The following is a 72,089-nucleotide window of genomic DNA, read 5'->3' on the forward strand; positions in this document are numbered from 1 at the left end:
TTCAGTGAGTGGATCAGTATTTTAATCTCTTATGGTAATGATTAGTAACTCTTGTTCAGGGAAGTTTCAGTGAGTGCTTGAAAAATATGGGTCAGTGAAGTCTCTCATGTGAAACTCAATGTTGGCCTGGCATCTCTGGAACTCTAATGATGGCCAAATGGGTTTGGCCTCGGTTAAACAGAGTTTTAATCATTAAACGGAAATGGATAAAATTGGTGAACAAATACAGTGGCTTCAAAGCCCTCATTTGGTTTTTAAATAGCCCCTAACTTTGGTTGAAGGAGAGTCAAGTGAAATATTTCACCACTGGAGTTATCACTACAGAGAATCAGTTAAGTAAATGGTGCTAGTTTCTCTAAACATGTTCTACACTAAGAATTAGAGCTTTCATTCCCAGTTAGGTATCCTTTGCATGGAGAAGTAATATGAAATTATATATTTTATAAAAATGTCTTCCATTTATTTGTTTACTTATGGTTATTTAGATTATAAATTATAGAATGAGAAAATCTGTTTGTAAGCCTGTGGAACTTCTATTTAGATGTGATGGGGGATTGTTAATGTTATAGCAAACTATTAACGTGGGATGAAAGGTAGATCTCCCAGGTTGTGTTCATAATGTGTCTCTGCTTTTGTGTTCAAAATGCTGAACAGGAAGCTTTGAGTATAATTTTATCAGTGTAAGTGTATGCATGAAAGGTAGGAAAATAATATTAATCATTTGCAACTTCTCAAAATCTGAAATTACTAGTTTTAAAATAAGTATTATAATAGATCAATTTGGTTATGCATTGAAGCATTTTATGTAAGACAAAAATGTTAGAGTTACTAGAATTCTTGACGGTCTATAAATTCACTTAGCATAAAAGTTTGCAACTTGGTTGATAATATGAAGGGGAAAAGAAACTTTATCAAGAAATCTGACTTATAGCATATTGACCTAGAGTTAAGTTAGCATAATTTCAACCCCTCAAATGCCAAATATGGTCCTTAAAACGAAGAGAAATTTTCATTGACTAATTGTAAGTTGACAGCTTTTTTTTCTTTCATTACTTTAGAGATGTTCCACTGTCTTCTGGCTTGCATTATTTCTAATGAGAATTTGACCATCAACTATAAATTAAATTTGCTCTATAAATAATGTGTATTTTTTCCTCTAGTTGTGTTAAAGATTTTTTCTTTAACACTAGTTTCAGCATTGTGATGATGGCATATGTATCAGTGTTGTTTTATTCATGTTTCTTATGCTTAGAGTTCATTGAGCTTCTTGAATTTATGGATATATAATTTTTCATTAGATTTAGAAAAATTTCAACCATTATTTTTAAGATATTTTTTTCTGGCCCCCTCTTTTGAGGATTTGATTTATATGTATACTAGTTTGCTTGAATTAGTTCCATAGCTCACTGATGCTCTGTGCATTTTTCACCAGTATTTTTTTTTATCATTGCATTTCAGTTTGGATAGCCTTTATTACTATGACTTTAGATCTGCTTATCTTTTTTTAATTTATTTTTTTTTACCAAGTTTAATGTGCTTTTAGTCCTATCCAGTGTGAAATCCCAGACATTGTAGTTTTTCTCTCTAGAAGTTGAGTTAGAATCTTTTGAATATCTTAAAAATTTCAAATTTCCTTTGTGCTTTTGATGACATAGTAACCTTTTTAAAATGTTCTTGTCTGCTAATTTTAATATATGACAGTTCGGGGTTGGCTTTACCTAATTGATTTATGTCTTTATTTTGGGTTTGCATTTTCCTGCTTCTTTATATGCATAGTAATTTTTCATTACATTGTGATTTTATCTTGTTTAATGCTGGATATTTTTATATTCTTGAGCTTAGTTATGGAATATAGTTAAGTCACTTGGAAAGGGTTTGGCCCTTTCATGTCTTGTTTTTAAGCTTTGTTAGGTAGGACCAGAGCAACATTTAGTCTACCTTCTACTGAGGCAAAATCCTTTAAAATGATCTACCTGATGTCCTGTTAATTATGAAGCTTTCCACTCTAATGGGAACAGGAAGAACCATTCCAGCCTGTGTGAGCTTTGGGTATTATTTCATTTCATTCTTTCAGGTGGTTTTTGGATAATTTCCATATTTGGGTTGATTAGGGAAGACTGGAGGTGGAACCCTAGCATATCTTCAGAGCTCCCTGTCTTCATAGCTTTCTTCTCTCTGGTATTCTGTCCTGCACACTCTTAGAATCTTGGTCTTCGTGTACTCCCAGATCCATCTCCTCAACTCAGGGAGAGCACCAGGCTCTGCCTGGCTTCAGTTTTTTTGTGCTATAATCTTGAAATTCCCTCTAGGCAATAAGCTGGTTCAATTGTATGGTTACTTTGTTCATTTCCATCTCTCACTGTCTTCTGTGGCTCAGTGTCCAATGTTTTAAAACTATTATTTAAAATATTTTGTTCATTTTGAGTTGTTTCAAGTGTGTAAGTAAATCTGGTGCCTGTTTCTCTAATCTTGGCTGGGAGAGGATGTCTCCAGCATATGAGATCTTAATTATTCCCAAGCAACATTCTTAGGACTGCCTTTTTGTTGTTAACTTCATTGCGGTTTCTTTAGTAAAGATACCCAGACTTTTAGTCTTACTTGGGACCTGAAAAATAATATCTTTATATATAATTAGGATGATTTATGATGGGTTATCTGAAGGTATATAAAATATAGTAAATGTCTTAGAGTTCAGTTATAATGCTGAAATATATTAAACTTTGAGTTCTTTATAGCTTACAAACTGAAAAATGATAGTCTACTTACTTTTGTATGTGTGCATGTGTTTTAATTTAATATTGAAATACAGTCATTAAATGTGTTGATATATTTGTTTCCTGGAATACATGAAATTTTAAGTTCAAAAGCAATGGAGTATTTTAAACTTTGATGTCACTTAATTTTCTTTGGATTGCATTTTTGTAAGTGATAACATTTTTAGTGATGGCGGTGAGGTTATTGAAAGTTTTTGGAAAACATTGCCCCGTTTTCCCACTGTTTGCTATAAGAAACACGTTGCATTTAGAAGCATGTATTTAATTATTAATAGAATCCTGTGCCACATTTTATTATGCACAACTTTTTCCTTTGGCTTTCAAGCAGAAAAAAAAAAAAAAGGTCTTGCTGTTTTGTGATAACTATGTGATCAAAGTTTGAGGTGAATGAAAGCTGATGACATATTTTAAGCTAATTTCATTTAAAAATCCTTTTGTTTTAGCTTTATTTTTGTTGTATATCTAGGCACAGCATAGTGATTTGGGGTCATTTTCAGTCTTCCTTTTTTTCTCTTTCTTTGTGGGCTGCTTTAAAAGTTAAATGGTTTTGAAGCAAAGTCTATCACAAAGTGCTTTGCTCTCAGTTATTGTTTATTTGTCATGACTCTAAATCAGGTCCATAAATAAGAAAATGGTTTTGGCTCCCTGAGCAAGGCCAGAAGTGCTGATTGCATTGGGGCAACCTGAAACAGTGGGACTCTCCTTCGTTTTGCAGGCAGCAGGCACATTATAGAAATAATCTCAGAAGCACTGTGGGACATGTAGTTATCTCCCTTGTTACAGATGAGGGACATGATTTTCAGTAAGGTCACAGCAAGCTGCCCCTCGAGTCGTTCCGATAACACCCATAATATTATGCTGTCTCCTACTGTTTCCCCTTGGACATGGGAAGAGGCAACTACTGGCTGTTCTAGTGCCCCTTGTCCATTGGGATAGAGCTGTTTGTACCCTCATCCAGGGGAGCACTGCACTGTCAGTTACAGTCCTGGACTAGTCAATAGGGAATCCCACTCTTTTATTAGAAAGGGGCTTTAAAAACCATCAGATATGATTTTAGTAAATGTGGATGTGAATAGTTTTGGTTATTTAAGAAAAATATATGAAATGAGGTACTTTTAGGAATAATTAAAGAATATACATGAAATGACATACTTTTATGTGCAATTTTGTCTCCCATTTTAAATAGTATTGGTGTAAAAAGAGAACAGGAAAGAAGTTATTTAAGAATCTGGGTACTGGCCACTTCAATAGCATCTTCTTTTCTGGTTCTTACCAGATTTACTAATGTACAATTTTTGCTTCATCTCACCTAGCTATTGGAGAAACTTAGCATAAGCCAAATCTTCCAAGCCTTTTCAGTCACTGATTTACCTCCTAGGTGTAATGTGAATATTCTGTTTATGCCTTTCAGTTAGAAGGTGATATAATTTGCAAATTGATAGATGCATTTTATATTTATGATTTTATGGGCTCTTAATGCTTAATATATAGAATTCAAGAGGTAGGCATGTATGAAGAACTTCCATCAGTCATTCATTATATCATTATTTTATGTTCATGCAGCCACGTGCTTAGGGACAACAGTGTGAACAAGGCAGACCTGGGCTCTCATCTCCAAAGTCAAGGATTACAAGTTTTGAAACTGAGCAGATTCTGAACAGAGCCCCTTTTCATCCTGTCTGTAGGGGAGCTGGTCAGTTAAGTGAGCCAGCATGCTCTGTGTCTATGCAGCCTGTCCCTTGCGTGTTTAGGAAAGAGGGCAAACCTCTGAGTGAGAAAGCAGACCACCCCTCATCTTCAGGGCAGCTGGACACTACTGACCCCTCGCCACTCAGTGTCAGCCCTGGGAGGACAGTACTCAATTGCAACAGAAAGGCAAGATAACTGGGAACCTTTTGTCATATTAAGTAGATCTCTCTTTGTTTCAGGCTGTAACATTGACTAATATTCTGAAAGTCCTTGAGAAGTCTGTGCTAGCTTTTTTGTCTGATCTAGAAACAAAGAGGAAGATAGCATTTTTAAAATGAGAGATTGCAGTGTTAGGCTGGTTCAGATAAGTGTCCAGGGCAAACCTTGATTTTTCTGTTTTTTTCTTCTTTCATTTTTCTCCTCCTTTTCCGGTTTTTTCTTTCCTTCTGTCTTTCTATCCTCCCCCCAACCCCCATAAAGCAAGAGGGATAAGTAGTTCATGAGTAAGTGTGCTGTCTGTTCAATATTCCCCATTTATAAATGGAAGTGTGCACATATGAATGAAATTTCAGTGAGTATAAAGGTAGGGCATTGGTTTTATATCTTTTGAGGGTCTGAACATATATGTATTCTTACTTAGAGAAATGAGTGTGCACACACGCAAGCAGAGGAAGAGACAGAGAATTTTAAGTGGGCTCCATATTCATCATGGAGCCTGATGTAGGGCTTGATCCCATGACCCTGGGATCATGACTTGAGCTGAATCAAGATTGGATGCTCAACTGACTGAGTTGACCAGACCTGAGGGTGTGAGTATATTAATGCTCAGCCTACCTGTGTTTTTCTTCTTTGGTTCATATCTGTCAATTGACTTGGTGATTTATATACATGTAACTATTAAATATTGTGTATACAGGTGTACATAAGTCTGATAATCATATTAAAATGCATTCTTACATTTATAAATGGTCAGTGATTAAAATACTAATTCTAAGGCATCTATTTCTCTGAAACTGAGGTCAATTAGTAATCAGCGTTAAAAAACAAAAAAAAAATTATAAAATCAGTGTTCCTTGGTAATATTATAGAACAGATCTTTAATTAAAAAAATAGGAATAGTTAACTAAACTAATATGGTCTTATAGCAGAAAGGAGTATTTTGATTTAATTGAATATTTCCAGAGAACTGAAGCCTGTACTTTTAACTACTAAATTATTGAAAATTATATGTCAGCATATATTTTCTGGTTGTAAAGATAATTCCAGTTAGCATACCGTGTAATATTGTTTCAGGTATAGAATTTAGTGGTTCATCCCTTAAATACAATATCCAGTGCCCTCCTTAATCTCCATCATCTCTTTAACCCATCTCCCAGCCCGCCTCCTGGTAACCATCAGTTTGTTCTCTATAGTTAAGAGTCTGTTTCTTGGTTTGCCTCTCCTTTTTTAGCCCCTATGTTCATTTGATTTGTTTCTTAAATTCCACATATGAGTGAAAGCATATGGTTATTTGTTTTACTCTGACTTATAGGATTCATTCTTTCTTTCTTTCTTTCTTTCTTTCTTTCTTTCTTTCTTTCTTTCTTTCTATAATTTTTATTACAATTTATATCCAAGTTAGTTACCATATGGTGTAACAATGATTTCAGAAGTAGATTCCTTAAGCCCCATACCCATTTAGCCCATCCTCCCACCCCCACAACCCCTCCAGCAATCTTCTGTTTGTTTTCCAGATTTAAAAGTCTCTGATGTTTGGTCTCCCTCCCTTTTTTTTTATATTATTCTTGCTTCCCTTCCTTTATGTTTATCTGTTTTGTCTCTTCAAGCCTTCATAAGAGTGAAGTCATATGATATTTGTCTTTCTGTGACTAATTTGACTTAGCATAATACCCCCCCCCCCGCCCAGTTCCATCCACATAGTTGGAAATGGCAAGATTTTGTTCTTTTTCATTGCCGAGTAATACTCCATTGTATATATGAACCACATCTTCTTTATCCATTCGTCTGTCGATGGACATTTGGGCTCTTTCCATACTTTGGAATTTGTTGATCGTGCTGCTATAAACATTGGGATGCATGTGTTCCTTCGAAAAAGCATACCTGTATCCCTTGGATAAATGCTTAGTAGTGCAGTTGCTGGGTTGTAGGGTAATTCTACTTTTAATTTTTTTGGGAACCTCCATACTGTTTTCCAGAGTGGCTGCACCAGATTGCATTCCCACCATCAGTGTAAAAGAGATCTTCTTTCTTCGCATCCTACCAATGTCTGTTGTTGCCTGAGTTGTTAATGTTAGCCATTCTGACAGGTGTGAGGTGGTATCTCATTGCGGTTTTGATTTGTATTTCTTGGGTGATGAGTGACGTTGAGCATTTTTTCATGTGTCGGTTGGCCATCTAGATGTCTTCTTTGTAGAAGTGTCTATTCTTGTCTTTTGACCATTTCTTCACTGGATTATTTGTTTTTTGGGTGTTGAGTTTTATAAGTTCTCCATAGATTTTGGATACTAATCCTTTATCTGATATGTCATTTGCAAATCTCTTCTACCATTTTGTTAGTTGCCTTTTAGTTTTGCTGATTGTTCCCTTAGCTTTGCAGAAGCTTTTTATTTTGATGAGGTCCTGATAGTTCATTTTTGCTTTTGTTTCCTTTGCTTCCAGAGACATGTTGAGTAAGAAGTTGCTGTGGCTGAGATCAAAGACTTTTGCCTGTATTCTCCTCCAGGATTTTGATGGCTTCCTGTCTTATGTTTAGGTCTTGCATCCATTTTGAGTTTATTTTTGTGTATGGTGTAAGAAAGTGATCCAGGTTCATTTTTTCTGCACGTTGCTGTCTAGTTTTCCTAGCACTATTTGCTGAAGAGACTGTCTTTATTCCATTGGGTATTCTTTCCTGCTTTGTCAAAGATTAGTTGGCCATATGTTTATGGGTCCATTTCTGGGTTCTCTATTTTATTCCATGGAGTGTCTGTCTTTATGCCAAGATTTCTTTCTTTTTGTTGGTTGAGTAATATTCCTGTGTGTGTGTTTGTGTGTGTGTGTGTGTGTGTGTGTGTGTGTGTATACCACAACCTCTTTATCTATTCATTAGTTGATGGACATTTGGGCTTTTTCCATAAATTGGCTATTGTTAATAATGCCACTATAAGCATTGAAATGCATCTATCCCTTTCAATCAGTACTTTTGTATCCTTTGGGTAAATACCTAGCAGTGTGATTGTTGGATCATAGAGTTGTTCTATTTTTAACTTTTTGAGGAACCTCCACACTATTTTCCATAGTTGCTGCACCAGTTTGCATTCCTACCAACAGTGAAAGAGGGTTTCCCTTTCTCTGTAGCCTTACTGACACCTGTTGTTTCTTGTATTGTTCTTAGCCATTCTCACAGGTGTGGGGTGATATCTTATTGGAATTTTGATTTGCATTTCCCTGATGGTAAGTGATGATGAATGTCTTTTCATGTGTCAATTGGCCATCTGGATATTTTCTTTGGAGAAATGTCGGTACATATCATCTGCCCTTTTTTTTTTTTTTTAATGTTTATTTATTTTGAGAGAGAGAACATGAGCAGGGTTGGGCACAGACAGAGGAAGAGAGAATCTCAAGCAGCCTCCATGCTGAGTGGGAACTCAGATGTCATGACTGTGAGATCATGACCTGAGCCAAAATCAAAATTTGGATGCTTAACTGACTGAGCCACCCCAGTGCCCCCTGCCTATTATTTAATTAGATTATTCATTTTTGGGTATTGAGTTTTATAAGTTTCTTGTATGTTTTGGTTACTAACCCTTTATTGAATATGTCATTTGCAAATATCTTCTCCCCTTCTACATTCCCACTTTAGGGATATAAAAACTGAGGGTCAGAGTTGTCAAGAGACTTACCCAAAGTTCTTTAACATTTGAACACCAGAGTCTGGTCTCATCTGCTATATGAGAAGGAAGTGATACAAACCATAGCATCAAACAACTTCCACCATCTTTTTTTTATGATGTATATTTGTGGTCAAGAAAAGTTACTTTTCTATTATTAGAGTAATAGTGTTGAGTACAGGAAATTTGAAAACTGTAGAAGACATGACGGACAAAATAAAAAATGACATCCAACCAAAGATAAATTATTTAAAAAATACTTACATGTTTTATAACACTTTAATAGCACAAAAAGTGAACCACCTATTTCAAGGGAGAAACTCCTCTTGACACTGAATTTTCTCAGGTCTTACCAAGAAGTGGCTAGAGACATCAAGAATGGAACTTACTTTCTCTTTGCTAGCTAATGCATAATCACTAACAGTGTCATTAGCTGGAAAAATGAGTCTCAATACATTCTCCTATTTCACAAGTCAGTTGAATTACCTAAGCAAGAAGTTCTGTGTCTCTAGTCACTATCTGTCTGTGAGATTCTGGCTTCTGTGAAAAGTAATTGATGGGTGATGGTGCCATTTGGCATGGCCATTCTTACTGGCAGCCACCTACCTGTCTTGTTGGCAGGTAACCCTTTCTTGACCACATATTTATGAGAAAGGTACTTATTTGGAACTTATGTGTATTCTTTTTTTATTCAGTTTCAGGGTTTTTTTTTTTTTTAACTTGTCATTTAAGTTCACAGCTAACTACAAGTGGCACCTTAGAAATTTGGAGAAGTGATACTTAGGTCAACTACTGAGATCGTCAACATAAAGCACAATTGAAAACCTGAGGGGAGAATTATAAAAAAATGTAAAAACTGATGATAGTCTGGGGCTGCTAATGCTCGCATCTCTGGAGTCTGCATAGCTTTGTCTTTAATGTCCATGATGATGACTTTATACTTTATGAAAGATATGGAAAAAGTGCTTTAACATGTTCCTAGAACACTACATACTTAATGGGTAACTTAATGTTGTTTTGCTTAAGGGTATAAACTTTACTTTTCTATGATGATGCATTCCCTAGAAGTTCCCCAAAACTGAGGTTTTAGTGCATATCTTGTGAATCAGCCTTTACCATAAACTCTTAAAAATGATTTGAATTCTCTTTTCTCCCTTTTATGAAAGCTATGAAGAAAAAGAAAATGATTTGTCTTCTCTTCAAAAATACATATTTATAGATTTTCACTCTCTTACCTCGTAATTGGTTTATTTGACTTTGATGCTTGAAAATGTGGTTGATCTGTTAGAAGTTTTATTTGATTTTTTAAAAGGTCTTACTGACTGCTGTGACCATAGTTACATAGCCAGTTAAGAGTTAAGATAGCCACTGGCAGTTTAAAGTTGAGAGTTAAATGAATTGCTTATAGTTAAATAGGTTACTTATAATAGCATTTTTCAAGTTACTAGTGTCTAAGGATCCTTTGACCACCTGCGCCTGGAGAGGTGGTAAAGGCTCACAGGGGAGGAGATAAAATCATCTGATTCTGAAGTAGACTTCTTAAGGCTATTCAGGCAGAAGAAAAAGGCTTAGAGTTTGGAAAGGGTGTGGTCTGTTTGGAGAATACTGAGAGATGTTATGTGACCAAAATCCTGCAGGGATGGAATGTGGACCCAAAGAAAAAAAAAAGTTATTTTTTTCTTTCAGGGTTGGAATTTTGCAGCCAGTGACATTCTAATCCCAATAACTTTATGGTCCTGTGAGTTTAGGTAATTTACCCTAAATTACCCACAGGGCTCTACCTTGATTTCCATATCTGTACAATGAATGGTACTAATAGTGTCTGTCTCTAGGAGAGCTTCTGTAAGGACTAGCTCAGAAGACACAGAGGCCTGTATAGTGTGCTACCTGAAATTGAGTGCTCTATATGAGTTATTCCGCTTTTTTTCCCTTTTTCTTTCTTTCACTACTTTTCTTCTTTTCCTCACTCATGGTGATCATCCCTAGAACTTTGAGGAGGCCAGATCAGACTGGTAGGTGCCAAACAGAGCTCCAAGTCGTGGATGGGAAATGTATGGCTTAGGAATGCCCTTTTATAAGCAACATTTGGCTTATTCCTTCAAAGAGGAGTTCTCCTTGAAAGCAGCACACCCTAAACCTAGGTCCGATTTGTCCCAAGGCCTTCTAAAGCTAATTCTGTATTATGTAGCATTTATTTAAATGTTTCAGTGGGTTATCTCTTCTCCCCAAAGTTTAAACTGAGAAATCCTTCTGGCAAGGATGAAAGGAAAGGAAGAAGGGTTGCTAGCCAGCAAAAACAGAATAGAGGAGAAACTAGTGCACAGATCGCCCACATTAGCACACCACATCCACTCCAAGGAGGCAGGAGGTTTCTCAATCCCCAAAATCCAGCCAGGGTTTTTTTAGGTAAGGATTGGCCTTTGTGTTCAATGTTTATCTTGGACCTCTTCACAGTTTTCCCTACTCCTGGTGCTCTGTCCTCGTCTCCCCATTCTCCCTTCCCTCTTTTCACTCAGTGAGTTATCAGAGGACACAAGGTAAGAACCACATCTAAATATCCTTTGTAAGAACAACATGAAAATACAGGCCTTTCTAAGGAAGGGGGATTTTGCCCCAAAGTTGCTGGGCTGTGGACTCAACATGTAGTGGAGTGTTGAGACTGCCCAGGCTTCCCCTGCTTCTCTTTTGTGCTCCTAAGGGAAGGTTTTTTGCAGAAAGACAAATCACTTCACTTCTTAGGTTATCCTTAAGAATGCTCAGTTTGGGCTTAATTTTTTTTTCCTTCTCCAAATAGCACTGGCAGGGAAATGAATGTGGGTAGGTTTGGTAGAAGTGCAGTATAAGTGCTGTTTGGGTGTGTTTTCAGGTGACACTGAAACAGAGAAAGTAGCACATCAAATTAAATAAGTTTCATGTTGATAAAGCCAATAACATTCATTTGGAGATGGTGTAACTGGTGTCTCTCTGTCTGCACAGAGTTTCCTGGAGGTTTTCCAGTATCAAACCTTTTTAATTATACAGTGTTTCATTTTCCCTCTTGTTGCTGTTCCCCTCACCCAAGGAATGTGTCTGTGTCATAGTATTTAAATGTCATGAAGGCTCTATACTGCTGTTGAAATGGAATGTTAGGAACCTTTTAGGGGGAAGATATTTATTTTTATGAATTTCCTTCATCTGTAGTTTTGGGAACTATATCTCAAGGTGATTTGAAATACATATTTATTTAGTAGAGAGCGCGAGTGAGCCAGAGCGAGTGCGAGCGCAAGCGAGCACGCAGCAGGGTTAGGGGAGAGAGAGAGAAGGAGACACAGTATCTGAAGCAGGCTCCAAGGTCTGATCTGTCAGCACAGAGCCTGATGCGGGACTCAAACCCACTTATCATGTGATCATGACCTGGGCTGAAGTTGGATGCTTAACCCACTGAGCCACTGAGGCATCCCTTAAGGTGATTTCTTAATCAACTGCAGTAGTCAGTAAAGAAGCAACATGACTGCCTAGCTGGAGAACAATAGTAAGAGGAATGTCTATGTATTTCTTGGTTCTGGGAAGCTGAAAGCATGCTCATAGGAAACTTACTTAAAAAACAATAGACACAATGTCTAGTTTTGATGTCAAAGTTAGAGAAATTATCTTTGGCTAAGGTTATCTTCCATCTTGCCTTGTAACATTGAAATGCATGCTGTAGTTTGATGCCTGCATCTGCTTTTCCTGGCTTGCTGCTTTCATAGCTTTGGCCATCATAGACTTAAAAGGTTCTCTAAGTTGGCCAACCCTCATGATGAACTCTTTGAGCATGATAGGCTGGTTGCAAAGGCAGGAGCAGCCAAGATGATTGGAACTCTGTCTGATGTTGAAAGAGGATGAAGTGGAGCTATTCGGAACAGATGCAGACTTACATATTTCAATTGATCCCATCTTTGTAGGCTTCTTTTCAACTTTTAGAACTGCTTCTTACTTTGGCTTTGTATGTTTATCTTTCTCTTAGCTTTCTAGCCATAATATATTTGAGCCAACGGAACTTGGAATTTGTGCTTAATTTATGAGAATACAGTTTGGAAACTTAAAGGTTAGGGAAGTTATGTGTGAATTAGGATATTTAACTTAAACCAGAACTGTTTGTGTGTATCTCCCAGACCTGATCCCATTTACCTTGGAATTAGTAAGCCAACTGCTAATTTAACATTGACACAGCCTAAAGAAAAATAAATGGGTACCAAGTGGAGTTTTGGTCAGATTCTTCCAGATGATTTTATCCTTATATAAAATAGGATCTTTTTTTAATAGTTTATTGTCAAATTGGTTTCCATATAACACCCAGTGCTCATCTCCACAAGTGTCCTCCTCTATGCGCATCATCCCCTTTCCTCTTCCCCCCATACCCATCAGTAGGATCTTAATCACCGTTGTTAGTGAAATGTTTTATGGCATCATTTTTGTTTTGGTTTTGTAAAGGTAGTGCTGCTGATCTTCCATTTTTGTTGTTACAACAAGTATCCGCTTGGCTCTGGCCCATTTCCATACTCAGCAAAGGTTTCCACTTCACCAATTTTTTTTTTTTTTCTAATAGTTTATTGTCAAATTAGTTTCCACATAACACCCAGTGCTCATCCCCACAAGTGCCCTCCTCCATGCCCATCCCCCCTCCCCTCCACATCCATCAGTCCTCAGTTTTTGTCAGCATTCAAAAGTCTCTCATGGTTTGCCTCTCTCCCTTTCCCCCACCATTTCCCCCCTTCTTCTCCCCCTTGTTCCTCAGTTAAGTTCCTCCTAATCCTCCTATACGTGCAAACATATGATATTTGTCTTTCTCTGCCTGACTATAACACCTTCAAGGTCCATCCATGTTGCTACACATGGCCAGATTTCATTGTTTCTCATTGCCATGTAGTATTCCATGGTATAGATAAACCACATCTTCTTGATCCATTCGTCCATTGATGGACACTTAGGCTCTTTCCATGTTTTAGCTATTGTTGAGAGTGCTGCTATGAACATTGGGGTACATGTGCTCCTATGTATCAGCAATAGCACTGCTAGGAATTTACCCAAGGGACACCAATTTCTCATTACCTTTATTTTCATCTGTCATTGCTAGGTATCCAGTGCATCCCAGACATCAAAAAATTTGAATTCTAAGTCTCACTTCTCAGTTTTCTTATTTCTGTTACACCAACTACAAAATTCCGTTTGACTATTCTGAATGGAGTAATGAGAATTCAGAGACTTGCATAATTTTATTTGAAAGAACCTCTGTCATTCCACTGGGCCTAGGAAAGTACCCACCAACTGGAAGATGCTTGATTAAATACTTGTTGAATTGAATGGATATGGTCAAACAGTACATTATTTTTCTAGATGGTCATGATAGAGGCCAGTCTTATGGAGATTACCTGGTGGCTAAGGATATATTATTTCCATGGGAATTCCATTATTAATCTAATTTGAAAATATTGCTTTGAACAAATTTTATTAAAAATATTGTTATAATTCTTAACATAATGTATGCATAGACCTGAAGAGTATAGAAGTCTCTAAACATTTATTTCACACGGGGTGCCTGGGTGATTCAGTTGGTTAAGTGTCTGACTTCAGCCCAGTTCATGATCTCATGGTTAATGGGTTTGAGCCTCGTATAGGGGCTCTGTGCTGACAGCTCAGAGCCTGGAGACTGCTTCAGATTGTGTCTCCCTCTCTTTCTGCCGCTCCCCCGCTCACATTCTATCTCTCAAAAATAAAAAAACATTAAAAATTTAAACATCTCTCATATTACTATCTCTATATACGTGGATTTATAGCACATATTTGTATTTAAATACATAAGAGAAGAAATAGAAGAAACGCTAGAGGGTCAAAATATACACTGATATTGGGCAGTATGAGAAAAACAGCCCTCCAGAGGAAAAACACCATGCTGTGTGTAGCTGGTATGCACTCCCACTTCTTGGTCGGGTATGAAATATGGTGAACATTTTTCATTGTCATCAGGGTTTTTTGGTAGCATAATTTTCTGTTATGCGGTATTCCATTATTATAGCTATTTTGTTTATTTTGGTTATGTAGGGAATGAGAGAGAAGATTTGGTGCTTACTATTTACAGTTTGTCCATCAGTATTTATGGGAGGAAGCCAAAGAGATAGTTCATATTTGACTATGGATTCTGTATCATCTGAGGTTTTACCCCAAACAAAATGGTGACACAACACCTTGAATTTTGGAAGCTGCAAATTTTTCCCTGTTGGAGCATGTGTTCCCCATCCCCTGCCGCTAGCTTTCTTTCCTCCTTTCCTGCTTCCTCCACCTGTAAGTAGGCTGCCTTAGTGGTTGTGTAATGCTGCCTTGAGCTTGAATTGCTGTCTGCTGTGGCATTGGGTCATTTTGTAGTATTTTTATAAAGGTATAGCTCAACGTTGGCATGTTAGAGAATTCAGTGAACGTTCATTCCCTTAACTCCTTTTTTTTTTTGGAAGAAGATGTAGCTAGATTCTTCACAAAAGGGTGATAACTAGGTTCTGTATTTCATTCAGTGGAAAATAAAATTTGGTCCTATCATTTCTTAAGATACTCGCTTTTATAAGGCAGAATCCTGCAGCATATGAACTGTCTTGGGAACTCTTAGCTGTTAAATGATAGTCCTGGACAAGAGGGAATAAGTATTTTTGAGGTTCAGATGGTCTGAAAGACATTTTGCCAATGCTTTGAAAAGAATTTGATGGTTTGTAATCTTTCTGGTAGTTATCCAGAGCCTAATAGCATAGGTGAGGGCTGTAGATTTCCTACTCAACAGCCTTATTAGTGGGTAGTGTGTAACCACTAAGACAGATTGCACATGGAATCTTGCCATATGTGCAAATCTTTATCAATGAGCAGGGCCTAATGTGTTTATTTCATAAGCTCGGTGAGGTCTGAGCACCCTCATTTTAGTGGTGTTGCTGTCTTTGTAGGAAATGTTCACTTGACACAGAAGGGAAGTTGTGTAATTGTCCTTCAGTCTTCCCTCAGAGTGGAAATACTAAGCCTGGGCTGCCAATCCATAGGGCTTGGGCCAGTGCACCATCTCAGTTCATATACCTTGTTTACTCAAGGACAGGGGTACCCTACAGTATTTGCAGTCAGTTCACATTTAAAAAACATTGCTATTTGACCCATGAAAAAAATTTTTAGCATCTATTTTGCTAATTAACAAAACCTCTGGTATTTATGAAAGTTACAGAAAAATTCAGACTCCTTCTCACATGTGTCCTGAGTGGCAGCTTTCAGATACTAATATTCCTGGCTATGTTCTCAGCTGGAGTAACCAACCATTCTGGGATGTGGGTCAGAACCAACTAATAGGCATTTGTCACATGAGCTGTGCTGAAGTATTTTAAACATAATTACAGACAACACAATAGGAAGATGTTTTGTGATTATTCTTGCATGTGAGAACCAGATTGGGAGATGCATTTGGACACAAATATGTTGAAATATAAAGAGCATTTTTGTGGTTAATGGGAAAAATTGGAAACACATTTGATGTTAAGACTAGCCTGGAAACCTAGGACGCATGTTGCCAGAGAACAGGCCCTTTCAGTATTTTTTTTTGGATAGTGGCAACTTGGAAGTGAGATAAAAATAGACAGTACAGTCTAACAAACTTCTTTGCATAAAATAAATGCATACTAAAGTAATACATATTAACAAATACAAACAGTTATATTACTAGGAATTAAAATAGTAGGATTTTAATATAGTCATACATTTAAACATAATACTAAATTTTCATTGCAGGCCAATGAAAATTTTTTATGAAAAATTCTATATTTTCCAAAACAAATTCAGTGAGATAGGTTACTCTATTTTTGTGTCTTTGCACATCTCTTTAGTATCTGGTGTCCTAGAAGACAGCTGGATTCATGTGACTTCTGTGTGTAGTCTGTCACACCGTCACCTAACATGTAGCCCTTGGAAAACTCTAGTGTACACTTGTGAGGAAATGAGAATGAAAAAGGCAGAGTACAGCAGCATTATGAAAACCATTTTATTTTATTTTTTAAATTTTTTAATGTTTTATTTATTTCTAGGAGAGAGAGAGCGTGAGCAGTGGAGGGTCAGAGAGAGAGGGAGTCACAGACTGAAACACGCTCCAGGCTCTGAGCTGGCAGTCAGCACAGAGCCCGACGCGGGGCTCGAACCCACGAACTGCGAGATCATGACCTAAGCGAAAGTCGGACGCTCAACCGACTAAGCCACCCAGGCGCCCCTTATGAAAACCATTTTAATCTCGCAGATTGTCCTAAAGGATTATCAGAGAACACCAAGGGTCCTGGAGGGTGCTCTGAGAACCACTGCTCCAGAGTTTTGGAAAGTGCTTTAGCACCCATGATTTGATCTGGTCCTTAAGCTAGCCCTGAGAAGTAAGGGATCTCTATTTTATTGCTGAGGGAGACGCTGAAACAGTAGCAGGCTTGTGCTTGAGTGCTGTGAAAGCTCCTCATGACTAGTGCAGCCAATTTTTAAATGAGGGTCTTCTGATGTTTCTGCTTACATGATTGTTCTTTTCAGTATATCTTTGTTTACCCTAACTTGTGCCACCTCAAACTAAGAATTCAGGAAGGGAGAAACATTCGTCATAATTGATGCAGCTTCATGATATTAGATTAGTTGTTTGCAAAGACTTAACAGCTTTGGAGGTTGATATTTCAAACATTTTCATATCAAGTTCTCATTGTAAATTTTAATGCTTGATGAACATGTACGACAAGAATAAGTGAAACTATTTGCTATTTATTTATTTATTTATTTCTGGTGTGTGTCTTAAATAGGTTATTTGAGGGCCATTGTTTTTATTTTCTTGCCTTATGTGGATTATATTTCACATATTAGAAGATATGGCAGACTGTCACTGACCCCTTATTATTTACGCTCACTACAAACTTGTGTTCTCTGGGGAGGTCAGAGTAGTATGCCCCTCAAGTCTTTTAGGAATGAATCTATTGTATAGGACTGGTGTTTTGAAATTTCAAAGTTGCAGTTGACAGATTAATTATTGTTCAATATACCTTTCCTTTAATATTCAAAGAAAATGAATTAGAAAAATGAAAATTGCTAAAAAAGCAACAAAGACAGGTCCTAGTTTTTATTATTTTATTCTGTATACTTATGACTTCTCTTTTAAATTATTGTAATAGTTTCTGAATGCTTCCCCTCAATATCTGTCTCACCTGTTTTATCCTGTGTTGTCTCTTTGCTGTCTGGGAATACACGGTTCACATCCTGGCAGCAGACCACACTTGGAGTAGAACTGATGTCTATTATAGCCACTGTGCCTTCTCGTGTAATTCAAACCAGGACTTTTTTTAGCCATTTTACTTCCTGCCTCTCATCTTCAACCTCAGTTCAAACCAGGGAATTATTATTTATCTTTTCTGATTTCTCAAATAATACATAAATTGGTTAGTACATTGGAAACTGTGTTATAAAAGTAAGGTATGTATATTCAAAGTGTAATATTAAAAAGGACCACTACTATTGTAAAAATATAATCAAACATAAGTTCAAATAACATTGTTATGAACCTTATTTTCTCTCTTAACAAGGTGAGCAGCTCTGACTTATTTGCTTGGGAGGATAAAATAACAAGGTAGAGAGAAAGAGAAAGTTCATCCCAGATGGTTTGAGGTAAGGGAAGGAATGAGTTAGTTGCTTAGTTTTTCTTTATGGGGTGATTTAGCTGAAGACTGTTGGGTAGATAAGGGAACAGAGTTATAGCCAATGGGAAGGGATAGCGGCTGGGTGAGGGAAAACAGAAAAACAGGTCTGCCAGGGACAGAGGAGGAAGTTCTAGCAGAGTGGGAAAGCCGCTTTATAACAAATGAGCTCACCTGGACCTGTGTTTATCGCAGTAAGTGGTGGGGTTTCTCTGAGCACTTACTATTTATTGGGTGCCTAGCGTGTGCCAGGCAGGAGTTGGTTTCTTTTCATAGAACCTCAGTTCTCACAATGGACCCAAGAAGACGGATGAGGATAGTGAGGCTCAGTTGGAGGTAAAATATTTGTTCAAGGGCACCTAGCTAGACTATAGTGATGCTGGGAGTGGATCGTCACTGAAATGCCAAAGCCTCTTGTTTTTTCCAGATCTGCAAATTTAAAAGACTAGGGTTGAGACTGTGAGAGCTGTAGCATGTCTGGTACTCACTCACTACAGTGTAGCTTTCTACCAGTTCTTACCCTTCTTCTCCAGATAAAGAAAATGGAAGATGGTGAGGTATCTGTTTCCAAAAACATTTTTAAGGAAATCAGAGAGAGGCCAAAAGAGACTTAAATTTCTCCAGAGAGGAAGTTGAGAAACTCAAGTATAGCAAACCCCTAATGCCAGATGTTATTTATCCAAAAGTTTTTGGCTACATTGCAGTACTTTCTGGATCTCTGCTAGTTCTCTGCAATCTTTCTGAAGCCGCTTTGAGTTTTAAAAATATACGTACCTGAATTTGAAACCATAGTCATTTAATTCAAAATATGCTTTTAAAACCCTAAATTCTTTGCAATAACAATGTTGGAAGCACAGAAGGAATCACTCCAAATGATTATTTGAAGTATTATTTTATTCCAAGTGGAAAAAAATATTTCTGAACTGGCAACTATTTCAGCTCGAGTAGGCTGTGTTTTTGCTTTTAAAAAAAATCACATTTAGCACTCTCTTATTCCATACACATGGAATGTTTCCTACTTAAAATTTTAATTATTATCCCTTAATGGAAGGCTAAAAGGAGATTTCACTGTAGCTGTCTTTGATTTTTCTACCAAAATGATAGCAAAAACTTTTATATTTGTTCGTAAGGCAAAAGAAATAATTACTTATTACCCTGTAGAAGATGTAGAGAGGTGGATGGGAATAAGGACAATTAAAATTTTCTCTTATAATAAGAACTATTGATTTGTAGTCTTAAATCCCTAATTATCCTTTTCCTGAATGATATTTTCAGAAACCTTCTAACTTTAGTCTTGATCATTTCTTTCTCTTTATTTAGAGAGTATTTTTTTAAATTTTTATTTTTTACAAATAGTTTATTGTCAAGTTGGTTTCCATATAATACCCAGTGCTCATCCCCACAAGTGCCCTCCTCCATGCACATCTCCCTCCTCCCCCCCACACCCGTCAGTCCTCAGTTTGTTCTCAGTATTCAAGAGTCTCTCATGGTTTGCCTCTCTCCCTCTCCGCCACTGTTTCCCCCCTTCTTCTCCCCCATGGTCCTCAGTTAAGTTTCTCCCAATCCTCCTGTACGTGCAGTCATATGGTATTTGTCTTTCTTTGCCTGACTTATTTCGCTCAGCATAACACCCTATTTAGAGAGTATTTTCAAGTTACTATTTTTTGTCTCGAAGACTTTAAACAGTCTCTTCTAATTGCTTTTTTAGTTTTCTATCAGTGTATTCTATAGTCTACTCCTCTGGTCCCCAATAAAATCCATACATTCCTGGTCTAGGGCCCACATTGTATTCCAGTCACTTCCTTAATTGATAGGAAACTGAGGGGGATGTGTTGTTCCAGTTAATCTATTTTTCTTAATAAAGAGTGATACAGAAACTTTTTTTTCTTTGACTCTGGTTTTTGAAAATGTTCCTAAAATAATAGCCCACATTCCTTCCTTAGTAAGCACAGTGGAAATGATTGCCTCCTTATGGCTGAAAACCTTGTAGTGTTTGAGACCAACTTTTCCAGATACCACTTTTTCCTAAATGTGTGGTAAATGGAGATTCAGAAGAACTGGGGATAAACAGCTTCTGGCATCATTGCCAGAGAGGCAAACGTCTGGTTGCTGTGCCCCCCTCCCCTGCATCAGAGAAAAGCTCAAGAATCGATGTCTGAGCCATGCTGTTCTCTCACCTGTGTGTGCGGTTCAGCCTCTCTTGGTGTGCACATGTGCCAAGTTCTCTCTGCTGCTCCTTCTTGAAAGCTAGTACTCTCTCCCCTGTCCTGCATTGTGACTAAGGAGTGGCATATGTTGAATGGCCAGGAAGTGGCTATTTTGAAATCCTCATGATACCAGATTTCTTATGAATTTGTGTCTCATGAAAGTTTGGGCTGATGAGGGGCCTAGAGCTCCCCGCCCCCCCCCCCCATGTGGTAACACTGATGGTCAACCACACTGGAGACCTGCTGTTCCCCTCCTGGGGCCTCAGGTCTTGTTCCTGGGGAGTTCACAGTTTCTGCCCTGCTGCCCTGGCTCAGTATTGCTGCCTCTGGCCTTGTCAGGACTTTCCTTCCAGCTGGTTTGAAAGTGAAACCTAGTGGGCGTCTGTAGGGGGGATGGTCTACTCCATGCCGAGGGAAGGACTCTCTGCCCTTTACTTCAGGTTATGCTGCTTGCTCTTAGGTCCTGCTAGTGCAGAGGTGGTCTTGTAGCCAAAGTTAACAGAGAATTTTCCTCGCTCTAGAAGTAGTTTGCGTATGGGCACTCATTGGTGACAAACACCTGAACAGTAAGGTCATAACCTTACTGAACATGTAAATTGTCATATCTTAGAGCCTGGCCTGGTGGGGAAGAGTGTTTTCCTAGTGGTACAGTTCTGTCTAATTTTACAGTCCATCTCTGGGCAGAGAAGTTCAGAGCTCTTGCTAGGTGTCATCTTACCACTACCAGGTTATTTCCTTCCTTTAGGATGGAGGCTGGAGGGCTGCTCATTTCTAGAGGGGCTGTTTGTTCCTAATCCTTCCTAATTTTTGAGATAATGGGATTTTTTTTCTCATTTGCTGAGCAAATTGTAAAACGTAAAGAACGGCCCTTTCTCCCTTTCCACCTAGACGCCTTCTGGCTAACTTTGCCCATTTGGTTGAGTTGATATGTTTTCAGAGGGCATCCAGGCTAATTTTGCTTAAAGGGAGTTTGTTAGGCCAATCTACAAAGCAAAGAAAGCCCTTGATGTTTTCCAAAGTATGAAAGATCAGATTTTTGTATTAGCCATTATTTTTGATAACAGGATGCATACACTGTTCTTCACTCTAATCACTCCATGGAACCAGTTTAGTTCCATGGCTGTGTGAGGATTGACTCTATTTTTCGCTGAATCTTATGCTTTGGAGTTTTGGTCTCTCCCTGCCAATAGCTTCCCTTCCCAATATCAAGCAACATTTCCATGAAATTTGAAATTCTCAGTTATCAATGGAGTACAAACAAGAGATATTAAACTCATTGTATAACAGAACTGGTGGTTTTCCAAGATCATACAGTATCAGAAGACTTTTGTGTTTGATAAGTCTGCTAAGGATGTCTTAATGGGACTATGAACAGAAAATTTATGTGACAACTACAAGGTTTTAGGAAAAGTTTTAATCAGGGAAGAAAGGCAGTATTCAAGTTTTGAATACTTATATGCAAAAAAGTTGCTAGAAATATCCAAGAATTTTATTTTCCTTAAAAAATAAATGGCAGCTTTGTTTCTTGGGGGTTTTGAAAGCAGTAAAAATCTTTCTATTGTCTGTACTCATTAATTAAAGGAAGTAATAAGAATCTCTATAGTCCTTTTTTAAAAAGTATATTTATTTATTTTGAGAGAGTTAGTGCATGGGGGGGGGGGGAGACAGAATATCCCAAGCAGACTCTGTACTGACAGTGCAGGGGCTCGAACTCACAAACCATAAGATCATGACCTGAGCTGAAATCAAGAGTTGGCTGCTTTAACGGAGCGATCCAGGCACCCCATATATAGTCCTGTTTTTTATCAGAATGATATGAAGTCTCAGATAGTGTAGTCTAATTGTGAAAGTTTTATATGTTGAAGCATCTTTTAAGTATTAATTATTTTTAATAATAGTGCTTTCCTAAATAGCACTGAAGAGCTATAAAAAATTAAGTGGTAATGATTATATTTATATATAGAATATTTATTATGATATTAAGTTATTCATGGTCAACATCTTTATTACCATACATATACATGCTTAGCACTATTTTTAAGTGTTTGATTTTTCTTAATCCACAGATCTAGATGGATACAGTCTTTGAGAGAATGTAATAAAAATACTCCCAAGTTTTTTAAAGAGGGCATTTCAGCTTTTCATGTGCCTGTTTTGTGGTTCTTAAAAAAATATAAACAAGAGAACGACAAACACAAGCAGTGATTTGGTTCCATGTTGGGGGGGAAGGAGCAAATGGATATAAGATATTAGAAATATTTCAGGTTTTGACATCAAATAATGGGTTTTGGCTATTCATCATAGTGTATTAGAAGCAAAAAAGGAGGAGGAAAGTGATGAGGGACCCCCTTCTCCCCATTTGGGAATAATTAAAACATAATCTTTGCTTTGAATGGGTAAAACATGAACATGGAAGATTTCAGAAGATAAAAAATATATATATTAAAAAATTATAGTTGTTTTCCATTACTTTAATCATTAAGTTACTGTCTTCTCCCTCCTTTGTTTTTTGAGGTAACCACTTTAAACCATGTTTGTGTGATGTTTCCCCCAGAGGCCATCTATGCATATATAAGCATATGTTTATATAACCTATTTTGTTTTCAGACAAAAACTGTAGTATTCTCTACACACTTGACGTAGATTTTTAGTTTTCACCTAATTTCTTGAAGATTGTCTCTTATGAGTACTCAATCTTTCTGATGTCTGGATGGATAGACTAATTGTATTTAGCTAGTGCTTTATTGATGGACATTTCTGTTTCAGTCTATTTAGATCATGTGCATATCAATTTCAAGTATTACAAAATTCCTCTCCATAAACTCTGTGTTTTTATATTCATGGGAAGGAGTTTTCTCCTTTAGTTTTCTACATTCTCACCAGCATCAGGGAGTCTAACTTTGTGACCTTTTCTAATCTGATAAAGGCAAAATGTATTTTAATAAAGTTAAATTGGCACTTCCTTCCAGTGACGTTAAACATAAAAGAATATCTTTAACTGTCAAGATAATAGAATTGATTGCCAGCTTCATGGGCCCCTTTCTTTCCAGTTTATATTCTTTGTGTAGATGATGTTCTATATTCCTACCTAGTTACCATCCACTTAGATGTCTCAAAGGCGAGTTGTATTTGTTTCCTATGGCAATAAATCACCACAAATATAGTGGCTTAAAACAATAACTTACTGTCTTACAGTTAGTAAATTTTGGACTTCTGACCTCTAGAAACTTACTGTCTTATAGTTTTAGAAGTCAGAAGTCCGAAATTGATCTCACTGGGCTAAAATCAGGATCTGAGCAGGGCTGTGTTCCTTCGAAGGGCTCAGGGGAGATTCCATTTGCCTTTTCTAGTTTCTAGAGGCCACCTGCTATTCCTTGGCTTGTGGCTTCTTCCATCTTTAAAACCATTAATGAAGCCTCTTGAAATCTTTCTGTGACTGACTCTTCCATCCTTAAGGACACTTGTGATTTGTATTGGGCCTACACAGAGAATCTAGACTAATTAGTTTATTTTAAAATAAAGCTATTAGCAATCTTACTTCCATTTGCCACATTTACTCTCCATAACTGTGTAACCTAACATACTGAAGGCTTTCAGGGATTAGGATATGGGGGCCATAATTCTGCCTACCATACTGTTTAAACTACACATACCCCAAACAGAATTCATGGTTTTTCTGCCTTAAACTTTGTTTTCCCTTAACGCTGTGTGTTCTGGTAAATGCTGCTATTAGTTGTTTAAGTTGCTACCTCAGAGTTATCCTTGACTCTTTCTTTTCCTCACTTTTCATATATAATCTGTCATCAACTTTGGTGCATTTTGCTTCCAAGATAGCTTTCAAATCAAAGACATTTGTCTCTGTTACACCAAGATATGTAGGAACTTCCTAACTGGTCTCCTAGGATATTTTATGTTTCAGCTTTACTGAGGTATTATTGAAACACAAAAATTGTATATATTTAGGTTGTACAAAATGATTTTTTTAAAGGTGTACAATATATATTCTTTTGACCTCCTTCAGATGTTCTCCATACTTTAGCTACATATATCTTTAAAAAATGCAAATATACTAGTGTCACTTCTCAAAAGCTTCGGTATAAAACAGTCCTGATGTGGTCTCAAAGTTCTGTATTCCTTCTCTTGCCATTCTCTGTTGCCCTCCTCCCAGTCTCTAGCCTGCCTTGGTGGGGGGGGGGGGCTCTGCATGAGCTCTTCTCTCTGCCAAGGAGCCCTCTCATCGCCCCACCCCTTGTTCTCTTTATTTACACTCATTCTTCATGTTTTGATAAATACGCTTCTTCAGGGAAAACTTCCTTTTGCTTATTGGCCTGCATAAGGACCCCAGTTGAATGCTCTCAGTTTATCCTGTACTTTTCTTTTCTAACTCTTCTCACAGTTTGTGGTTGTAACTATTTGTACAGTTTTATGGAGTAGTCCAGTGACTCTCCTTTGAGTGCAAAGGTGAAATGGTCATATTCATAATTGCAGACATGTGCACACACACATACTTTTTTAGTAAGTTTTCTCAACTGGGCTATGTTGAAATTCCCCTTTTTATGACATAGAACATACCCTATTCCTTAGTGATAAGTCAGCCAAATTTTATAACTTTCTGTCTTTATGTTTAAGAATCAATCCTGTTCATTCTACCTTCTCTGTCTTCAAACCAGGAAGGCTAAGAAATAAGCTTATGAATTTCATTCTCCTCAAAAGATGTCCGTCCTGTGTCTCTGTTCTCTTTTTGTATTGACTAGAGTTTGGGTGGGATAATGGGTCATGGGCTTAGAGCCAGGCTGGTGTTTGTTAGTATAAACTCTGAGAGGAGGGGGCTTCCCCATACCTGGACTACTTGGCCTGCTCTATGGACATGTGTTGTGGTATACTTAGCCCTGGGCTTTAGCTGTAATTCTAGGATAATTCTAGGATAGCCATAATTCTAAGAGGATCATTGCTGTGATGCTATCACATAGTTTCTCTTTGTGATTGTTAATTCATTTCTCTTTCCATCATTGAGCAGTAAGGTTCATGAGTATAAGAACCATACCTTTCTTTTTTCTCTTTATTTATTTCATAATGTAGTATGACCAACTGTTCCAGTTTATTTAGGAGTGAGGGGATTCTGAAGACATGGAATGTTCATTGCTAAAACAGGGAAACTCTTTGGCCAATTTGGATGTTAGCTAGGCTGCTTTAGTGTTTTCCTAGCATGGTGACTAACAAAGTGGTATAAAATGTTTGTTTTGAATAAATGAGCACAGAATAGTTTGACAGAGGCTAACAAGGTGGGTTATAAACTTGTTAATAATTGTGTTCTCCATTAATAAAAACCAGAATAAATAAAACTAGTCATTGTGCAACCTCACCTGATAGTTATTAATTTATTTCCTTTAGATCTCTAATTTACACGTGTATTTGGTAAGTGGTAATGGGAAGTTACGATTATGGTGGAGTATGAAAGTGGGATTCAGTTGACTTAATGCTGTGTGTCCCAGGTCAGTAATTTGCGATATTTAATAAACTGGAGTAATGGAGATAGCATTATAGTATAGCTATTTTTCTTTTTCTTTTTTTTTAAATGTTTTTTTGAGAGAGAGCATGAGAGTGAGAGGGGGGAGGGGCAGAGAGAGAGGGAGACAGAAAATCCCAAGTAGGTGTTGTGCTGCCAGTGCAGAGCTGGACACGGGGCTCTATCCCACGAACTGCGAGATCATATTCTGAGCTGAAATCAAGAGCTAGATGCTTAACTGGCTGAGCTACTCAGGCTCCCCTACCTATTTTTTCCTTTGGTTTTGAAGCGTGTTTTTCATTGGCATGTAAGGATTAGGTAGTCTGTGTGGCCGGTCTTTATCTACAACCATGACACAGCTCCTTAGTCATTTTAAAATTCAATTTTTAAAAATTCAGCTATGATTCCATTTTCTCAATAATTAAGTCACTCATTTAATTATAAAAACTCTAGATAGTATAGAGTTTTTCTCTCAATGTAGTTTATTCTCCCAATGTGACAGATAACTATGTACTTTCAGGAAAGTGGTTAAGTTGGGTTGTTACTACATATTAACAGACACACAACTTTTGTTCTTAGAGGTAGGGATTCATGAACTAACACAAAATATACAATATTGCTCATACTAACTTTGCTTATTTTATTCTAGTTAAACTTACTATTTAAGAGATATCCTTACCTTATTTTAAATCTTCCTACAACTGGATAGTGATAGTTTCTATATGCAGTTTTCTCTGAGTATTATAAATCCATTATAAGTAGAATAATGCTACTTATTTGATTCTTGGTTTTTTAAGCCATCTATTCATCCATTCATCTATCCATCCATCCATCCATCTATGTAATATGCACTATATGGCTGCTACATTTCAGATACTGTTATAGTTTAGGGGATAGATGGGTAAAAAAGTAAAGTAATTAAGATCCAGTTCTTATCTGGATGAATTCAAGCTATACAATTGAATGTTCTTGGTGACCCTTACTGACAAGCAGTTAATGCTACAGATATTTGCTGAGTACTTTCTGTGTCAGACATTCTTGTTAGGTGCCTGGAATACAGGTCCATAAGACCTGTGTAGATTTCCTATCCTCACGGGTATATAGGTATAGACACACTCATGCAGTGCATGTGCATGCTATAATGCACACTCTACTCATGTACCAGACTCTGTACACACACACATACCATATACACACATGAAAGCACATATATAAGTCACATAAGCATATAAACATTTGTATACCATTTGGAAATACATATATTTTTGTGTGTGTGTATGTATGTAAAACAATGAGCTCACTGAATTGAGGTGACGTCAGGAATTAGGCATCAACTGGTGTCATTAACTTGTGGACAGGATCTTCTCTGGTCTGGTTTGTCCACTTGTTCTCTGTGGGAGAGTCATAGGTATCTGCCAGTTAGCCTGTTGATAGCTATAGGTTTTATTTGTGTGTCTTGTGCAGAGGAAGAGAGTGGATATTAACCTGAGTGGCCTAATTAAGACCTCATGAATATTTATTGCCATATGTCTCATATATAATTTGTGCATCATGAATATTTAGTGCCACAGGTGCCTCATGAGTATTTATTGCCTTATGATTATTAGGTGCCTCTTGTATATTTAGTGCTTCATGAATTTTATGTGCCTTTTGGTTCTTTCATCCCTGTCTGTGTTCACACTTCTTTTATCACATAGAATTACTTATCTATGTTAAACACACCTGATGAGTTTCATCTATCCATTTATTTTCCTTTGTTATTGAGCAGAATGTCCTGCCTTATTGAGCAGAATTGAATTTTCTCAAACAAAATAGCAAGTGTACATTATAGCTCTCCAGTTGTAAAGTGCCATGAGCCTAGTGCCCAAGAGCTTCAGGGAAAAGAAACATATTTTTCATTTTCAAATCAAGTCAGTAATACACATGTATATTTTAAAAAATATAGATATTTTCTATTGTAGGAATTTTCATGAAAATGAGTATAAGAGGAGAGCCTAGGTGGCTCAGTCAGTTTAGTGTCCAACTCTTGATTTCAGCTCAGGTCATGATATTGGGCTGCGTGTTGGGCTCCCCACTAAGCACTGAGTGTGGAGCCTCCTTGTCCTTCTGTCCCTCCTTCGCCCTCTACTCCTCTCTTGCTCTTGTGCTCTCTTTCTCTCTCTCTCACTCTCTCTCTCTCTCTTTCTCTCTCGAAAAAAAAGGCCAAAACAAAACCTTGAGTGTAATAAAGCTCAAATTGAAATTCTTATAAAAAAGACTATTCTTGAGCAATTTTTATTACTTTATGGTTTTGCTTAAAACTTGTATCATGAAGTTATTGGAAGAAAATGGCATTGGCATTTAATATTCCTTACTGCCTTGCAGGTTTTGAACTTGAACTTGCCAGTTTTACTTCTCTGTGTCATAAACATTTTTGATATGGTTAAGATTCAAAGTTACAATGTATGAAAATATTATTTTGTAGGATAAACTGTCAGACTAATGTAAATAGGTTTTAGGTGGCTAAGAAGCTCCAATTCATTCTGACCAAGAGCCAGATCCTAATTAAGCTCTTGGCTTTTTAGTAATTGTGGAGGTTTGTTTAAGGTTAGCAGTAATTGGTAGGATGGTTTGTATTTTCTCTGTATCATGGAAAGTAGTTCATTCCATTTCACTAATAACTGGTCAGGAAGGGACCTAGGGTTTGGTGTCTTTTCTACTGCCTTCAGAGAGGCTCTCACATAGATTGTTTGAGAAGTACCTTAGAACAGAAACACCAGCCATCCCATATGTACTGGAGAAGTGGTGTGAGAAATGGTTGTGTAGAGTAGAATGTGATTGAAGCCAAATAAACTGGGAACATTTGGGGAATCATAAAAAATACTATAAATATTTTGTTTTACCCTTAAAATATAAATATACATTCACTTTTTTTTGTTATCTTGCAAGGCCTTTTTTGAATATGGGGTCTGATTAGAAACATTTATATTTTCAGGATTATTTATTTGACAGATGTATTTGGGAATAGACGCAGCTGGCTCTTGACACAGCTGGTGGGAGCCAAGGATCCCAGGGGTACACAAATGTGTCTTGCAGCCTCGAGGGTTTAAGGTCCTCTTGTGCTTAGGTCACTTCCTTTGCAGGAGAGAGGAGATTGCCAGTGATGTGGAGGATGATTAGGAAATCAGCTTCTCCTGGTTTTAACATCTTCAGTTCTCTTTTATGTCTGAGTTGAATTTCACACTGAGATTCTTGGCTCCATGTCCGTGGCAGAGCAGGTAAGAAGTCATTTCTTGTATCAGAAGCTCTCATTTGTGGCATTCTGGAGCCATTTAAACAGGCAGGGCTGGCAGCTGAACCTTCCAGTGGACTCATACCTGTGAGGCACAGCATGGCACAGGTGTGTGTTTCCTGTGGGGTATGAACAGATGCCATGATTCTTAAGTTGTTTGGAATATACAGAAAGAGCTAACATCCATCACCGACTGTTATTTCCCAGTCTAAGTGTTCTTCAAGGAGGAGCTCATCTGATCCTTCTAACATTGAGCAGAAGACCAGAAGCTGGCCTTGCTCACACCCTTTGCCACTCAAGCAATGGGTAGGATGACCAAGTCTCTTGGTTTGCCCAGGTCTGAGGGTTTTCTTGGGAGGCTGGACTCTCAGTACTAAAACTCCTTCATTAGTTAGACCTCTAACCCCTGTGACTCTTGTCTAAGGGCATCTGTGGCCAGAGGCACTCCCTCACAGCAGATGCTGCCCACAACTAGTGATGTGCTGGAATTGGTGGATGGATACCAGCCTCTGAGCCCCTGCAGGGGGTAGCTCTGAAGCATCTCTGAGAGAAATGCAGAATGGGCTCCAAGTTCCACAGAGGGGCCCCACTCCAGACAGACATCTTGCTATCTTTCCCAAATCTCCTTAACAGCAACCCTTGGAATCAACTTCTAAATAAATTACTTTTATTCAAGTACTTGTCATAGAGTCTGCCTTTGGGGAAATCCAATGAAAGATATGAATAAGAACTATTTTTACTCCATTTCACAAAAAAGGGAAAATGAAGTATACAGGGAAGTTAAGTTATTTTGGTCAAAGCTGTTCAGCTAACAGAACTAATAAAGAATACTAGTTACTATATCATATACAGCTTTTCTTCCCATCCCCCCATTAGTAATTATTTCCAGAAAACCTAAAGATCAATTTATTTATATGTAATTAACAATAGGCAATCATCAGTCCATGGGATTGTGGATGGTATGTTATGCTATCCCTACTAAATGTATCACCAAAGAATTGAGTGTAGAGCCGAAAACACCTCTTAGAGGATTTGGGATGCTTTTTTTTTTTTTTTTTTTTTTTTTTAACAAGGAGAAATCCATCTTTTATACATAGAATTTCTAAAACCAGTAGAGCAACTGACTAAGGACACAGTTCTGACCTTAGTTATCCAGTCTGGCCTTAGCTGGAAGGACTTGTGATGTCTCTGGATGGGATGTAAATAGCCTGCTTGTGCTAAGGAATTGAGTCTTTTAGTTCTTGGCTATCATCCTAGAGGTCTCTATCTATGAAATGACTCATTATAAGGAAGTCTATTAAAAATAAATTTCTCTTTGTTTTAGAGCATCTTTTAAAATTTCTGCCTAAAGAATTTTAATGTTTTGAGTTTCAGTTACTGCCAAGAAATGAAGTGTGCACTGAGGAAGTACAGTACTTCAATCTTGTAAAGATGGATGGTTTGGGAAGTGAGTGCATTTCATTCTTATTTGGAAGCAAGAATCTTGGGAATTATAAGAGAATTAAAAAAATAAATTCTTTCACTGCAAAACCCCACAGTCTAAATGAAAGTGCTCCACATTTCTCTGGTAGAAGTGATTCCACTTATCTGAACTTTTAGGATTCTTTCCCATTGCTCTCAATCCTTTGTGTCATTTTACAGGTTCTTTATCTATTTTTAAAAAAGCTACCTGGTGAATGATCCACAGAAATAGAATAAGATAATGCAGGAATATAGCATATAACCATGTGTCCATGTTTAGGAATCAGTGGAAAGTATTTTGCTTTGGAGAAGCTGATCTATGACCACAGGTACTCTCTCTGATTTAAAATGGGCTTGCCTTTTCTGGACTGTCTTTATTAATTTTGAGAAAGAGAAAGAGAGTGCACAAGCAGGGGAGAAACGGAGACCAAGAGAGAGAGGATCCCAAGCAGGCTTCATGCTGCCAGCACAAAGCCAGATGTGGGGCTTGAACTCACAAACTGTGAGATCATGACCTGAGCCAAAGTCAAGAGTTAGATGCTTAACTGACTTAACCACCCAGGCACTCCTACTTCTGTGTTCTATTAGTGCATTTGTTTCTTTCCTCAAGGATATAAACACACACTCCCCAGTTTCAGGAACTATCCTCTCACTGTCACACCTGGCTTTGCATTTTTCAGCTCCACATCTGCTTCCCATCCTGTTCTCTGAAGGTGCCAAACACACAAGTACACTTTCGTGTTGCTCTCATGCTGTTGGGTTGTAAGATAAGATTTGCTAAGAAAGACTCAGTCCAGTGTGGGTGTGACTTGGCTGAGACTGAAAAGGAGATTCATTTTATGTGGGGAATGGTGAAAAGTATGGAAATGTGGCCTAACTGGTGAGAAGGCTATAAGATGCAGTGAGAAAACTCTATTTTCTAGGGGCTCTGAATATTAGGCTCCAAGAGTTGTTTTAGAAAGGCTACTCTGTCCCCAGGACATGAGGTGGTTGCTGTTTCACCCCATAGAAAGCCAGCTTTTCCTAAAACACTGCCTCAGTGGATTGCCAAGTGAATGAATTGCTCTGAATTTTTCTTGAACTCCTGTTTCTAGCCTCTGCCATCATTTTCATAGCTTTACTAACCACATATAAAGTAGATCCTAGTAATGTTTCTCAATATATAGTGGTGGCATTATTTTTCTAGAATACGTAGAATATATTTCCCAGATTATGGCAGACCTTGTATTCTCTCCATACCCTTTATAATTTAGTTTAATTTTTATGTATTTTTTTTAAGTTTATTCATTTTGGGAGAGAGAAAGAGCAAGCAAACATGTGTATGCATGCAAGTGGGGGAGAGGCAGAGAGAGAAGGAGAGAGAGAATCCCAAGCAGGCTCCATACATTCAGCGCAGCACCTGACACGGGGCTCAACTTCCTGAACCATGAGATCATGATCTGAGCCAAAACCAAGAGTTGGACACTCAAGCAATTTAGCCACCCAGATATGCCTCCTTTATAATTTTATAAATGTGATTTTATAATGCCTTCAACTACTCCTTCCTAGAATGAAATTGTCCACAGAAAACTTTGTTAGAGAAAAAATACCCTCTAATAAATACCTCATTTATTATATTAATTGCCCTTGTCTGGACATAGTCCTTCCTTTAGGTGTTGTGATGAGAAATACATGCAGTATTACATGTGTAGCTGAATATTAGTTTTGGTTGAAATTGGGGCAATATTCTTTGCCCTCTCCTTTGCTCTTGTCAGTTTTTTTTCCCCTTTTGTTGGGGGAGGGGCTGTGGAGAATGTTGGAGACAGATTTGAAGTTGAAAAATAAAAAAGAAAACCTTCTGAATTTTCTTTTAGTTACCTGTCTCCTCCCTGTGTCTCTCCTCTTATTCCCACTGTGAAAAGGGTTGGACACTGTACCAGATCCATGTTGATTGCCTGATCAAGGAAGATGGTCTTTTATACATAGAATTTAAAAACCAGCAGAGCAACTAAGGACACAGTTCTGACTTCAGCAGTGATCAGTCGTTAGCTGGAAGCAGGACTTGTGGCATCCATTTAAAAGTTCTGAGAGCTGGGCCCCTGGGTGGCTCAGTCAGTTAAGAGCCTGACTCTTGATCTCACCTCAGGTCTTTATCTCAGAGTTGTGAGTTCAAGCCCCATGTTGAGCTCCATGTTGGGCTTGGAGCCTACTTTAAACAAAACAAAATGCTGAGACCAATTTCTATCCATTTCAGGGATAGGAGGGTGACGGAGAAGGGATACTTCTTTTTCTTATGGGGATATTTCATCATAAATGGTAGCCACCTGATTGTAGCCACCAAAATAACACTCTTGCTCTGACCAATGCAATTTAGGTTGTCTTTCACAAGATCTAATACAAGAGAGATGGGGGGGAACAGTGCACTTCGCTATATTTTGTGGTTCATTACATTTTTGAAGTTCTTTGGGCAAAGATTGCTCAAGGATTGCTTTAAAATGCATTGTGTAAAGCTCAAGTTATTCTTTCCTAATTGCTGGTGGTGAACTTTTTGCTTTGTGTTCATCTCTGTGTATGAGTGTAAGGAGAATTTCTCATGGTTCACACAGCAGCACTATTTTGAGAGGTTGACTCCCAGGCCTTGCTATTATATCAGGCATGTAACATAGCACCCCATTTTTAAAAATCATTTTTGTTGGCTTGTGATTGTGCTTGTAAAAGGTGCTTATTTGGAAACCCCCCAGCTGTAGTGTTCTGTTTATATCCACTGAGTAGGTACAGTTAAGCTGACTGCATTGCACACAGGGCGAGTGTGTGTGGATTCAGAGCCAGGGAGTGAGGAGACAGGCTGTCTCTCTGATAGCACGGTGGGTGAAGCTTGGCAGGACCAACTAGAAGGCAAGCATTCTGGCTTGGATAGACAATTGAAGAATTTGGGCAAAGTACTATTTTGTATATTCATTTTGATCTTGTTAATCTTAAAATATCCTTTGGAAATCAGAACTTACTGGGTTTAGTTAGATATATGAGTAAACACAAATTTTTAAAGTCTTTATTTTCTCCTGAATAGATACTTTAAAGTGATTTGACATGATAAAGACTCTTAAGTTCTTTTTACTTTTATGTATGTATGTGTCTATACTTTTTTGGGGTCATTTTCAGAGTACTATAGCTATACTCTAAGAAAATTTGGGAAATAAACACAATATAAGATATAATAACACTCATTTCTAGTGTATACATTTTGGCCTTTTGATGAATGTCCTTAGTTCTGTGTCTGTGTTTAAAAGATAATAGTTATAATCATATCACACATAGAATTTTATGACCTACTTTTTTCTTTTTTTAACTGCATAGTTTATTGCCAATCACTTTTCTTACTGCATCTGAGCTTTTGCAAATCAGCAAAAACATCTTTTAAAATAACCTTAAAATGGGGGTCCCTGGGTGGTTCAGTCGGTTAAGCGTCCAACTTCGGCTCAGGTCTTGATCTCACGGTTTGTGGGTTCGGGCCTGCGTCGGGCTTTGTGCTGACTGCCAGCTCAGAGCCTGGAGCCTGTTTCAGATTCTGTGCCTCCCTCTCTCTCTGACCCTCCCCTGCTTACTCTATCTCTCTCTCTCTCTCAGAAATAAATAAAAAACATTAAACAATTTTTTAAAATAATTTTAAAAGTTTGAATAAGTGGCTATATCTAAATTTTCTTAATGCTCATATTACTTTTTCCATGTTCTTACTAATTATAAATATTATGAAAATGAATATGTAAATGAACATGTTTGTACCAATAGTTTTTCCTTTTATATTTTGAGTTATATTCTTTTTTTTTTAAGGTTTTTATTTATTTCTAGGAGAGAGAGATAGCATGAGCAGGGGAGGGTCAGAGAGAGAGGGAGTCACAGACTGAAACACGCTCCAGGCTCTGAGCTGGCAGTCAGCACAGAGCCCGACGCGGGGCCCGAACCCACGCACCGCGAGATCATGACCCAAGCGAAAGTCGGACGCTTAACCGACTAAGCCACCCAGGCGCCCCTTGAGTTATATTCTTAAGGCCTAATCTCCTAGAAATAGAATTAATGGGAAGTACATGGAATCGATAGTTATTCTTTATATAAACCAAATTATTTTTTAAAATATTTGCATGAAATTACACCTCTATCAATGTACAGTCACCAAATCCTTATAGGTGCTTATGGTATTACTGAATTTCAGGGTTTATTGTATAATTATGTAAATTACATAAAATCTTCAGCTGAGATAAAAATCTTTGTATTCTCAGAAAAAATAAACATACCATTTTAAAAAGGATGGATTCATGTATTGTATCTAATCCGTTAAGGAGCGAGAATTTTTTTTCAAATCTTTCTGAAGTTAACCCACACTTGTTTAGCAAAATCAGAAAGCTATTCTAGAGAGTTTTTACACGATATATTTCAGGATAGGTACCTCAAGCATGTGCTTTCAGAACTTGATAGAACATTGCCAGCTGTCATTACCTTTTTAGAAAGCCTTGAATATTTTGAGACTGGTGAATAATCAAGGCCTAAGACATTTCATTTTCTTGAACTTAAGAAAAATAAGTTTAAACTTTCCAAAGTAAACAGAGTACAAAAGGCAGCTGAGAAGATAGAACTGTTTAAGAAAATGAATACATACAGGCCACTATGCTGTTATAGCAGATTTATTTTAATTGAGATAGAATATGACTCCTTAACCAAAGCTAAAATTCTGGGAATAAGAATAAAGCTATGGCATAGAATATGACCACTGTGTTTGCATCATAAATATACGCACATATTTTATGAAATGAAGTCGAGGTAATAGTGTCTGTTACAACTTTTATCCGAGGCCAAAGACTATTACCTTAAAATTACCCTTCTAGCATTGTTTGAGATGAAAACCACATTTAAAGGTGGATTTTGCCTACTGATGAAAAACAAATTTATGCTAATAAACCAAGGACTTTAAATGAAATAAATTATAATCAGATGTTAGATTTTGATCAGCTTCAACAAAAACAAATGATTCTTTTCAGAGATGAGAATTGATTGCTTGGCCCTCAAAGAGGCTATCTTTCTTTGAAATTAAATGTCTTGAGAGGAGGGTATGTGCTGAATTTTATAAAAGTATACTTGTGATTTATCAGCAGCAAACTGCTGAGTTTAAGAAATAAGAGCTCCCCTAAATGCTTTCTAGACCTTCTGAATGAGGATGCCTTGATCTATAGTAACTTGGTTATGCAAAGCCCCATTTTACAGAGGGTTGATTGTGCACATAGCTATGGAAGCAGGACCTAGTGGGATTGTAGGCCAGATCCTCTCTGAATGAGTACCTTTGCTGCCTTATTTTGCATATTAGCACTCATTCCTTAAGCCCGTATATTATAGACTTGGTCCTCTTGAGTGGAGAAATAAGTCCTTCAGGACTACTGGACATCTGCTGATTTTCTTAGCACTTCAGACCTCTTCTAATGACATGCAGTGTGTAGCAGTCTTGGCTCAACTGGTTTTGAGTAGAGCAAGTTTAGAAAAAGATGGAAACAGTTTCAATAATAAAATGTGAGTCAGTTACTGCTTCTGTCATACTTTGGTTAGGCCTGAAAAACAGCTTTTCTACGTTGTTATGATTACATAGAATACCCAGAACACTGTCATGACTCTAATGTGTACTATGATTTATGTAGTCTTATTTATGTACATATATATGTACAGTTGACATAACGTTACATTAGTTGTGTTGTATTTAAACCTTTTACCTGCTTCAAAGTAATTGTATTTTCTGTGATCCTTGGGTTAAGGTAAAATGTGCAGCATTGTCACCATGTGATTTCAGTGATGTTGCGATGTTTGATACTTAGCTGTGTAAGAATTTTCTGGCATGTTTACAAGAATGCAGATTCTTTGGGTTCCCACAAAGATTAAGATTTGGTGGGATCTATGGGTGGATCCAAGGATATGAGTTTTTCCTTTGTTTGTTTACTTATTTTGAGAGAGAGAGAGAGAGAAAGAGAGAGAGAGAGAAAAAGAGGGATAGAGAGAGAGGGGAAGAGAGACTACCAAGCAGGCCTGCACTGACAGTGCAGTTCATGCGGGGCTTGAACTCATAAACTGTGAGATCATGACCTGAGCTGAAACCAGGAGTCAGACACTTAACCCACTGAGAGCCCCAGATACCCCAAGAGGATTTTTTTCATGAGCATCCCTTTCCCCCAGTGTATCTTCAAGTCGGTATGCCTTCAGTTCACTGGAATAATAGATAATCCTTATGCAGTTGGTATGTTTGCTTAAGAAGCTCTATCTTATTTGTGCTTGTAGGAGCATCCAATGAAAAAGATAAATTTTGTGATCTAGTTAAATTTATTGACAACCTAAAAGAGTATAGAAAGATCATATGAATTGTCCATTTGGTAGTTCACTGACAGTGTAGAAAGAAGTGAATAGATATGTATTATTTGGAAGGTCATTGCCTGAAGAAAGGGTATTCTTAAAAGAAATACCCTATTAGTAATGCTTAACTAGTGGTATTAGCACCACGGATGGGACAGTTCTTCATTGAGCTAGACTCTTTGTGACTGCCCCAGGCCTAGACACTAAATGTCTGCACACTGTCCCCAACCCCCATCCTGTGACAACAACAACACCTCACATATTTCCAAATACTTCTCTGGGGAGTGGTGCTTTCCCTGATAAAGAATCGGTGTGAGCCAACTTGAGGTATTCATGTCTCCAGTCCCTGGAGAGCTCCCCTTTTCTCTCTGCTGTCCCGACCTACGGCCCCTTCTAGGAACAGGTGCTGTTTCAGTGCTTTGAGTCATATAAAGGGAAATCTAGGAGACAAACAGACATGGATATTCACACCATTCTCTCTGCCTATAATTCATGTTCCCCATTTCCCATGTTTTAGTCCTTTCCCATGCTAAGCGATCAGCTCAGAAGCTTCCTACCATGTTTATTCTTTGAGTTCTTTTTATCTGTGACTCTTATGTAATGTTTAACATTTTAGAGTCTTGTCATTATTACTGACCTCAGAGAACTTACAGTTGAGTAAGACTGTAAGTTCTTTGAGGTCAAGGTTGATGGTTTCCATTTATCAAATGCTTAAAGAGTGCTTATTTACATATTTTTGAGATGAAAACAGAGCCTTGGGGAGGCTAAATCATGTGCTTGGGGTTATACCATTAGTAAGTTGGCAAACCTAGGGTTGAACCCAGGTTTCTCTGACTCCACAATTTTTATCTCCTCTTTATAAGCCTCAGGTGCTAAGTAATTTTTGTTTAAATGAATCAATAAATGAGGCTTTTTTTTTTTTTAGCTTTACGATGAATTGGAGTAGCCCTAATGAAAGCAAGCATATCTTTGTGCTCTCCTAACCCTCACACATTTGGTGAGGAGAATAGCAAAACAGACTGCCCTTTCATAGAGTTTTGCACATAACCTGAATTGTAAGCATGCCTGGAACACATTTGGTTCTGATTTAAAACAAGTTGGCTTGCCCTATTGCCATGTTATTACAAACACAAAAGAAATATAAACTTCATTCCATTAAATAACCATCTACGTAAACTCTTAAAGAGTTTCATGGTTTTGGGTTGGGCCAAAGCTAGATATTAAGGAAGTGGTTATTAATGTTACGTATTTTATTAAAATAACTAATTCTTTAACCCTCTCACCACCTCCTCCTCTCCAACATACTAACCAAACTTTTCCTTCCTCAAAATGTTCTCAGGAAGTTAAGACAGGTACAGCTTTGATTATAAGCTGCTAACTTCTGCTGTTCGTAAATACTCTTTGTAGCTTGTCACAGTATGCTCTCTATTGAATCTTTTTCAGTCTTCTTTGGGTAACAGCTAAGTAAGTTATTATCCCCTGTAGTAGCGTTGTATAATGGAAATATAATGTGAACCACAAATGTAACTTAAAATTTTATAACCACATGAAACAGAAACAAAACAGTTAAGATTAATGTTAATAATAGTTTTCTCTAACCTTGTGTGAAAAAATGGTATCATTCAACATATAAGGCAAACATTAGTGAGATTTTTACTTTTTTTTGTACTAAGTGTTTGAAATCCAATGTGTTTTTTACTTTTACAGCACATCTGGATTCAGACTAGCTATATCTGAAGTGCTCATTAGCCACAAGTGGCCAGTGGCTATTGTTTTGACCAGTGCAGCTTTCTGGGAAGACCAACACAAGCCTACTGTGGTGTAATAAATTTTCATAATTCCATTGAACTGTGTGAAGGCCATGAACATGCTTTAGCTTTTGACAAAGCTAGAAGAGTATTGATTAAAAAAAAAAACCCTAATATGTAAATACTCAGAGTTGTCAAATAGTGTTTATGAACCAGGCCAGGTTCATAATGGTGCTTCAGGAATTTCTTATGGAAGAAGAAATAGAGCCTAAAAGGAAAACATTTGGCATGACCAAAATTTCTGTTAATCATTTGGACTGAGAGTACATTGATGTATATTAGGGTCATCAGTCCACAAGGAAGTCTTCATTATCAAGTCAATAAATTTGAAGTCTGAGTAAACTCTTAGCCAGAGTTGCTTGAAGCAGCGAATAATGTAATTTAGATTTTTTCAGATTTTTGTGAATATTTGTTTTCCTATACTTGATAGCAGATGCTTTCTGAAACTAAAAGCCCATAGACTAAAGAATGTTGGCCTTTGCTTGAGGCTACTGCTGTGTGTAGTAGGCAGGGCACCCACTGCCTTAGATTGTCCCAAGCACTGGAATAAAGGCAAAGCCTTACTACCCTGGGAGATTCAACATGTGAAAAATCCCATGCAATCTGCATGGTGAGAAGTGTACTTCTGCAGAGGACTTACTTGTTGGGGTTAATAGATATAAACCTTAAAGAGTCAGCAGCAGTCCCATTGTTAGAATAGATTAGGACTGCTCCCTCATCCCCAGCATGTCTTTGTCATTCCTATTAGACTGGTTGAAACTTTGTTTTGAAATTTTTAAAAAAGGTCTCACAGGATGTGTTTGATTATTGGTATAGTTCATTAATGGCTCATGCTCTTGGCCCAGATTATTATAGATGATCCATCTCTTCTCATACTGTTAGCTATTGAGCCATTTTAGAATGTGGCAAATTAATAAGGTGTTGTCTGTTTTATTTCATGTTTATTTGATGTGACCTTCCAGTAAAAATGGATGCCTTTTAAGCAATCTATAATTAGAAATGTATACAAAAATTTTTCTCTTTTTGGTTCATCCATTTCAGAGAAGATCTCTTTTTTTCTTTTTCTTTCTTTCTTTTTTTTTTTAAATGGTTTATTTATTTCTAGGAGAGAGACAGACAGCGTGAGCAGGGGAGGGTCAGAGAGAGAGGGAGTCACAGACTGAAACAGGCTCCAGGCTCTGAGCTGGCAGTCAGCACAGAGCCCGACGCGGGGCTCGAACCCACGAACCGCGAGATCATACCTAAGCGAAAGTCGGACGCTTAACCGACTAAGCCACCCAGGCGCCCCTCATTGTCCATTATTTATCTCTGATATTGCCTTAGTCATTCGATCCCTTAGGTAGCTTATATCAACATTTGACCTTCAGACTTTTGCCAGATTGCTTTATAGCTTGTGGGCTGAAAATGATGCTGTGACAAACCAGTTCAACGTTGGTTCACTCACAAACAGGAAGGATTTCAAATATTTTACTTGATTTCTTTTCATAATTAGAAAGAAGTTCAAGCTGTTTAAAGGCATTCTGAAAAATACAAAGGAGAAAGTGATAAATGACCCAGTAATTCCACCACTCAATTAATGATTGTTAATATTTTAATGTTTATCCTTGTCTTTTTTGCCTGGCATGTACGTTCTATGCATATGCATACATTTTGATATAGAATCGAGATAATTTTATACATCCTGTCTTATAGATCCCTTAAAAGTAGCATCTTTGAAATTGGGGATTTTTCTGTAAGTTTTTATGTGAATCCCAGTTAGTTAAAATATAGTGCTATATTAGTTTCAGTTGTGTAATATAAGGATTCAGCAGTTCCATACATCACCTGGTGCTCATCACAAGTGCACTCCTTAATACCCATCACATATTCCTCCATCCCCCTACTCACCTCTCCTCTGGTAGACATCAGTTTCTTCTCTATAGTTAAAAGTCCATTTCTTAAAAGAAATGTTTTACCTTTTTGTTTCGTTTCTTAAATTACACATATGCGTGAAAATAATATGGTATTTGTCTTTCTCTGACTTATCCTAATACACTCTAGCTTTATCTGTATCATTGCAAATGGCAAGACTACATTCTTTTAGATGGCTGAGTAATATTCCATTGTATTGTATCCATTGTGTAACCACATCTTCTTTACCCATTCTTCAATTGATGGATACTTGGGCTGCTTCCATAACTTCGTTTTTGTAAATAATGCTGCTCTATACATCAGGGTGCATGTATCCTTTTGAATTAGTGTTTTTGGTATTCTTTGGGTAAATACCCAGTATTTTGATTGCTAGATTCCATGAAAGTTCTATTTTTAACTTTATAGGAACCTCCATCCTATTTTCTGCAGTGGCTGCACCAGTTTACATTCCCACCCACAGTGCAGAAAGGTTCCCCTTTCCCCACATCCTCACCAAGACCTCTTGTTTCTTGTGTTGTTGATTTTAGCCCTTCGGACAGGTATGAGGTGATATCTGATTGCGGTTTTGATTTTCATTTAACTGATGGTAAGTGATGATGAACATCTTTCCATGTGTCTTTTGGCCATCTGGATGTTTTCTTTTGAGAGATGTATATTCATGTGTGCTGCCCATTTTTTAATTGGATTATTCTTTGTGTATTGAGTTTTATAAATTCTTTATATATTTCAGTTACTAACCATTTATCAGATATGTTGTTTGCAAATAACTTCTTCCATTTCATAGATTTCCTTTTTTTTCTTTCATAGTTTATTGTCAAATTGGTTTCTATGTAACACCTAGTGCTCATCCCAACAAGTGCCGTCCTCCATGTCTATCACACCCCCCTTCCCTTCACCCCTTCTCCCATCAGCCCTCAGTTTGTTCTCAGCATTCAAGAGTCATGGTTTGCCTCCCTCCTTCTTCCAACTACTTTTTCCCCTCCTCCTCCCCCATGATCCTCTGTTAAGTTTCTCCTGTTCCACTTATAAGTGAAAACATATGGTATCTGTCTTTCTCTGCCTGACTTATTTTGTTCAGCGTAACACTCTCAAGTTCCATCCACATTGCTGCAAATGGCCAGATTTCATTCTTTCTCATTGCCATGTAGTATTCCATTGTATAGACAAACCACATCTTCTTGATCCATTCATCAGTTGATAGACACTTAGGCTCTTTCCATGATTTGGCTATTGTTGAAAGTGCTGCTGTGAACATTGGGGTACATGTGCCCCTATGTATCAGTACTCCTGTATCCCTTGGGTAAATTCCTAGCAGTGCTATTGCTGGGTCATAGGGGAGTTCTATTGTTAATTTTTTGAGGAACCTCCACTATTTGGGGTCTTTTGTGGTTCCATACAAATTTTAGGATAGTTTTGAGAAGAATGCTGGTGCAGTTTTGATTGGGACTGCATTGAATGTGTAGATTGCTTGGGGTAGTAATGACATTTTAACTATACTTATTCTTCTGATCCATGAGCATGGAATGTTTTTCCATTTCTTTGTGTCTTCAATTTCCTTCATAAGTTTTCTATAGTTTTTATCATATAGATCTTTTATATGTCTGGTTAGGTTTATTCCTAGGTATTTTACTTTTTTTTGGTGCAATTGTGAATGGGATCAGTTTCTTGATTTCTCTTTCTGTTGCTTCATTGTTGGTGTATAAAAATACATCCAATTACTGTACATTGATTTTGTATCCTGTGACTTTGCTGAATTCATGGATCAGTTCTAGTAGGCTTCTGGTGGAGTCTGTCTGGTTTTCTATGTAGAATATCATGTCATCTTTGAAAAGTGAAAGTTTGACTTCATCTTTGCCAATTCTGTTGCTTTTTGTTTCCTTTTGTTGTCGATTGCTGATGCTAGGACTTCCAGCATTATGTTAAATAACAGTGGTGAGAGTGGACATCCCTGTTGTGTTCCTGATCTCAGGGAGAAAGCTCTCAGTTTTTCCACAGTGAGCATGATATTAGCTGTGGGCTTCTCATAAATAGCTTTTATGATGTTTAGGTAAGTTCCTTCTATCCTGACTTTCTCGAGGGTCTTTATTAAGAAGGGATGCTTTTACTGCATGTAGATTGCCTTTTAGCTTTGTTGATTGTTTCCTTCACTATGCAGAGCTTTTTATTTTGATGTAGTCCCAATAATTTATTTTTGCTTTTATTTCCCTTGCCTCAGGGGACCTATCTAGTAACAAGTTACTATGGCAGGATGTCAAATAAGTTACTGACTGTGCTCTCTTCTAGGATTTTTATGGTTTTGGGTCTTATATTTAGGTCTTTAATCCATTTTGAATTTACTTCTGTGTATGGTCTAAGAAAGTGGTCCAGTTTCATTCTTTTGTAGGTAACTGACCAGTTTCCCCAAAATAGTTTGTTGAGGAGACTGTCTCTTTACTTTGGCTATTCTTCCTGTTTTGATGAAGACTGATTGACCATATAGTTGTTAGCCTACTTCTGATTTTCTGTTCTGTTATATTGATCTGTGTGTCTATTTTGTTCCAGTACCATACTATTTTGATTATTACACTTTTGTTATACAGTTTAGTCTGGAATTGCGATGCCTCTAGCTTTGCTTTGTCAAGTTTGCTTTGGCTATTTAGGGTCTTTTGAGGTTCCACACAAATTGTAGTCTTGTTTGTTCTAGTTTTGTGAAAAATGCTGTTGATATTTTGATGGGGATTTCATTAAATATGGATTGTTTTTAGTAGTGTAGACATTTAAGTATATTTGTTTTTCCAGTGCTTGATTGAGCACAGAATGTCTTTCCATTTTTTTTGTGTCATCTTCAGTTTCTTTTATCAGTGTTTTATGATTTTAAGAGTACTGTTCTTTCACCTCTTTACTTGGCTTTATTCCTATGTATCTTATTTTTGGTGAAATTGTAAATGGAAGTCTTAATTTCTCTATCTGCTGCCTCATTTTATTGTATACAAATGCAGCAGTTGTCTGTACATTGATTTTGTATCCTGTGACTTTACTCAGTTTGTTTACTTCTAGCAGTTTTTGGGTGGAGTCTTTCAGGTTTTCTATACACAGCATCATGTCATCTGCAAATAGTGAAAGTTTTACTTTTTCCCTGCCGATTTGGATGACTTTGTTTTCTTTTTGTTGTCTATAATTTCTGTGGCTAGGATTTCCAGTACTTTGTTGAATAGAAGTGGTGAGAATGGACATCCTTCTTTTGTTCTTAACCTTAGGGGAAAAGCTCTCAGTGTTTACTCATTAAGGATGATGTTACCTGTGGGTTTTTCATAGATGGTCTTTATTATGTTTATGTATATTCCCTCTAAACCTACTTTGTTGGGGACTTTATCATGAATGGATGTTGTACTTTGTCAAATGCTTTTTATGCATCTATTGAAATGATCATATTGTTCTTATCCTTTCTTTGATTGGTGTTATGTATCACACTGATTTGTAAATATTGAACCACTTTTGCAACCTGGGAATAAATCCCTCTTGATGATGGTGAATGAATTTTTAAAAAAATTTTATTTATTTACTTTGAGAGAGTGAGCAAGCAAGCAGGGAAGGGCAGAGAGAGAGAGAGAGGGAAAGAGAGAATCCCAAGCAAGCTCCACGCTGTCAGCACAGAGCTTGACCCAGGCTTGCCATGAGATCATGACCTAAACTGAAATCAAGTCAGATGCTCACCTGACTGAGGCACCTCAGCGTCCCAGGGTGAATGAATTTTTTAATATATTGCTAGATTTGGCTTGGTAATATTTATTGAGGATTTTTGCATATTTGGTCATCAGAGATATTGGGCAAAAATTCTTTTGTTTTGTGATGTCTTTGTCTGGTTTCAGTGTCAGTAATGTTGGCCGTATGAATGAATGTGGAAGTTTTTCTTCCTTTTCTATTTTTTGGGACAGTTTGAGAAGGATATGTGTTGATTCATCTTTAAATGTTTTATAGAATTTGCCTGTGAAGCCATCTGGTCCTGGACTTTTGTTTATTGGGGGTTTTTTAATTTACTGATTCAGTTATTTTGCTGGTTATGGGTCTGTTTAAATTTTCTCTTTCTTCCTGTTTCAGTTTTGGTAGGTTATATATTTCTAGGGATTTATGCATTTCTTCCAGGTTGTCCAATTTGTTGATGTGTAGTTTTTCAAAATATTCTCATATTATGATTTGTATTTCTTTGGTGTTGGTTGTTATTTCTTCTCTTTCATCTATCATTTTATTTATTTGGGCCCTTTCTCTTTTTCTTTGAGCAGTCTGGCTAGAAGTTTATCAACTTTATTGATTTTTCCAATGAACCAACTCTTCATTTCATTGATATATTCTATTGTTTTTTAAGTTTGTATATCATTTATTTTAGCTCTAATCTTGATTATTTCCTTTCTTCTGTAGATTTTAGGTTTTGTTTGTTCTTCTTTTTCTAGCTCCTTTACATGCAAGGTTAGATTGTTTGAAATTTTTCTTGCATCTTGAGGTAAACCTGTATTGCTATAAACTTCCCTTTTAGAAACACTTTTGCTGCATCCCAAATGTTTTGAACCATTGTGGTTCATGTTTGTTTTCATGTACTTTTTGATTTCTTTTTTCATTTACTGGTTGAGTCATTCATTGTTTAGTAACATGGTATTTTATCTCCATGTATTTGTGGTCTTTCCAGATTTTTCTGGTAGTTGACTTCTAGATTCATAACCTTGTGGTCAGAAAAAAATGCACAATGTGACTTCAATCATTTTTTTAAATTTGTTGAGGCTGCCTTTGTGGCTGGCCCATGTTCTGTTTTGGAGAATGTCTGTATGCACTCAAAAAGAATGTGTATTCTGCTGTTTTAGAATGGAAAGTTATGAATATATCTGTTAAATCATTCTGGTTCAGTGTGTCATTCAAAGCCATTATTTCCTTGTTTATTTTCTGTTTAGATCTGTCTATTGTTGTTAGTGAGGTATTAAGGTCCTCTGTTTGTTATTAACTGTTTTTTATATGTTGGGTGCATTAATATTTACAATTATTATATCTTTTTGTTGGGTTGTCCCCTGTATTATATATAGTGCCCTTCTTTTTCTATTATTCCAGTCTTTGTTTTAAAGTCTACTTTGATATGAGTATTGTGAGTTTGGCTTTCTTTTGACCTCTATTTGTATGATAAATGTTTCTCCATCCCCTCACTTTCAATCTGAAGGTGTTGGTCTAAAACAACTATCTTGTAGGCAGCATCTAGATGGATCTTTTTTTTTTTTTATTTTATTTTAATCCATTCCGTCACTCTATGTCTATTGATTGGAGAGTTTAGTCCATTTACATTCAAAGTAATTATTGATATGTATTTATTGCAATTGTATTATTTGTTTTGTGGTTCTTTCTGAAGATTTTCTTGGTTTCTTTCTTGACTTTTTCTTTCCTGGTTTGCTGGTTTTCATTAGTAGATATATGAATTTCTTTTTCTTTATTCCTCACATACATATTAGTGATTTTTGATTTATGGTTACCATTAACTTTGTATGTAGCATCTTCATATAGCAGTATATATGAAATTGATGGTCATTTAAATTTGAACCCATTCTTTACTCTTCTCCTCCCTATATTGTAGGTATATGTTGTCATATTTTACACTCTTTTATTTTGTGAGTACCTTAACTAATTTTTTTTACAGAAATACTCATTTTTACCACTTTTTTGTTTGTTACCTTCATACTGTCACTTTTGGACTTTCCTTTTCCTCACAGAGTTCTCTTAGGTATTTCTTGCAGAGCTGGCTTAGTGGTCACAAATTCCTTTATTTTTTGTTTCTCTGGGAAACTCTTTATCTCTCCCTCTATTCTGAATGATAGCCTTGCTGGATAGAAGATTCTTGGCTCCAGATTATTCCAGTTCAGCACTTTGAATACATTATGCCACTCCTTTCTGGCTTGGAAAGTTTCTGTGGCAAAAGCCACTGATAGCTTTATTAGTTTTCCCTCGTAAGTTACTATCTTCTTTTGTCTTGCTTATTTAAATTTTTTTTCTTAGGGGGCACCTGGGTGGCTCAGTCAGTTGAGCTCCCAACTCTTGATTTTGGCTTGGGTCATGATCCTAGGGTTGTGGGATTAAGCCCTGCGTTGGGCACTGCTCTGGGTTTGGAGCTTAGTTAAGATTCTCTGTCTCTCTCCCTCCGCCCCTTTCTTTCACTTGTGTGTTCTTTCTGTAAAATTAAAAAAAAATTTTTTCTTTATCACTATATTTTGCCATTTTAATTATAATATGTCTTGGTGTTGATCTGTTTCTTTTGATTTTGTTGGGTGTTCTCTGTGTCTCCTAGATCTGGATATGTTTCCTTCCTCAGATTAGGGAAGTTTTAAGCTATTATTTCATAAAATAAATGTTCTGCCCTCTTTTCACTCTATTCTTCCTCAAGACTCCTGTAATATGAACATTACTACTTTTGATGGAATCATTGTGCTCCCTATGTCTATTCTAATTTTGCATAATATTTTTCTCTCTTTTGTTTATCTGGATAACTTTCCATTACTCTGTCTTCTAGGTCATTGATTTTTTTCCTCTACTTTGTCCAGCCTGCTGTGTATTTTATCAAACATGTATCTGATTTCATTTATTGTGCCTTTTATTTCTGTTCTGTTAGTCCTTGTCTTTGTGCTAAGTGTCTCACTCATTTTTTCAACTCTTTCCTCAAGTCCAATGAGTATGTTTGTGATCATTACTTTAAATAATTTATCAGGCATATTACTTATATCTATTTCACTAGATCTCTGGCTGTGGTCTTGTCTTGTTCTTTTATTTGGGACAAATTCCTTATTCTCTCATTTTGTCTAAGTCTCTGGGGCTACTTCTGTGTGTTAAAAAAGTCAGCCATATATCCTACTCTTGAAGGTAATAGCCTTATGAAAAAGAGTGCCCTGCAGTGTTGTATCTCCTATTCACAAGCGCCTGGTGTTTAAAGGAATGTCTAATGTGTGCTGCATGTGCTCTTGGATATGGCCTCTGCTCTACCTTGTGTTGAGGAATTTTTTTTTTTTAATTTAAAATTTTATTTCTTATTGAGACAGAGAGAAACAGAGCATGAGTAGGGGAGGGTCAGAGAGAGACGGAGACACAGAATCTGAAGCAGGCTCCAGGCTTAGAGCTATCAGCACAGAGCCTGATGTAGGGCTTGAACCCACAAACCATGAGATCATGACCTGAGTTGAAGTTGAATGCTTAAGTGACTGAGCCACCCAGGCGCCCCTTGAGGAGTTTTTTCTGATAGTCTTCAGGTTGATTCATGGGATATTTAGCATGATTTGAAAGTTATCTAGTTACATTTGTAGAACAAGGTTAAGTGTAGTGACCTCCTGCTCTGCCACCATCTTTGTCCCATCACTCCTGAACATGGAGATTTTTAACTGCAAAAACCCAGATCAAAACAAAACAAAACAAAACAGTATTTAAGAAGAATGTTAAACTGAAGAAAACCATCCTCAAATTACCAGCCACTGCTTTAAGAAAAAAAATTATTTTTGTCTGTTTCCCTTTTCTTACCAGGCCTACATGTGTTTTTGTTTTGTTTTGTTTTTAGAGCAAGTGAGTTTGATTTGTTAATTGTGGACTCTGAAAGCAGGTAGGGAGTTTTAGGAAAGATGAGGCCTGAAATTCCTCACTCTTACGATATTCAACATTCAGAAGACACTATTCACTACTGATGTTTAAACTTGGAGTGTTTTTCAGTTGACTAGATTATTTGAATGATTTTGAGGATTAAAGAAACTTTAAAAATAAGCTTAATGTCTATTTCTTCAATCCTCGGAACTTTGCATGCCACTCTAGAGTGTTATATATGATTCATGAACATAAAAAGTTTTCTGGGAATATGTAGCAACTGCTCTGCTACATCTTTTTGTGATTGCTCTTTCAGTGAAATTGGCCCAATAGTCAGGGAAGCTTTCTGAGAACTGTGTTACATAGAATAAAATATCTGGCATAGCTCTTTTAGCATATTGATTAAGTTAATATAATAAGTAAATGTTTTGAAATTTTAGTGAAGGATTTTTTCAGGAGAATTAGGCTACCTACACGGTTACATTTGTCATTCAGGTGACCTTAACATACAACAGCCCTCTTACTTGTAAATATGCTACAGTTGGTTTGTGTTAATAAAAAGGGAGGAATGCCTTGAATCTTTATCAATTTGAAGTATTATTTCTCATTTACTTTATAATTTGAACTTTTTTTTGGCTCTGGTTTCACGGGGTTGGGGAAAAAAACGCATTGCCTATCAAGGGAGTGTTTAAAGATATTCCATACTATTTTCTAAGTATGAATACATAGTCCTTGTGTTTTTAGATTGGACTCCAGAAAGCATTAGATGTTATAATGGAAAAGCATTTCAGAGTGAAAAGGATATTTAAATAAGTTTCCATATGCCCTACGAACAATTTAAAATTGAGCCCCCCCTTAATTCAGTAATTAACTAAACTTGCCCTGTAGTTTGGAGGATGTGATAGTTTACACCTGTTTCAACTTTTGCTGTTTTTATTGGCTATGGCTTTAGCCATCCCATATTTCTTGTGAAACAAAAATATCAAATAAAATATGGCAAAACATTGGAGAAATTATGATAAACATAAAAATGAATCATTCAGCTTAAAATATGAAATGCTTTACCTGTACAATCTATGAAGCTATGTTTCGGTAGTATTGAAGTAATTTATTCCTGGAGTTCTATGTTGTGAAAATAAAGACAACTGCTTTCATTGGCAAGAATAATCCAGGGATTTTATGATCAAATGATTACATTTCGGAACATCAAGCAGAAGTCATGTTATAAAGACAGTTAGAAAAGGACTCCTAAATCATTCTGTGTGTATTCATAATACTATGGAATATAAAAGGTGGGGGCGTATCAGTGTATAAGAATGGGAGGACTCAGTAGAACTGTTATATCACAGAATAGAATTAGACTTCAAAGGTCAAGAGTGCTGTGACATCAAGTATGGCTTGGCTCATTTCATGGGCAACATTTGCCCCTCCAACCATAATGAAAAGACAACCATTGAATCAAGATATTATCATATCTCGTGTTTTCCTTACAATCCAACTCTTAGTCTTCCTAGAAGCACCCTTCACTTTTCAGACATGGCAGTAGCTGCCCAGCTGTAGTGTTGGATATAAGAGTAAAATGAGTAGCTTTTTAGTACATTGTCCCAGATGAGAATAGCTAAATTAAATTTCTAATAGTTTAGTTTGCATAGGGTTGTGATTGTGAAAAGATCTTTGGGAAAGTTGTCACTAAAATTAAATTTTGATTTTGGCTTTATCTCACTAGTGGGAAGCTGTGAAAATATGGGCCAAGATTATAAGTTGAATGTTAGGACCTTGCCAATTTTGATTCACCAGCACAGGACTTAAATATTTGTGGAAAGAGTGAACTTCTTTTTGTTATTTTTGCATCTCTAAAATGAACATATTAATCTTGACGGCTTTGCTTGCATGGAGTCAGTAAGAGTCCTGCAGGAGACCCAGCAACCCAGAAATGAAATAAGGAATAGTCACTGTAACATGCCAGTGACTGGGACTAACAATCGTTTATTCCTAAGACAATGATCTCACTAAGTATCCAACCAGAGTCTTTTTATTAGGGTAGTTATGGGCTTGAGGAATGGACACTACTCTGGATTTAGGGGAAAATCAGGCTCAGATTTGGAGTTTCTTATACATAAATGCTTGGAATGAAAAAGGCCAAAGAATTTTGGTATGAGTATTTTTGGTGCCAATGAGTATCCCTCTTGAAATCCTAAGGGTGTTAAACGTGCAGGTTTCTGTTAAATTTTAGATATTTTTCTGGAACATAGTGAATTATAATTTGAGCCTAAGGAAATCCCACCCCCTTCCCTTTTTATTCATCCTAGGATTGAAAGGCCATTCTGTGAACTCCATTTAGTTGGACTTCAAATGAAGGGGCATTTAAAAGTTGTGACATAATGAGTTTATCATGAGCAAAATAAATGTCCTAAAGGAAATGTCTGTAATGAAATGTAATTGTAATATGAAATTTAAAGTAATGAATTCTAAGATGTGAAGGAGTTCCCTGTGGGTGAAAAGGGTGATTATCTTTCTTGCTTGATAGGCTTTTGGAAATATCTTTGATTATAAAGTTTCTTTTCAAAGAAGAGTTTCCTCAGTGTCACTAGAATTTTCTCAAATCTTTGTGCCCTGATGTGTAATTTTCATTGCCAAGCAATTTTGTCATTGAGTAGGGCCCCTTCAAATTAGTTTCGCTTTAGAGATAAAGATAGCCCAAGAGATGGCTGAGTTGAAGTGCCCCCAAGGCATTTGTTATTAGGTTTGTGTCATTAGGTTTGGGGACTGTCATTTTATCTTGCCTAAGTGGCCCCTCTAGCTAGGATCAGCCACATTTTCCAGTTTATTTGGAAAGCATGAGCTTTGCTTTTTTTGTTCAAATTTGCTTTTATATTTTTCAAAGTTTTATTAATATTGACATATTTCCAGATTAGAGAGTAGAAATCATAATTTGTAGACTTAACTACTAAGAACGTATTTGTGGAAATGTGTGCTTGAGAGGCTCACATGTCTGTGCTCAGGCTCAGTTCATGCTGTGGAAAGTATGAATTTGTGCAGAAAGTAAAGATAGTATTGGCATTATATATTATGTTTTTGTGTGTGTGCGTGTGTGATGTGTGTGCCCTTTTTGTTTTGTTTTTTGCTGCTATAACAAATTACCACAGTGTAATGGTTTATAACATGAATATATTATCTTACAGTTCCAAAGGTCCAATGTCTGAAATGGGTTTCATTGGGATATAACAAGGTGTTGCCAGGGCCATGCTCCCTCTGGAGACTCCAGGGGAGAATCCATTTCCTGAGGCCACCTATGTCCCTTAGCTTGTGGCCCCTTTCTTCTTCTTCAGAGCCAGCAGTATCCCATCTCTAATACCTTTTTCCTCTGACCTCTCCTTTCTTTGTTACGTGTCTTTCAGTCCCTCTGCTTCCGCCTTCTTGGGTTCTGACCTTCCTGCTTCCCTCTTACAATGAACCCCTTGTAATGACATGTGGCCCACCTGAGTAATTCAGGATTGTCTCCCTGTCTCAAGATAATTTAATTTAATTTGATCACATCTGCAAAATTCCTTTAGCTGCTTAAAGTAGCATATTCACTGGTTCCAGTCATTAGGATGTGAATATCTTTGAAAGGCTATTATTTAGCCTACCATTAAAATATAGTTTAAAATGTTTTATTTCTTTTTAGCTCCTGTTGTTATACATTTCCTCAAAATGTCTTTGGAAATCACAGAAGCATGTACTCTGTATCCTGTTTTTTTTGGATGAAAGCATATTGATAAAAATACACATTTTGCAAGACTGTAGAAGGCTTCTTATATTTAACTGTGAGATTAAAATTGTTGAAAAAATTATATTTTGATACTTGCTATTTCTTTGAGAGAATTTCTTTGAGTTTTGAGTCTTACACTTTAACATAATCACTTGCCATAACTCTTGAGTCATTAATAATTTTTAAAATTGAAATATAGTTGACACACAAGTCTTTAATAATTTTATAAGTGTCCTGGACACACACATATGCATGTATATGCACGAACACGCAGTGCCTATTGACAGTATTGACCAGTAGGTGTTTGGGGTACCATGGTCTTCCAGGTTTCGTTGTCTAGGAGTCCTTGCTCCAGCTTATTTCCTTGTCTTGGCCGGGGGGTGGCTTCTCCAGTTAACCACTGTTCCACCCTGCACCTGAATTTGAGACCTGTTTGGTGTTTGCCTTCTGAAAAATGCAATTTGAGTCTCTTATGAGCAAGAAACTTTTGTTTCTTTAATCCCTCCTTTCCTTTTAGTCAAATTGTCTACAGATTAAAAAAAAAAAAAAAAAAAAAGGTTCACATCGACTGCCTGGGTGGCTCAGTTGGTTAAGCATCTGATTCTTGATTTTGGCTCAGGTCATTATCTCATGATATATGAGATTGAGCCCTGCATCCACCTCTGCACTGACAGCACAGAACCTGCTTGGGGTTCTCTCTTCTTCTCTCTGCCCCTCCCCTGCTCACACACACACTGTCTCTCTCAAATAAATAAACTTAAGGGGCGCCTGGGTGCCTTAGTCGGTTAAGCGTCCAACTTTTGCTCAGGTCATGATCTCACGGTTCGTGGGTTCGAGCCCCACATCGGGCTCTGTGCTCACAGCTCGGAGCCTGGAGCCTGTTTCAGATTCTGTGTCTGCCTCTCCCTTGCTCACACTCTGTCTCTCTCTGTCTTACTCTCAAAAATAAAGATTTAAAAAAAATAAAAAAATAAAGTAGTCTGATGCCAGCTGAAACCCAAGTAGATTATATAGTTATTGCAAAGCATAGAACAAATAGGACGTGCTTAGAGCATTATAGTTGGTTATATTGGTAGTTCCATTTGTTCATGGAGTTCCTTATTTAGGAAAGGATGAGATTATATTCATCAGTGTGTGAAAAGAGACACCTGAATCTTTCAGACCAAAAAAGAAAAAAGAAAAAAAAGGAATGTGAAATTTTCTAAAGATGTATAATTGCTTGGATTAATGTTTTGTTTTTTATCAGCTTTGCATCAGAAATGAAGCCTGTTCAGGCAGGCACTGAGTTTTGGGACAGCAAGAATGGCATCTTGCTTTGTATTCTCATACCTAATACTTGAGAGGTTTTGGAATACAGAGATTAAAAAAGAAACTATTTTAAATGTATACATTTTTATTTACAGCTGCTGCTGAAGGAAAAGGCAAAAGTGGGGAAGACTTTTTTCAGAAGGTAAGTTGCTTTGTACTCCTGCCTTGGTGATAATTAAGGAGAAATCAGCCTGTCTCAGTGGCTACACTGGAAACTCCAGAAAACTCCTCTTCCATATGAAAGGACATAAATTTCCATGAGACAGCTGGAGATACTTAGAGCAAAGAAAGGGTGAGATGCTGTTAGGGACATAACCATTCTAACTTCTTGCCCCTCCTGAGCAAATCTAAGGATGTTTTTGCTTGGAAGCAAAGAGGCAATGAAGGCTGCCAGGCATGCTGTCCTGATGATATTCTTTCACTGCTGCCCCCATTTCTGCTTTACCTGTACACATACCTGACCTGGGACGTGGAGACGAATCCCTCACAGCTTTCCTCGTTTCTGGTAAGCATGACCACAGGGGGGATAATATAATTGATGCAAGACACACCTTTAGACCTGCTTGCTCACTCTTGGTAACCGTGGTCAGTCTGTCCCTGACTGTCTTCTGAGACTTCCGAGTTTCAATGAAGTGAGTCTGTCTAGTCATATATAACAAAGGGAAATGGGGATGGACCTGACTGAAAAAGGAATATGAGAAACTATGAATAACAATTGGTTATTTCTAGTCAGCTCTGTTTTAAAATAAGTGTTTTTTATAAGGGAAGATGCCTGTCCTTTCAAAGAAACTGACATGCATGTTCTTCTTTCATTTACTTGGATTTATTATATTTGTGTCTTTGTTGTTGGGATACAGAAAGCATGTATGTAGAAACAAATGTACAGGTGTCCTGGAGCAAAATAAAGCAGCAAGTATAGATGAGGTTAAATAATATTGTGGAGGCTCATCAGCCTTTCAAAATCACTGTGTGTAACCAAATGTGGCCTTTATGGACTCTTTATTCTCTTGCCTCTGTGATCTACATGTTTTCTTGTTTGCTAACTTCATCATTCATGTGCATTCTCTTCCAGGAATATGGAAGCAAATATTTTCAGAACCGATAGTTGTATTGGCATTTCTTCATTCTGAAAGTATTTACCACTTGCTTTATTCCACACACAAAAGAGACTAAATGAACAAGGCATAGTCCTTACCCTAAAGGAACTAGTCTGGTGTCTGACAATATAGTCATGTAAATAGCAGGAGACTCTGGGGCTATACAGGGTTTTAAGCACTTGACTGGGGCTTTAGGAGATGAGAAAGAACTTCTTGAGTTCCTGAGAAGAGTAGTAGTTAAGTGAAGAGGTAGGCTTGGGAAAGCATTTTAGGCAGAGAAACACAATGTAAGAAGGCTAAACAGGGTTGGAAGGATTCCTGTGGTGTTCACACTTCAGACCTTTGGCTTGCACACATGACATCTGAGGCATTCATAGTTCATGGTGAAATATAATATCCTATATGATGAAGTTCCTTATTTGTATGGGAGGCCTTTCCAAAAGAGAGTTAAATTATTAAAATTTAAAAATGCTGTGCTGGCCAAATAGAATGTGTCAGTTTTCCAGCCCTTCTCATGATGTTGAAGTTTTCATACTATACTGGAAGCCCCTTATTTGCATTATCTCTCAGTGATTAATATCCATCATGTCAATACCTGGGCATTTCAGAATGCCCTGCCTTTTTAGCTAAGGCAGGCGTGCCATGAAGGAAGAACAAAAAAGACAAATAGCAAAAATGACAGATCTGCCTTGGGTTGGCTGTGAAGGTGCAGATAGATGTGATCTGTGGAAGGATTTTATTTCATTATTCTTTAACTTGTGGATAGATGTAAAAAGCAGATTGTTCAGCTTTGTGTGACTGAGACATTTTAAAAGCTGAATCAAAACATGGTATATATGGTCATAAAGGACCTTCATTCTTAGAAGATTTGCTAATATTTATCACTCTTTGTAGAGCCATATATACATTCCAGCAGTTTAAATAGAAACACATGTTTGAATCCAGAAACATGTGTGCATCCAACAAACCATGAATTGGAATCACAGATTCCGTCCCGGGTCACAGGTTAATAAGGTCCTGGATAGCTAAATGGGAGTAATTTGCATCTCTTCATTTTCTTCTTTAGTTCAATAGAGTGTCTTCCTAATAAGTGTCCATACAGGACTTGGATAAACACCCTGGGAAAAAAACCTATAACTTAATAAAAGGTAAACATCCCAAATTCCAGAAGAGTACTTTTCAGTGTTTTGACCAGACAGAACTAGACACTATGGTTCATCTACAGTAGAGTGAAGTAATGGAGAAGTATTGAATTGTCCTCCAAGAACTTTCTTCTACTTTCACACGTATTTAAGTTTCACATAATGACATTTTGGAAGCATTTAAGAATAAGAAATAGGCTGAATTGCTGGTCATTAGCATCTGTGAGAAAATAATTTTCTTTTCTCAGAGTAAGGCAAATATGAGGGCTCTATATGCTTATCATTAGAATATGTTTTGGTTTTGACTCTAGCTGTGTATTAAAAACCAAAATTAAAACCTCTCTTGAGGTGACTTTAAAACTTGATCACTCTTATTATTTTATAACCTCTAAATCTGGAAATCTACCTTCTTAGCTTCATATTGGCTTTCCCCAGAGAGGAGATTGGAGGAGTATGAGACTTTTATGTGTTGCTTTGATTTTTTTTTGTACCATTAAAATATATGTAAAATCATAACAATATGATTATACTAAATTTAATTATTCTCATGAAAATTTTTGAAATAAAAAAATAAAATATCATTATGAAAACAACTTTTTTAAGAATAAGGATTGGCAGATTCCCACAAATGGTTTAAATTGTAGCTTAACTACTAAGATCATCACATATATTGTTTCGGATTTGGAGCTGTAATAGTAGCTGTTTAGTTTATACTTAAATTTTTTCTATAGAGTCACATTTATTGTTTTAGAGATTTACCTGGTTTTATATATGCTCTTTTACTGCATATGTTAGAAATGTTTTATTCCCCCTGTTGCTCTCTATTAGAGTAAAAGACTAACCTGGTATAACAGAGAAACCCAATAATTTAGTGGCTTCAGGAACAGAGTTATTTCCTTTACTTTCATGTAACATTGTAAGGAGCATGTTCCTGCTTGGTGGGTGGCTCTGTCCCTTGCTGTCAGTTTAAGACCCACATTCCTTCTAAGAAGTAGCTCTGCTAGTCCTGTGGCATGGACCTCATCTCTGTGGTTGATCTGGGTGAGTACTATGTCCAAATGTGATCTGGGAGAAAGGAGTATGGAGGAAGTATGCCCCAGTCTTAAAGCCTGGATGTGGCATATGTCACTTCTCACATTCCAGTGGAGAAAACTTACTTATGTAGCCTTTCCTAACTGTAGCAATGGACAGGAGAGAGGAGGAGCATATGGAAGGTAGATTGATTTTGTAAGCACTGTCTAGCAGAAGACTGATAGTTTTGAAAAAGTATGTGTGGTCAAAGCATCTCCCTGTGGTATTCTTGGAAACCTTTTGTTAGTTTGTTAGAGCTGTTGTGACTGTACCACAACCTGGGTGGCTTGCACAACAGAAATTGGCCATCTCACAGTTCAGTAGGTAGCAGTACAAGATCAAGGTGTCAACAGGATTGGTTCCTTCCGAAAACTGTGAGGGAGAATCTCTTCCATTCCTCTCCCTGAGCTTTTGGTTGGTTGCTTGCCATCTTTGGTGTTCCTTGGCTTGTAGACGTGTCATCTCCATCTCTGCCTTTGTCCTCACAGGCATCCTCCCTGTGTGTGTGTCTCTATCCAGATTTTCTCTTTTTATAAGGACAGTGGTCATATTGGATTACAGCTCACCTGAGTGATCTAATCTTACTAATTATATCTGCAATGACCCTATTTCCAAATAAGGTCACATTCTGAGGTGCTAGAAATTAGGGTTTCAATATAAGAAATTTTGTGGGGCACAATTCAGCCTATAAACACTTCTTAATGGAGGAAATCACTCTGTAGAAAAATTTACTGTAATTAGAAAAATATTGCTAAAACTGTAAATGTTATTTATCACATTTTCCTCTGTACATTTAGCTACCTAGTCGTTTGTACTAAATTTGTTTTTTTTCCTTTTTACAAGTCATGTCTAAATTGTCTAGAACATGGGGCGCCTGGGTGGCTTAGTCGGTTAAGCGTCCGACTTTCGCTTAGGTCATGATCTCGCGGTTTGTGGGTTTGAGCCCCGCGTCGGGCTCTGTGCTGACTGCCAGCTCGGAGCCTGGAGCCTGTTTCAGTCTGTGACTCCCTCTCTCTCTGACCCTCCCCTGCTCACGCTGTCTCTCTCTCTCTCCTAGAAATAAATAAAACATTAAAAAAAATTAAAAAAAAATAAATTGTCTAGAACAAATATATAATTAACACATAAGAAGGATAAAAAATGTAATCTGTCATCCCATTTTTGAAAGAGAACTACAGTTTATAAACCCTTAGCATTTTTTCTGTGTATATTAAAAATGCATAAAAAGTGCTTTTAAAAAATATTCTCTGATTGGCTGATGGAGTTATAGATCAGAGTGTTTGCATTGGATACATTCCAAATGTTTTTCTGTATGAATACTTTGCAAGATCTCCAGTAATTGTACTTTTTATTCTTTGGCTCTAACTATACTTACAAAAGGGAGGGAATGGATACAACTTTATCAATATTGTCTCTAGTTCGTTGTCCACATCTCATGGCAACTTTAATTGAAACACATGGAAATGATCTGCCAGAATTTTTACAGCTTTTTGGGCAGTTGTTCATGGCTTACTCACTGTCTGTCCTATTTCCTTTTAATCAGTTCTTTAAAAAAATTTTTTTTTCCTTGTGAAATGACTATGACCAGATCTTGGAGGGGAAAATGTGTTACAGTGTATTAGGTGGGGATGAGTGTAGTGATTGTGCTACAAATGTGACTCATCAAAGCACAATGCTTTATTTACGAATACTGAGTCCCAGTGGCTGAAGAAGACTAAATCCAGTCAACATGTTAATTGAAAGCCAAGTTTTCCATTGCATCAGGTTATATACATTATTTCTCCCCAAAGTACACATCACACGTTTTCAATGTAGGGATATTTTATAGTCTTAAAATGTGTCAGTTTGGAAAAATGACCCATAAACTATGGCTTTTCATGAGAACTAACAGTAAGGCTAACATAAATAAGATACTATTTGGTGGCTTATGTGGTGTATTTTTAGTACCCTCAAACTCATCCTTTTAACTAAAACAGATTACTTTTGTCATTTTGAGACTGGGAACCACGAAGTGTTGTCTTTGGGGGAAAATTGTGGAAGGAGTATTTGTTTCCCTCGGCTCCACCAAATGAGTGTTTCAGGTGATCTTAGATGGGGAATTCTTTAATCTCTTTACTGGGGCAGGGGCTAAGGCAGAAATTAATTTCTTCTACTTTTTCCACTGGCCATTATTTTTATATGTTGAATAGATCATATTGCTCTGGTAATAGAAATAAGGTTTGGTTTAATTATTTAAAAATGAATTCAATTCACTGTCACCCATGATATGCTTTCTCTAACACTGAGACTTTACACTTACACATTTTAAATCTGCTTTAATTAATTAATTAAATATTTGTTTATTTTGAGAGCAAGTTATTTTGAGAGTGTGAGCGAGCATGTGGGTACTGGGGTGGGGAGGGGGGGAGAAGAGCATCCCAGGCAGGTTCCATGCTGTTAACACTGAGCTGGACATGGGGCTTCATCCTATGAACCTTGAGATCATGACCTGAGCCAAAATCAAGAGTCAGACACTAAACTGACTGAGCCACCCAGGTGCCCTTGAAATTTGATTTAAATAAAATTGGAATATTTTAAAGTTCTAGTCTTACAGGTAATGTATTCATATGGTTCAAAATTCAAATCTTATGAAAAGCTATGTATACAGTGAAGAGTATTTGGTGTCATGGTTCTGAAGATATGTGGAGAAGGCTGTGCAGCATTACAGTGTTGGTTCTAATCTTATGCAAAGATGATCATCTGCATAGGAGCACATGTACCCCAATGTTCATAGCAGCACTCTCAACAATAGCTAAAACATGGAAAGAGCCCAAGTGTCCGTCAATGGACGAATGGATCAAGAAGATGTTGTTTATTTATACAATGGAATACTACATGGCAATGAGAAACAATGAAATCTGGCCATGTGTAGCAACATGGATGGACCTTGAGGGTGTTATGCTGAGCGAAATAAGTCAGGCAGAGAAGGACAAATATCATATGTTTGCACGTATAGGAGGATTAGGAGGAACTTAACTGAGGACCATGGGGGAGAAGAAGGGGGGAAATGGTGGGGGAAAGGGAGAGAGGCAAACCATGAGAGACTCTTCAATGCTGAGAACAAACCGAGGACTGATGGATGTTGGGGGGAGGGGGGAAATGGGCATGGAGGAGGGCACTTGTGGGGATGAACACTGGGTGTTACATGGAAACCAACTTGACAAACTATTTGTAAGAAAAAAATAAAAATTAAAAAAAGATGATCATCAGTGGATGTCACTACTAATGGATAGTTAAGCCTTAAAGCTAACATTCAGAGATGCTGAGTTCTTATTCCTGATTATAACATTATGGCCCTGAGAGTAAGTTTCAGTGAGAGAGTTGGTCATCATGGTTCTCTCCTATTACTGGCAAGGAAACTGACCACGTATAAAGCTTAGAAAAACAGAACAGCCGCTGAAAGCAGGTTGGTTATTTTCTTTAAAGTTGTTAAAGATAAGAATCAATCCTATTTTTTATGCCTCATAATTTGCTGTCTCTTCTATCTAGAAGATAAAGATCAGTGAGAAAAGATTAAAAAAGGACCATCTAAGTGACTTGTTCATCATTCATTCTTCTGGGCTTCTGAATTCTGTCTTGGTGTTTTATTTATCTGGCAGGAGAAGCTTGGCTGTTGGGCCCATATTTGTAATATGCTATATAATCACCTGTAGATTTCCATCATCATACTATATTTTGACTTTCATTTCTGGCTGCCATTTCATACAGCTGCTTTATGAAAACCACATTTTGTTTTTTATTCCTCTTTCTGCAACCATGGAATGGAAGATGTCTTTAAGATTACTGTAAAGTGGATGTTGATGATAGTCAGTATGACCTAATTACCACTACAGTTTTTTAAGTGAATAATCATATAAATCAGTAGTTGGTGAAAGTTTAGGTTTTTCCAGTTAGAATATTCTTCTCTCTTCTTGAAACCAAACTCAAAGCATTGGGTCATGTGGCAAATCCAGTCGAATCCATGAAAATAGGTTAAAAAGGGTCACCAGGCAGGACTTTGGATTAAGCAGTGACATGCAGGATACCTGGGGTAGAATGACAATTGAAAGGTCCAGTTAAATGATTTATTGGTCTTAAGTTTTTTTTAAAAAAGGCTTTTGTATTATTTTGTAAAATGTTCTCCTTGAATGGATTAATAAAATCCTTAATTGCTATAATTGTCAGCACTTCTCTTAGTTGAAAAATATTGAGATACAAACCTCTTTATTTATGGCTGATATTAAGATTTCAGGACAATATTCACATTATACAGATAAACATGAATTACACTAAAAAACATAATATGCAAATATAAGCATATTTGTGTGGGTCAGAAGCAGTTTTGGAAGACTGTGGCATTAACTGTTTCTGAGGAAGGATTAAGTTGGATTAGCTCTCACCACAGGAGCCTTGTTGTTGCTGTGGTAGTCTGTATCTGTGTGTATATTCAGTATGTCCTTCAACTGTCATATGATTCATTGTTTTATATCTAAGACAGCATAAGACAAATTCAGTCCTGTATGTACATATAGCATCATTGGAGATGTGTCTGAAGATCAATGTAAAAGGATATTCATTGTGGTAATATGTATAATAATTTAAATTAAATTAAAAATAACCTAAGTGCCTAATGTAGTGCTTGAAATATGCTATATTCAAACTTTATAATTCTAGGTAGACATTAAAAATCCTGCTTTTTGGAGTAAATATTTAACAATTTGAGAAAATGATCATATAAATGCAAAAATCAGAACAAAAGGTAGAGCTTGACTCAAATTTTCCTACATATATTTATATCTTTAAAAACTTTTTTTAAAAAATGTTTTATTTATTTCTGAGAGAGAGACAGTGTGAGCAGGGGAGGATCAGAGAGAGAGGGAGAACAGAATCTGAAACAGGCTCCAGACTCTGAGCTGGCTGTCAGCACAGAGCCTGACATGGGGCTCGAACCCACGAACCGTGAGATCATGACCTGAGCCAAAGTCGGAGGCTTAACTGACTGAGCCACCAGGAGTCTCATACACACATATTTTTATATCTTGATAAATGACTGGGGCAGGAATTATGCCAGATGTAAACAGTGATTGTCTTGGCTGTGAGATTATGGTTCATTTTTATTCTTTCTCTTTGTTTTCCTACAGTGGGCATATAATACTTTTAAAACCAAGATCAACCACTACCAACTCATAGAGAAAAACATCATGATCGTTAATCGTTTGAGGTTGCTCATGGATGCACAAATTGTTGTCAATTTATAACATATACAATATTTTGTTTTAAGAAGTCTGAGAGGTCATCTGGTTCTGCTTCCCATCAAGTACTGAAGTTCTTTCTATATCATAACAGTTGCATACACAGATGAGCGCGCACACACACACACACACACACACACACACGGCATATCAGTTTTAGTGGGTGCTAACCTTTTAGAAAGGCCCTCCCTATTTGCTTTTGTTTTGTTGCTATTTGGAGATATAAAATTTCTGGAAGATGTTTTTTTTACGTCATCTCTATGCCTTCTTCCATCTAAAAATACTTAGTTTCTGATTTATCATATGACTTAATTTTCAGACCTTTCACCATTCTGTTCACTTTCAGGAGTAGGATCAGTGTTCCTTCTTATACCTGGCAATGGTGTCTGGGTACAGCATTTTGGATATAGCCTTTACAGTTGTAGTGAGGCCATAATATCTGTGATATTGATATGATCCTCAAGTAGGTAAAGATTACATAATCTTCTGGTACTGTTCATTGGTATAGACATGAAGAATTGGCATTTTTTACCATTCTTCACCCAGCTGAAGATTAAGGTTGGCCCCAATTCACTGCTAGGTATGTAACATAAAAGGAAGATACTTGATTTCACACAGGCAGGTCAGGGCCCACTTAGATATTGCTTAACATGCTCTGTATATTACTCTATGCACTCGACCTGACATTTGGCTTGGAGATGATGTGACCATTATGGTGACCAGCATATGGAAGTATAGAAAGCATCTCTGAAAGGTTTCACCTGACTCTCTGACTCACTAGTCAGAACTCCATTAGGGTTTTCTTTCTTCATTATGGATGCAATAAGGTTATCTAGGGTAAAGGAATCAGCAGAAGGAGTACAGTCCATAAAATTGATGGGGTCATTGTAGTGCCATTTAGTGTGACTCAAGTGAATGCTATGATATTTAATAAATAGCTTAAGCTGTATTGATTTAAAATGTGCTCACAGAAGAATTATTACATTGTAAAGTTGGATGTGGTGATGGTGTTTTTTTTCTTCTAGACAGTGCTCTGAATAGTCTTGGATTCCTTTTTTCAAGGTCAGACAGCTAGTTTAGGTAGCTCACTTCAAGAGTGACTATTATTTGACTATTTTATTACTGATTATTTTTTGACTACTGTTAATAATGATATAAATGATTTTCTTTAAATCAGCAATTATCATGCCTTCTTGGATGTGTTATATGCTTCTGTAGTTGAGAGAAGTTCTATCAAGCTATAAGTTTTGCCAGGTAGGGTTATGAATTAGGGTTGTTGTAGTGCATGAGAGGGGCAACTAAAAGGCTAGAGACAAATTAATTCAGTAAAATAAATGGCATGCATTTTGTAGTCTTTTATATCTTTTTAAAAATTTTTTATTTCATTTTATTTTTATATTGTATTGTCAAGTTGGTTTACATATAATACCCAGTGCTCATCCCAACAAGTGTCCTCCTCCATGCCCATCACCTCCTTTCCCCTCTTCCTCACCGCCCGCCCCCCCAGCCCTTGGTTTATTCTCAGCATTCAAGAGTCTCTCATGGTTTGCCTCCCTCCCTCTCCCCAACTATTTTTCCCCTTCTTCTCCCACTTTGTCCTCCGTTAACTTCTTCCTAATCCACCTATATGTGTAAACATATGGTATTTGTCCTTCTCTGAATGACTTAATTCGCTCAGCATAACACCCTCTATTTCCATCCACGTTTCTACAAATGGCTAGATTTCATTCTTTCTCATTGCCATGTAGTATTCCACTGTATAAATATACCACATCTTCTTGATCCATTCATTAGTTGATGGACACTTAGGTTCTTTACATGTTTTGATAATTGTTGAGAGTGCTGCTATGAACATTGGAGTACATGTGCCCCTATGCATCAGCACTCCTGTATCCCTTGGGTAAATTCCTAGCAGTGCTACTGCTGGGTCATAGGGGAGTTCTATTTTTAGTTTTTGATGAACCTCCACACTGTTTTCCAGAGGGGTTGCACCAGCTTACATTCCCATCAGGATTGTAGGAGGGTGCCCGTTTCTCCACATCCTCTCTAGAATCTAGAGTCTCTTGATTTGTTCATTTTAGCCACTTGGACAGATGTGAGGTGGTATCTCAGTGTGGTTTTGATTTGTATTTCCCTGAAGATGAGGAACTCTGAGCATCGTTTCATGTGTCTCTTGGCCATCTGGATGTCCTCTTTGGAGAAGTCTCTGTTCATGTCATTTGCCCATTTCTTCACTGGATTATTTGTTTTTCAGGTGTGGAGTTTTATGAGTTCCTTAAAAATTTTGGATACTAGCCCTTTATCTGATATGTCATTTGCAAATATCTTTTCCCATTCTGTCAGTTGCCTATTAGTTTTATTGTTTCCTTTGCCGTGCAGAAGTTTTATATCTTGATGAGGTCTCAGTAGTTCATTTTTGCTATTGATTCCCTTCCGTTTGGGGATATATCAAGTAAGAAATTGCTGTGTTTGAGGTCAAGGAGGTTGTTTCTGCTTTGTCCTCTAGGGTTTTGATGGTTTCCTGTCTCACATTCAGGTCCTTTATCCATTTTGAGTTTGTTTTTGTGTATGGCGTGAGAAAATGATCTAGTTTCATTCTTCTGCATGTTGCTGTCCAGTTGTCCCAGCACCATCTGTTAAAGAGGCTGTCTTTTTTCCATTGGATGCACTTCCTGCTTTGAAAAAGATTAGTTGGCCATACATTTGTGGGTCCAATTCTGGGTTCTCTATTCTATTCCACTGGTCTGTGTGTTTGTTTTTGTGCCAGTCCATACTGTCTTGATTACAGCTTTGTAGTAGAGGCTAAAGTCTGGGATGGTGATACCTCCTGTTTTGGTTTTCTTCTTCAATATTGTTTTGGCTATTCGGGTTCTTTTGTGGTTCCATACAAATTTTAGGATAGTTTGTTCTAGTTTTGAGAAGAATGCTAGTGAAATTTTAATTGGGATTGCATTGAATGTGTAGATTGCTTTGAGTGGTAATGACATTTTAACAATATGTATGCTTCCAATCCATGAGCAAGGAATGTTTTTCCATTTCTTTGTGTTAATTTCCTTCATAAGTTTTCTATAGTTTTATCATACAGATCTCTTATATCTTTGGTTAGGTTTATTCCTAGGTTTTAGGGTTTTTTGTGCAATTATGAATGGGATCAGTTTCTTGATTTCTCTTTCTGTTGCTTCATTGTTGGTGTATAAAAATGCAACCGATTTCTGTACGTTGATTTTGTACCCTGCAACTTGGCTGAATTCTTGGATCAGTTCTAGTAGGCTCTGGTGGAGTCTGTCGAGTATTCTATGTAGAGTATCATGTCATCTGCGAAGAGTGAAAGTTTGACTTCCTCTTTGCCAATTCTGATGCCTTTGATTTCCTTTTGTTGATTGACGGCTGATGCTAGGACTTCCAGCACTATGTTAAACAACAGTGGTGAGAGTGGACATCCCTGTCGTGTTCCTGATCTCAGGGGGAGAGCGCTCAGTTGTTCCCCGTTGAGAATGATGTTCGCTGAAGGCTTCTCATAGATGGCTTTTATGATGTTTAAGTAGGTTCCTTCTATCCCGACTTTCTCTAGAGTCTTTATTAAGAAGGATGCTGTATTTTGTTAAATGCTTTTTCTGCATCTATTGACAGGATCATATGGTTTTTATCTTTTCTTTTATTGATGTGTATCACATTGATTGATTTGCGAATGTTGAACCAGCCCTGTAACCCAGAAATGAATCCCACTTGATCTTGGTGGTTGATTCGTTTTATGTGCTGCTGGATTCGATTTGCAAGGATCTTGTTGAGGATTTTTGCATCCATATTCATCAAGGATATTGGCCTGTAGTTCTCTTTTTTTTTGCTGGATCTCTGTCTGGCTTGGGAATCAGAGTGATGCTGGCTTCATAAAATGAGTCCGGGAGTTTTCCTTCGATTTCTATTTTTTGGAATAGCTTGAGAAGAATTGGGATTGATTCTGTTTTAAATGTCTGGTAGAATTCCCCAGGGTAGCCATCTGGCCCAGGGCTCTTATTTGTTGGGAGATTTTTGATAACTGATTCAATTTCTTCACTAGTTATGGGTCTATTAAAATTTTCTGTCTCTTCCTGTGTGAATTTTGGTAGTGAGTGTGTGTTTAGGAATTTGTGCATTTCTTCTAAGTTGTATAGTTTGTTGGCATATAATTTTTCATAGTATTCCCTGATAATTGCTTGTATATCTGAGGGGTTGGTTTTAATAAGTCCTTTTTTCATTCATGATTTAGTCTATTTGAGTATTCTCTTTTCGTTTTGAGAAGCCTGGCTAGAGGTTTGTCAGTTTTGTTTATTTTTTCAAAAAAACCAACTCTTGGTTTCGTTGATCTTTTCAACTGTTGTTTATTTCCGCCCTGATTTTTATTATTTTTCTTTTCCTACTGGGTTCGGGGTGCTCTTGTTGCTCTCCCTCTAGTTCCGTTAGGTGCACTGTTAGATTTTTGCACTTGTGCTTTTTCTAATTTCTTGAAGTAAGCCTGGAGTGCAGTGTACTTTCCTATTAGGACTGCCTTAGCCGCATCCCATAGAGTTTGAATTGTTGTGATTTTGTCGTCATTTGTTTCCATATATTTTTAAATTTCTACTCTAATTGCCTGATTGGCCCATTCATTCATTAGTACGGTGTTCTTTAACCTCCATGTTTTTGGAGGTTTTCCCGACTTCTTCCTGTGATTGATTTCGAGTTTCATAGCATTGTGATCTGAAAGTGTGCATGGTGTGATCTCACTTCTTTTATATTTAGTGAGGGCTGTTTTATGTCCCAGTATGTGATCTGTCTTTGAGAATGTGCCATACGCACTTGAGAAGAAAGTGAATTCCATGGCCTCAGGATGTAGAGTTCTAAATATATCTTTCAAATCCATCTGGTCCAGCATGTCTTCGGGTCCATTGTTTCTTTAGTGATTTTCTGTCTAGTTGATCTATCCATTGCTGTAGGTGGAGTATTAAAGTCCCCTGCTATTAGCAGTTCTTATCCGTAAGATTGTTTCTATTTGTGATTGTTTTATATATTTAGGTGCTGCCATATTTGGTGCATAATCATTTATAACTGTTAGTTTTTCCTGATGGATAGACCCTTTAATTATTATATAATGCCCTTCTTCATCCCTTGTTACTGTCTTTACTTTCACGTCCAGTTTATCTGGTATAAGTATAGCTACCCCAGGTTTCTTTTGACTTCCAGTAGCATGGTAGATATTTCTCCATTCCCTTACTTTCAATCTGAAGGTGTCCTCCAGTCAAAAATGAGTTTCTTGTAGACAGGAAATAGATGGATTGTATTTTTTTTTCCGTTTTGCTACCCTATGTCTTTTGATTGGAGCATTCAGCCCATTTACATTCAGTGTTGTTATGTAAATATATAGGTTTAGAGTCATTGTGTCGTTTGTGGGATTCATGCTTGTGGTGGTGTCTCTAGTATCTTGCGTTCCTTGCAACATTTCCCTCGAGAGTCCCCCTCAGGATTTCCTGTATGGCTGGTTTAGTGGTGACAAATTCTTTCAATTTTTGTTTATTTGGAAAGACTTTTATCTCTCCTTCTATTCTGAATGACAGGCTTGCTGGATAGAGGATTCTTGGCTGCATATTTTTTCTATTCATCCCATCGAAGATTTCCTGCCATTCCTTTCTTGTCTGCCAAGTTTCAGTAGATAGGTCTGTCACCACTCTGATGGGTTTCCCTTTGTATGTTAGGGCCATTTTATCCCTAGCTGCTTTCAGACCTTTCTCTTTGTCCTTATATTTTGCCAATTTCACCATGCTATGTCGTGCAGAAGATTGATTCAAGTTACGTCTGAGGGAGTTCTCTGTGCGTCTTGAATTTCCACGTACACTTCGCTCCCCAGGTTGGGGAAGTTCTCTGCTATAATTTGTTCCAGCACTCCTTCAGCACCTTTCTCTGTCTCTTCCTCTTTTGGAATTCCTATGATACAGATATTGTTCCTTTAGATTGTATTGCTGAGCTCTCGAACTCTCCTTTCATGTTCCTGGATCCGTTTATCTCTCTTTTTCTCATCTTCCTCTTTTTCTATAATTGTGTTCTCAATCACTTATTCTCCTTTCTGCCTCTTCAATCCGTGCATTGGATGGCTCCATTTTATTATGTATCTCATTTATAGCATTTTGTAATTCATCTTAACTATTTTTAAGCTCCATAGTCTTTGTAGCAGTTGTTTCTTTGATATCTTCCATGCTTTTTTCAAGCCCAGTGATTAATTTTATGACAGTTGTTCTCAATGCTTGTTCAGTTATTTTGCTTATATCTGTTTTGAGCAGTTCTTTAACTGTCATTTCTTCCTGGAATTTCTCTGGGAGAGAGTTCTTCTGTTTCGTCATTTTGGTTAGTTTTCTATCTCTTGTTAATTTTACGAGCTTGTTGTACACTCTGCCCCTGTGATTTCTGCTGTTTTAAAGAGGGCTCTTTGACTGTTCAGGGCCTGTCCATTCTGTAAGTGTTCTTTGAATGGTCTCTCTTGGTTTCTCTTGTTGAGACTTTGGTTATTTGTTTCCCTACTCTTAGTGGTATTTGGGACTCTCCACCATGTGTACTTTGGCTTGTTTCTTGAGGTAGCCATGGAAAAGAAAACAGACAGCCACACAGGGAACAAAGGTGCACAAACAGACAGACAAACCAATATACATGCAAACTGAAAGGGAAAAAGAAAAAGAAAAAAAGGGTAGGGGACAAAAACAAAACAATACAAAAAAGCAAAAAAAGAGGAAGGAGGAAAGACAAGTAATAAAAATAAAAATTAATAAAAGACTGAAAAAAAAAGAAAAGAAAAAAGACAAAGGACAGTCTAAAGGCATAAAGCCAGAACTCCCAGCTACAAATAAAGAGCCAGGTGTATGCAGTGCTGATGGAAGTGCATATATAAAGAGAGGATTGACAGGGCAGAGAGGAAGTGAAATTGGAAATGAAATGATCAGGCAGAGAGACTAAGAGTAACTCAGAGGCTATATAGTCTGATTACTCCAGAGAGGGAGAAAAAGGTAGTGGTGGAGGTGTAGATCGTACATCTAGAGATTGGATTAAATGTGACTGTTTAAGCCATCCAGTGACCACAGTGCTCCAACTAGCAGAGTGGTGGGTAATGAATGAGAAAAGGGAGATTATATCTGAATAGAGAGAATTATCTAGGATTAATCATGGCAGTGCATCCATGCTGGTCAAGCTCCAGGCTTAGGTAAAAAAAAAAAAGAAAAAAGAAAAAAAAAAAAGCAGCTCTCTAGAAGGGACTGGTGAGGTTTGGTGTAGGCAGGTCCTGCCTCCATTGGCTCCTGCTAGCCCCTCCCTGAGGCCTGGCCTTGGTGGTTGTGGGGAGAAAAATGCCATGGCCTCTGTCCCTTCTCAGCCAGGTGTTGCAAATCACTCCTTTGGGTCAGATCTCCCTGTGCTGAGGACGTAGCCAATGTGGGCTGAGTTCTATGCCCCACGCCCCACCTCCTTTCCAGGTCCCACAGTCCTGCAGGTCGCTGCTTCCCTGCTGCTGGGGGTCGAGTGTGGAGTGGGGGAAGTGTTGCAGCCTCAGATTCGCTGTAGTCAAGCAGGGATACAACCTGGGATCTGCAGCCCGCCTCAGCCTTCCTGTCTGAGGGTCAGTCTTGGGGAACCCATCCTCAAGCCTGCAGTGTCAGAGCAGCGGTCAGGGATGGTGTCGGGAGCGCAGGAGAGCAGTTTTTACTGGCGCCCTCTGAGACCGGGGCACCTAGTTCAAAGCCAGCACCCCAGCCAGAACTAAAAACACTCTTTACAAGCCGAGGTTTTTCTCTTCTCCAGGGAAGGTTCTATGAGCAGTCTCAGCTTCTCTTTCCTTTCCCCTGGACTCGCTAGGCTCACCATGGCTCATCACTCAAGGCAGCTGCCCCAAGCCGGGTTCCCTCCCCTCCCTCAGTATCTCCAGTCCTGTCCCGCTTTTATCTTCCCTAGTTCGCACTCACGCACTTACGAGGTTTCCTTCCCAGTGTACTCTGTCTCTTTCTCTTCCCAAACTCCTGTGGCTCAGTGTCCTTTGGCTTCAGGCCTTCTCTGTTTGAGAGATGGGTGCAGGCGAAATGTACGGAGCTCCTTACTTCTCCACCATCTTGCCGGCCTGTAGTCTTTTATATCTTGTTTATACAGTCAGATTTCAAAATCACATTAAGTTGATTGTGAAGTTTGTACCTTCGATAGTTTGCTATTTTAAGAGTTAAAATAATGGTTTCTTGTAATCTCCTGAATCAGCCCTTTCTTGAACTTTGGGACTCTCTCTCTCACTTTCTCTCTCTTTTTAAGAATAACTTTTTTCTTGATGTGTTTAATATTTTGTATTCTCTTTTAGGAAAGATACATTGGGGTGCCTGGGTGGCTCAGTTGGTTAAGCATCTGACTTCGGCTCAGGTCATGATCTCACGGTTTGTGGGTTCAAACCCTGTGTCGGGCTCTATGCTGACAGCTAGCTCAGAGCCTGGAACCTGTTTCAGATTCTGTATCTCCCTCTCTCTCTCTGACCCTCCCCTGCTCATGCTGTCACTATCTCTCTCTCAAAAATAAATAAAACAGTTAAAAAAAATTTTTTTTTAAAAAGGATACGTTATTTTGGAATTTATTCTTCAGGTAATTCAACTCTTAACCTTGCTTGAGTGTCTGAACCATACTTTTGACAGTAGACTGTGCCTTCCTACAAAGCCTACTGTGAAAAAGAAGAGGAGCAAGCCATGTTTTGCACTACTTTACTCTGCTTCCCAGCTCGTCTAGCCACCACTGAAGGGTCTAGATGTGGGTATTAGATCCAGTGATGGACTTTCTGTAGACACTGGCCATGACCAGTGTGATGGGTTCTGAACACTCACCTCATGAGATTTATCTCTAACAAGTTGGGAAACTAAGACCCAGAGTGGTAGTGGGAACAGTGGGAAAGTTCATGATGTCAGCATGGGGTGAGGGAGAAGCCAGGGGCGCTGAGTTGGACATGGAAAATCTGGAATGATAAGGGAGAAGCAGCTGTGAGTAAGCAGAAGCAGCCCATCCACAGAAGGGAACATGGAGCAAAAGCCAGAGATAAGCAGATCAGCTGGAAGTAAGAGATGCCCCTACAGAGAGTGGGCACAGTTTGTGCTTCTTCTCAGATTCTGATCTGCAGTTGTGCTTGTAGCTTCACCCCTTCTGATGTAGTTGAGAAATCGTGAGGCCCTGTAATGAAGATTTGGACTAAAACACATAAAAGCCAGTCAGTTACTTGAATAATTGTACAGTTGCCCTCTCTTCAAAAGGTTTAGGCATTCACATTTAGCAAAATTTGGTGTGTATGCATAGAGTAGTTTAATTCGTCAATGAATGGCACAAATTAAATTTTATGTTTGGGATGCCTAGATGACTCAGTTGGGTAAGCATTTGACTTCAGCTCGATTCATGAGTTTGAGCCCCATGTTGGGCTCTGTGCTGACAGCTCAGGGCCTGGAGCCTGCTTTGCATTCTGTGTCTCCCTCTCTCTCTCTGCCTCTCTGTCCCTCCCTCCCTCTCTCCCTCTGTGTGTGTCTTTCTCTCTCAAAAATAAATAAGCATTAAAAATTTAAAAATTTATCTTTAAAGGAGCAGTCCTCTTTAGATGAGGCATAAGGACATTTCCTCAAAACCAGTTATTAAAATATGTATATAGTAGCAATACCATAGGTGTGCTTTTTAAAGCATGAAAAAAAAAAAACACTCCACCAGTGTATGATGAACACTCTTTCTGTATATATGTACTATATATTAATAGTATTCTTATTTAGGGTATTTTTGCTAGTCAGCTGCCAGCATTATTCAAGGAAAGGTCATTGCTATTAATATCTTAGGTGGAAAAAGCTTGTGCTGTCCCTATTTTCCAAAAAGATTTTGTTGTGAGATTTCCTCCTTCTTGGCTATTGACATAAATATTGTTTTAGTCAGTATTACACCATTTGTGGGAAGTTGTAGTCAGCCAGCATGCAGAGGGATTAGTACAGCATGAAACATTTTCTGTTTTTCTTAATTGTGGTTGAGGAAAACTCTTTGTTACTCTGTGTCTCTTTATGTAACATGATCCTTGAATTAAATTATTAAATACCCTGAATGTTATTCTCTTATTTTGTATGTTTAGCAGTTGTGGCTTGTCCGGGACTAGTTCTTTTGCAGTTTTTTTTTTTTTTTTTTTTAATTTCCTTGAGTATAAATTCCTTCTTAAAAGAGCTGTCTTTTGACACTAAGTGGTAAAAAATAGATTACATTGCCTTTCTTTTTTCTTCTTTTGATGTAATCAGAATGCTAGGAGAAGTGTGTAAATAATGTGTTTTCTTTCTTAGTATTCACTAGTTTTAGTACTTTG

The sequence above is a fragment of the Hyaena hyaena genome, unplaced genomic scaffold, assembly GCF_003009895.1.
Source record: "Hyaena hyaena isolate Hyena2069 unplaced genomic scaffold, ASM300989v1 scaffold_1435, whole genome shotgun sequence".
In the NCBI taxonomy this organism is placed as follows: domain Eukaryota; kingdom Metazoa; phylum Chordata; class Mammalia; order Carnivora; family Hyaenidae; genus Hyaena; species Hyaena hyaena.